This window comes from Lissotriton helveticus, chromosome 1_1 (genome assembly GCF_964261635.1).
Source record: "Lissotriton helveticus chromosome 1_1, aLisHel1.1, whole genome shotgun sequence".
NCBI lineage: Eukaryota > Metazoa > Chordata > Amphibia > Caudata > Salamandridae > Lissotriton > Lissotriton helveticus.
In genome coordinates this window covers 1,208,965,348-1,209,037,436 of record NC_136057.1, presented here as the reverse complement: position 1 = coordinate 1,209,037,436, position 72,089 = coordinate 1,208,965,348, and the positions used below count along the sequence as shown (strand labels likewise).

The following is a 72,089-nucleotide window of genomic DNA, read 5'->3' as shown; positions in this document are numbered from 1 at the left end:
GGCGCACTGATTTTTTATGTTCAGCGCCACCTCCCGAAGACCGTGGCAGCAGGGGGCAGGCCCGGTTCAGGGTATGGCCTCCGGTAGCGTCGCCAGCTGTGGGATAAGGTGTGCCGGGCCATGCGTAGGGGGTTTGGCGCACCGACAATCAAGCGACGCACCGCTGGTCGGACGTCCTGGACCGGGAGCAGGACCTGCTCCACCTGCTAAGCGTGGAGATCCCTGGCCTTGGTGAGTAGCTATTTAAGAACTACTTTGTTTTCTTCTGCTCTGTGCTATATTTGTAATATATGTTTTTCCCGAAGAGCGAGAATGCTGCCGATGCGATTACATTGCAGGTAAATTAATATTTAAATAGCTTCTGTGATTGCAGGTGCTCGCCTGCTCAGTGGTGTTGCTACTATGCTTACTTGTTTGCAACTTTGTGCTCATTTGAGCAGAACTGAGTAATGTTAGAGAGACTAGAGACTCAAGTCTAGTCCTTCCTTTGTACTCCTGCTGCCACTAAGAAGAGATAGTGTTGGATTGATAGGTTGAGTATTTTATGACTTGTTATTTAGTAGTAGGAAATTTTGTAGTGGTCTGCAATCATGATGACGGACTGTGTCTGTCACGTCGCGTGCTGCTGAGTGCTGGGAGTCGTAGTAGAACCTTTGTTGTTGGTTTAGTTAGTGATTTACATAACTTTCCAAGTAGACGGTCTGCGAATCCAGCAATAATGTACTATCTATCCTAGTTGACCGGATCAGATAGGTCAATCAATACATATAGTGCAACAATTGTTGGTAGTGTGTTTCCCCAAGATAATTTTAGATTGTGGTGAAAGAAATCAAATATTTTAAAAAAACAATCATCCATGTTTGTGTTTATTTCATGATCATCAGCACCTCCCAGGGGCAAGAAGACCACCACACCTGAGACTCCGGCGGAACAAGGTGGGCAGGATCGGTCCTCTGCAGGCTCTTCTGCTGGCCCCAGTAAGTTGTTCTGTTGTTAATATTAATAATTATACTTCCCTAACTTTTACAGCTCCTATTCATTCCAAACTGTTTGCTAATTCTATTTTTTACAAAATAGTCTTTGATATTCTTGTAGACTGTTTCTACATTCTTATCCTGCCTCTACCAACACTCTCTGTGCTACTACTATTTACTATTATTATGAGTCAGTCTGTGTAGGTAGCTAAGCTTGCCCAGTCGGCAAACAGTGTTAAACAAAACTCTGATCGAGCAATAGCTCTAGAGGCACTGAGTGCAGTCCTCTGGGTTGCCCTTTCTGTCTATTACAGTCTTCTTAATGTTAGTGCTTTTGACAATTTCCAACAACAAAATGTCGATGTCGACCAAGAATAGGCTAGTAGTTGGCTTTTTGATTTGATAGTAGCACTTACCATACCTCTAGTAGGGACTATTCTGCACATACAGAAGTATGGACAAGAGAAATAGGACATTGTTGATGATAGGTGCAGTTCGACTTTCCACATACCTCAGTTAGAACAGAAGTTAAACCCCCAATCCCCTGACTGACTATCTAATGTGTCTGACCAATGATTATACGACCCAGAAGAACAGAAGAAGAAAACTACCGAGTCCCGACCTATCAGAGTCACGGAAGCATGCTTGCAAAGTGCAGTAGTGCAACTGCAAACCCTTCCGCTCACTCACTCGTGAACAAAAAGCACACAGTGTTTTTTAGTTTTAAAGTTTTATTTTCAAAAAAGAAATAAAAAAAACAATTTCTTTATTTTTATTAGCGCAGTATTCCCAGGGAGCAGTGGTGATAGATGACGTTAAAGTTTAAACACCGGGGGCGTGGCCAAGATGGCGGCGGTGTAGGACGTGTCCCTCTGTCCCTCCCGCACCACCTGGCAAATAGCTTTGTTATCGCCCTACCTGGTGTCCAACAGCGCTGCCACGGGGGCGGCCGGCGGTTCCCACTTTGCGCTGGTGCTGGCGGTGCCGATATTTTGGGGCAGGCCGTTGGAGATCCGCCCTTGTTTGCTGCAGTGGCCTCGGCGTCCCCTGGGCCGGACCCGCCGCATGGTGTGCTGTGCTGCGGCCTGCGAGCGGCCGGTGGAGCGGTGTGCCTCAAGCTAGCGGAAGCTGGCACTTGCCTGCATGACCGGGGCTGGCGGCGATTGCTGGGCCTGAGACGACGTAAGCCCGGCCTTGACCAGCGGTTGGCCCCGGTGTCCCTGGTGCGGGCTGGGTGCCCCGGTGGAGTGTGAGCCGGCCAGGCAGAGCTGGAGGCGACGGACGCTGCCAGAGGTGAGGGGCGGCTCCTTGGCGGCTAGGCGGTCGGTCCGCAACTCGGTGGATGTGGGAGCACCGTGTTAGAACCTGGCAGCGGGGGGCAGCGGAGAGCGCTGGCAAGCGAGGCCCCCCCGGCAGCGGGCCTGAGCAGTGCTCCTTGAGGTGAGGCGGAGCGGAGGTATAGCCGCACAGGGCCTTGAGGGTCAGTCCGCGGCTCGGCGGACGTGGTGGGGCCCAGCGAGCGGGGTTCACTGGTGCAGGCTCCGAGAGTGCTGACAGGCGAGGGACCCCCCCACGACGACCATCTGAGCAGGGAGATCGACTGCCTTTGGTGTCCAGCGGTGCAGCCGGCGGGCAGCTTACTGAGGCCCTGGTGGGATCTGGCCTACTTCCTCCCTTGCTGCGGTGACGGCCTGGGAGTGGGCCTCGGTCCTGGTGGCAACGTGGGGCTCCCCGGCGGATGCTGGCGGGAGCTGCCCGTGAGGTGGGCGATGGGGTTAACGCCCCTGCTAGGCTTGACTGTGGCTCGCTGGGCCCGATGCTAGGAGGTGGCAGGCTTAGAGCACGACGTTTCGGTCTGGGGTTCAGCGGGCAAGGAGAGTGCCGGACTGAGTGGGCCTTGTTGGGGCCCCCCTTCTTTGCTCCCTCTGGGGGTGCCTTGAGAGTAGCACCGCGGAGTTGGTGGAAGGCCTTAGTTCGACCCGCATTGTGGCAGGCAGCGCTCTGGGATCTGGGTGCTGGTGTGCCCCCCTGTTGGTTGTTCCACGGCCGGAGGAGGTATCAGGACCTGCTTGGGACTTGCCTGCCTGGCTATCGAAGTGTGGTGGAGCGGCGGGGCGAGTCCTGCGGAGTGGCCCGGAGTAAGGCGAGAGTCCAGAGGCGGGGGGGGCGGTGACCGGACATCCGACTGTCGACGGGTGCCTTTCCTTGTGCGGCTTGTGAGTGGGCTGTGGGCCCGTAGTGGCGCTACTATGGCTACCAACAGGGGCAAGAAAGACAAGGCACCTAAAGACTCATTGTTGAAGCTGGGGAGTCGGGTCTCCTCGCAATCGGATGGCCCGTCGGCACACATGGAGGATATGGAGGCACCGGCTTGTGGAAAATGATATTTTGCCTGACCAAATAATGTCCACTACATATACCCTATGTTACATTCATGTGCATGTCACCCATGCATATTTCTCGTAGTGGCCTGAATCACTAGGCCTCTGCAAACATGTCCTGCAAGTCAAGTCATCAAAGTCTCCCAAACGTTAAGCTAAAATAAAGGCCCATGTATTTTGCATTTTGCATTGTGCATTTTGAAATAAATATCGTACTGAGCCCTTTATTTTATTGTGGTTGAACCACTTTCTGAACTTCTGCCAAGACAGTGTTATGAATAACAGTTATCTGTTTTGCTGTACAGAGTGGCATCCCTGCCCGGTGAGGAAATGTAAACAGAACCCGTTCGCGACAGATAAGGCCTAGCTCTCTGTCTCAGCCCCCATGCAATGAACGGAGAAATATATGCTTTTCTGATTCTTAGTGGTGAACAACCTTTTGCTTCAGACAATACATCCCCTATCATATCAGATTGTACAAGATGTGCTTTTCGCCCTGACACAAGAGATGTCTCTGCTAGGCCGAAAGTCAGCTCTCCTCCCAGTTACACGTCAATTGCACGCCATGCTCAAAGTTGCACAATTAGGGCAGAGTTCCAGCTGGTCATGCAAACCCCTCCCCTAAGTACCCACCCACCTATGACATCTACCTATCATCTACCTATGACTCATCAAGTGTACGCCCACATGCTCTTATCTCTTTCTTTCTTGCTCTGCCTGGAGCGCTCTTCCCTATGTACAAGGAGTAAAATATATATATGCTGTTCATTGTTATTAAATGTTAGATTACTCTTCCTGAACCTCAGTGGTGATGGAACATATTCTCCCTTTGACTCGAGTTATTGGAATAAAGCCCATTTTAACTTGGACACCACGGATCCTGTCTCTCATTTGATGCATGATATTTTGTTGATGCCTAGAAATTCTGCCAGGGTAATATTTTATTTACCACATTAATTGGCGCCCTTGAACAGGGACATGTCCCTTTCCCCACTCGCCGGAGTTTGTAGGTCTAGTCTTTGCCCCCTTCCACAGCCGTGACGGACTTTAAAGTGTACACGCCATTGGGATTACCCGCTATTCCCTCAGGCCCAGGAGGAGGACGGACTGCGACCAGGCATCCATGTGAGGCGGTGAGGAAAGCGGATCGTCTCAACCCAGAGCCCAGCCCGTGAGAGAGCAAGGTCCGAGGTCTCCAGAGGTCCACCTGTTCCAAGGTGCATGCGTAGAAGTCCGAGGCCTTCAAGTTTCAAGATTCTGCTTCCCGGTGAGTACCACTATGGGGAATGCATCAAGATTAACGTGTCCATGGTAAACGTGGGTGCGGTAAAGACGTGTCTCATTCACGTGAGACCGGTAAAGTACGGGCCCACGATTAAACGTGGGAAGGGTCAAGACGTGTCTCATTTCTGAGACCGGTATGGTTGTACTGTATTTCAGTGCATAAAGTTTTTCAAGTACATGTTTAGCTCTCTGTATCAGTTTAGGTTGTAACTGTTTTAGTGTTTAATATTTGTTTGTGTGTGAATGATTGTTGATTGTTTCAGTCTATTTTTGTGAATATTGGTTTCAAACATGCCACTGTTTTCAAAGTTACGTCAGATAGGGACCAGAAAAGGTATACTAGAAGAACCAGTTAACATCCCGCCTAGAGACACACCTGGTCATTATATGTATAATAAGCATGGATTAGACGCCATTTTGTTTTTAGATTTATGGGTAGACTACACCAAGGACCTGGAGGAAAAGTATAGATGGCCAATCTCGGGTACATGGGATCCTGAATGTATTATGAGGGTGGAGGAAGCGCTATGGAAAAAGAAGTCAAGACCCTCTCAGAAAGATGCCATCGAATTGTGGCGCAAAGAGTCACATAGGAGAACAGAGAAAGAATTGAATAAAGCAGATAGAACTAGACAAGCTGGGGAAAAAGCCAGAGAAAAGGAACTGCGGGAGGAGGGGGAACGTGTCAAAACAGAACAGACTGATAGGGAAAGAAACGCCGTTGTTAATGGTATTTATCCCGTTCTGTCAGAAGAACTAGCTAAAGTGACCACCTCAGAAAGATCCAGTAGGTCTCGAACGCCACCACCTGTACCATATAGAGTACATAGAATAAAGCCGACAGCATCTGAAGCATTCATTTCCTCGTATCTAGACGAGTCCCTTCCAGACTACGTTAATGCAGGTTTTCCTCCACCCCCACAAGCAGATCAGCTCCAGCAACTTCAGCAGCAGCTAGCAAAAGATGACGTAGGTCCCGGGGCAGTGGGAGGGGTGCCTACTGTAGATGCAGCCATTCCATTTTGTGTATATGATACAGAACCAGGAAAGGGTTCAATGGTCGTGATTTCACGTAGACTAAGACAAGCTGTTGCATATCTAGAGACATTACCAGACATGAAAGATCACCTAGATAGCATGTATCGTTTTATTAGAACGGGGGAGGGACCAGATAGTATAGCACAAGCCATGGCACAGAGAAAAGTAGGGGTTAAGAACCATGTCTTGCGTTTTATTATTAACTGCCTGATCAGGGAACAAGACGAAGGAGACGGAGATGTAAAGCCAGGTTTGATAGAATGGAGTGATCACATAGATGCCGGTAGACATGAGAAACAGGGACAGATAGATGCCATGTACAAGAAAATACGAAAGGAAATAATAGAAAGGCACAGAAAAGAGTCTGAGGAAAATGGTGAGTTATCAACAGAAGAAGTAGATGAGCCAAAAGACAAAATGAATTATGTAGGAAAAGCGCGACAGTTTGACAGACCCAAGTGCCTTGATTACCGTAAACAGGGGCCAGCTATAAAAGAAAGGTATTCCCTTGAAGCTCTATTCCAAGCTACTGAGAAAGCACTGAAACAATGGATAGGGAGTGAGAGACCTCCCACACAACACGAAATAGAGTTGGCCCGGTCAGCCACCCAGTGGGTGTCCAATGCCAATATATATAGCAGTGATATAGTGGCTCAGACTTTCTTAAGCCTTCCACCGAACGAACAGCGTTTGGCTGGTATTTACATCGTTCAACACTTGATAACGTTGTATAAAAGTCAGCATTCTGATCCTGGTCACTTGCATAAAATACTTGACGACATTTTACTAGATAGATGGACAGGTTTAGGTACTGAATTAATTAATGTAATCCTGGATCAACGACATAAGTACATAGATTCTCTGACTACATACATGCCTCCAGTCTTACACCATGACAGACATAACGTACACATAGACAGACTGAACCCCCTACGAGAGGTTCATCCCGTTAAGAATGCGGCCAATGAGTTACAACGAGTGTATGTTTACACCCCCTTAACGAAATTAGAGATTCTTGAAATGAAAAAGATGTTGCCTTGTCATGATAAAGACCCAGGGGGATTTCACCGTGAATTAAAAGACATCCTCCGCATAGGAGATTATACATACGCTGACATTCTGAAGCTATTAAAAGTACTGTTACCTGCAGGGATTTATGAAAAGCTTAAGGAAAAAGACTGGGAAGTGGGTGAGAAAAAGTTAAGTTGGGATGCATTGGAAACAGAAGAGAAGGGCAGGGTCCCAGGAGTTGGTCTTGGAGATAGAGCTAGAGAACTACCCGAATTCCTGATACAAGTTTTGCCAAGATTATTGATTACTAAAAAGGAAGATTGGGATGCTATTTCAGCATGTAAACAAAAGCAAGACGAGGACACTAGTGATTTCTATTCTAGATTTGAGAAATGTTTTACTCTTAATAGTGGCCTTAAGCCTGGTAGCGAGTCATTTCCACATCTTTTTGTGAGCAAATTAGTAGAGAATTCCTTACCCCAGATCAAGAATAGAGTACTGAAGGTTGAGAGTACTTGGCAAGCAAACAGCCCTTCACAAATCTTACAGATGCTACAGTATCATCAGAATAGGATTAGAGAAGAGCAGGATCATGAAAAGAGACGCATGAAAGAGACAAAAATGAAGGTGCTGGTTGCCCAAACGGTACCGGTGACTTCAAACAAACATAACACGACACCTGTCAAAGGGAACTGTAATTATTGCAAACAACCAGGTCACTTTGTAAAGGACTGCACTGTTCTGAAACACAACATTGCTACAGGCAAGACAAAAGAGCGACAGTACACTCCTAGACAGAATAACACGCAACAGAACACGCAACAGACAGTAGCAAATTATCCTCCACCACCGCCTGTTAATGCCACACCACAAATATATCAGCACACACAGTCTGACTATCCAGAATATCAACAGTTCTCATGAAACAGCCTTGAGAGGGAAGTAGGCTTGCCCCTTATTGAGGTTCCTGTAGATCAAGAGGGTCCGTATGTACATAGTCGTGTTCTAGGTCAGGATCGAAAGTTTCTGATTGACACAGGGGCGAGCAGAACTACCATCAGTCATGACGAGGTTCCAGGGGCACCTCTCTCAGGCTCACAGAATGTTTCCCTGGGATTTTCAAGAAAGCCTATTGTTAATGAAGTATCAAAACCAGTCTCCCTAGGGGTTGGTCCACTGTCACGTACCACTCACTTGCTACTTACTAAGTCATGTCCAGAAAATTTACTTGGTATGAAGACATTAAAAATCTAGGAGCAGTTATCTGCTGTTCTCCAGAAGGAGTACGCCTGTTCTTACGTGATTTTAAGGGACATTATGTACTGACTGATTTTGACCACAGACTCAAGAACGTGCCACAGATCCTGTGGGCACAAGGACCGACTGACGTAGGTTACATGGACATTACGCCTCACCATGTCACACTCAAAGCAGGAGTAGTACTTCCACGTATTAGACAATACAAGTTACCACCAGACGCCGAAACAGCATTACTGAAAATAGTTGACGAATTTATTGCACGGGGGGTAGTGGTAGAGACAGTCTCAAATGTATGTAACTCGCCTGTCATTCCTATCCTTAAAAGATCTGATCCTAGTGTACTGCCAGTGTACCGATTGATTATTGACCTGCGAGAATTGAACAAATGTGTAGTACCACAATATCCAGTGGTGCCAGACATTTCTTCATTGTTGACAGCTATTGATTCAGAGGCTACTTACTTTACTGTTATCGACTTGAAGAACGCTTTCTTTAGTGTTCCCATTCACCCAGACAGCCAGTACCTGTTTGGATTTTCATTAAGAGGTCGTAGCTTTGTCTTTACAAGAGCTCCTCAAGGTTTTACAGAAAGCCCTAGTATTTACAGTCAGGCTCTGAAGAGACAGCTAGACAGCATTCACATGCCTTCCAACATTGCGTTACTACAGTATGTGGACGATATCCTGATTACAGCACGTTCAGAAAAAGAATGTGAAAATGCATCACTGACAGTCTTACATTTTCTGGCTGACAAGGGGCACAAGGTGTCCCCTTCGAAGTTGCAGTTCTGTGAAAAGCAAGTAGTGTACCTAGGACACTTGCTTTCCAAAGAGGGGAGACAGCTAACACAAGCACGTATACAGCTCATTGCTAACCTTTCACAGCCCAAGACACAAAAGGAAGTACGTGCCTTTATTGGCCTCACTTCATACTGTAGGCAATGGATTCCCCAGTATGCCTTTCTAGCCAAACCACTCATACAGTTAACTACACAGGAGGCAGGGGGGACTGTCCTCCCTTGGACACAAGAACACACCTTGGCATTCGAGGAATTAAAAAGAGCTTTATGTCAAGCGCCAGTGTTAGCGACTCCATGTTACAGCAAACCTTTCATGCTTTTTATAACTGAAAGAGAAGGAACAGCGTTATCTGTTCTCACACAAGATCAAGCAGGAAAACACAAGCCTTGTGCTTATTTTTCTAGCACGCTAGACCCAGTGGCCCAAGCTCTGCCTGCATGCCTGAAATCAGTTGCAGCAACAGCCCTAGCCATAAGACAAAGTGATTCAATAGTATTGGGCCACCCTCTGACAGTACAGGTTCCACATGCAGTGGAGGTTCTCTTAAACAGAACACAAACACAACACTTGACTGTAGCAAGACTGACAGGATATGAACTGACATTATTTCAACCACACATAGAGATCAGATGTTGTAATATTCTGAATCCTGCAACACTTTTGCCCTCAAGTACAGTAAATGCACCATCACATGATTGTGTGGAACTAATGAATATAGTGACGAAACCAAGACAAGACCTGACAGATATTGCACTTTCAGACCCAGACTTAACGCTCTATGTAGATGGATCATGCATGAGAACGAGTGCAGGAGAGTTAGTAGCGGCTTATGCTGTGACCACTGATAAAGAAGTCATAGAGACACAGAAAATAGACACATTGTCAGCACAAGCAGCAGAGCTCATCGCTCTGACACAAGCCTGAATAAGAGCTAAGCACTTGAAAGTAAACATTTATACTGATTCGCAATATGCCTTTGGCGTTGTTCATGATTTCGGGGTCTTATGGAGGGAGAGAGGTTTCCTGACCTCCCATGGGACCAAGATTCAGCATGGCCAGCTTATTCAAGCCCTGTTAGAAGCCATACATTTACCTACAGCCATTGCTATCCTGAAGTGCAAAGCTCACACCAAAGTTACAGACACCATTTCCCAGGGTAATGACCTGGCAGATCGAACAGCTAGACTTACAGCCCAGACACCAACAGACACGACAAGGACAGAGGTACCATTACTGACAACATGTATGACAGTCAGGGATCCCACTCAAGACGTGCTCGACATACAGACACATGCCACTGCAGATGAGATAAAGAAATGGACTGAACAAGGAGGGGTCCAGACTGACCAAGGTTGGATGACTAAGGGAAAAGGCACATGGTTTCTACCAGATTCTATGGTACAAGTAATCATCAACACAGCACACAGTCCAGCACACTTGGGAGAAAAAGCAATGTTAGACAGCTTACAGAACATCTGGTTTAACAAGCACATGCGTGCCGCAGCGAAGCAGAAAGTACGAACATGTATGATCTGTTGTCAGTTCAATCCAGGTAAAGGCATCCCGGTGGAACAAGGCGGATTCCATCCTCCTGACCACCCTTTTGAGGTTCTCCAGATGGATTATATCCAAATGGACAGATGTAGAGGTTACAAGTATGTCTTGGTGGTAGTGTGTGCACTATCTAGATGGACAGAAGCTTATCCAGTTCCAGATTATACTGCTGTAACAACAGCCAGACAGTTAGTGCGCGAGTATTTCCCCAGGTATGGATTACCTCGGGTGGTCTATTCAGATAACGGCCAGCCATTCTCCTCTGAATTAATGAAACAAGTGTCCCTTCTGTTAGGTTACACATGGAAGTTCCATTGTATCAGACACCCAGAAGCAGCTGGCCTTGTAGAAAGACATAATCAGACCCTCAAGACAAAATTAGCAAAGGTCTGTGCAGAGAAAGGCGTGGATTGGATGGTAGCCCTGCCGGTTGCCCTCTTTTACATGCGTATGGTAGCACATTCCAGAACAGGCCTATCTCCGTATGAAGTGGTTTTCGGTAGACCGCCAAATATGTGGGGTACGCCTATGCCCAGAAAGATAACTGATGTTGACAGTAACATGCTGACAGATTACCTGGCTTCCTTGATGTCTGCACTACTCTCTTGTCGTTCACAGGTTGCTGCCGCCTTCCCTGACAACACACAGGTCAAGGAACACGCCATAGTCCCAGGGGACTTTGTGGGCATCCGGAATTTTGATCGTTCCAGCCCCCTCGAGCCGCGCTGGAAGACCCCGAAGTTGGTGCTTCTTACCACGAGGACCGCACTGAAAGTGGACTGACGCAAGGGCTGGATCCATGCCCATCACGTTAAGCGCTATTTTGGACAATGTGGAACATTCGAAAAGAACATTGACTTTAATGACACAACAGACTTTGTGCCGCCTTTGCTTGAAAAGACCCCTCAGCAAGAGTATAGGTCTAAACTTAGATCTAGTAAGTCAGACGTAGTTTAATTGTTTAAGCCCACCCGGTGGTGAATCGGTTAGACCAGTTTCTGACATGTATAAGATCACATATGAGAATAGCAAGATGAGAGATAAAAAGGAATAATACTGCAAGACATTACGCAGCAGATGGATTGTTACCTTGATCATTATTTTATTCTGTGCATTGTTATAATCGGTGTTAGTTTATTGCTTTTATTGCTACATGTTTTCTTTTTCATTTTCTCACATATACATTCATCCAGTATGCATACGTGACCAGCCAGACCAGCAATGCAACTGAGTGCTTGGTATGTGGCCAACTACCCCCTTATCAGAAAACAAAGGGAGTTCTGCCGAAATAGATTTAGGAAAACACGCCCATTGGATAACATGGCAAATTGCGCCTCCGCACAAGACATGCTTTTTCCTCCACTTCCACAGCTCAGATTCTTTTCAAATTTGGCGTCACAGTAGTCCAAGCGATGCCCTACATCCTCACCAAAAAGCAGCCGAATCCCTCTACTGGAACGGGTACGAATTTCCGCTCAAAAACACGCCCCCCCGAAAACACCAAACAACGCCAAAATCCCTCAACACCTTGTTAAGCAGCATGTTAAAACAAAACATCTTCAAAACGTTTTCTCCAAGCACTTGAAAGAGATCCAGCTCTCTCCTGCCTAACGTAATGACAACATACTCTGCACAAACCATGACCACATGGCGCTATTCACAAGCCATATTTACAAGAAACTCAGCAAGTTATAATAATGACATGCTCTCCATAAACCATATTTACAAGGAGCTATTTACAGGGAACTTCACTCTCAGAAGGACTTCCTTCTTTCAAAACGTTACGCCATACCTATTTCATTTGCGGTCAGACAGCTTATGTACATCTGCCCTTAGACTAGGGTGGAACTTGTTATATAGCAGACAGAAACAGCGTGGGAGCAATATACAGATTTCAACAAAGGTTTCTTTTTCTTTGTTGGCCCCGTCCAAAATAGTAAACTGATACGCAAATTAACAAGAACCCTTGAAGCAGTAGTGAATGTGACTGCATCTGCCCTGGCGACTTGATCCAGGAGCAGTTTGCCATGATACTATCACTGTCTGCAGTGTGGCCTGGCGATTTGCAGCCTTTGTGCCACTGCTTGCGTTCCCCATCCATATGTACTAAGGATAAAGATGAAGAAATGATTCTGTATGATCAGCTATACGGTCTCATGAATATAGATGTATCCTGAAGGGTTATGTAGGTGACAAGGAGGGAATGTGGAAAATGATATTTTGCCTGACCAAATAATGTCCACTACATATACCCTATGTTACATTCATGTGCATGTCACCCATGCATATTTCTCGTAGTGGCCTGAATCACTAGGCCTCTGCAAACATGTCCTGCAAGTCAAGTCATCAAAGTCTCCCAAACGTTAAGCTAAAATAAAGCCCCATGTATTTTGCATTTTGCATTGTGCATTTTTAAATAAATATCGTACTGAGCCCTTTATTTTATTGTGGTTGAACCACTTTCTGAACTTCTGCCAAGACAGTGTTATGAATAACAGTTATCTGTTTTGCTGTACAGAGTGGCATCCCTGCCCGGTGAGGAAATGTAAACAGAACCCGTTCGCGACAGATAAGGCCTAGCTCTCTGTCTCAGCCCCCATGCAATGAACGGAGAAATATATGCTTTTCTGATTCTTAGTGGTGAACAACCTTTTGCTTCAGACAATACATCCCCTATCATATCAGATTGTACAAGATGTGCTTTTCGCCCTGACACAAGAGATGTCTCTGCTAGGCCGAAAGTCAGCTCTCCTCCCAGTTACACGTCAATTGCACGCCATGCTCAAAGTTGCACAATTAGGGCAGAGTTCCAGCTGGTCATGCAAACTCCTCCCCTAAGTACCCACCCACCTATGACATCTACCTATCATCTACCTATGACTCATCAAGTGTACGCCCACATGCTCTTATCTCTTTCTTTCTTGCTCTGCCTGAAGCGCTCCTCCCTATGTACAAGGAGTAAAATATATATATGCTGTTCATTGTTATTAAATGTTAGATTACTCTTCCTGAACCTCAGTGGTGATGGAACATATTCTCCCTTTGACTCGAGTTATTGGAATAAAGCCCATTTTAACTTGGACACCACGGATCCTGTCTCTCATTTGATGCATGATATTTTGTTAATGCCTAGAAATTCTGCCAGGGTAATATTTTATTTACCACAGGCTACCAAAAGGAGGACATCCTGGAGGTTCGCTCTCAACTCTTCTCTGACATGCGCGAAATGAGGCGGGACGTCGATACCATTGGGGACAGGGTGGCGACCCTAGAGGAGCATGATGTGGGTACAGACGACGAGCTCCACCAGCTCCAGCAGGATGTTATTCGGCTGACGGAACAGAATTTGGACCTGCAGGCGCACGCCGAGGATCTGGAAAACCGCTCATGGAGGAATAACATCAGGATCCGAGCGGTCCCCTGGAGGGGAGAGGGGGAAAGCCTCCGGGAGTACGTGACGGCGTTATTCCGACAGATCCTGGACGAAGGGGATGACATTAAGCTTCAGCTGGACAGGGTGCACCGAGTTGGATTGCCGAGAAATGCCAAAGCCATGCCGCCAGACATCCTAGTCTGTGTTCATGACTTTCAGACAAAGGAACAGATACTACGCAAGGCATCAGTCCAGTTTTGTTGGCATCAGCCTGATCTTTTTCAGGATCTGACGGCCTTCACACTTATCAAGCACCGCAGTTTTAAGCCAATCACCACGTATCTGAGGGAGCAAGGCATCCCCTACTCATGGGGTCATCCATTTCGCATTAAATTTAAGTTCAAGGGGAAACTTCTGCAGCTTCGCTCCCTGGAGGCAGCATTTGCGGCGCTGGGCTTGGAGAAACTGGACCCTGCAGCCGGTACAGCTAGGTCTCCTACTCGACGACCCAGGCGCTCCGATGAATGACAGACAGTGGGGAGATTGCCCCCGAGGGAAGCCTGACCCTTCTGCAAGCCGTATGGAAAGGGAGGCCGCCGTCTCTTCGATGGCGATGGTGATGGGGGTTCCGTGATTGTTGATTGCTTGACCAGGGATGAGTTGCAGGGTGGTGCCGGGAGTAGAGACTGTGATATTTCATCTTCCTTGCACCCAGTGGCTGATGGTGCCCTGTATCAGGGTTGGGTAAGGTGCTAAATGGCACTGCGTTCCCCTTCAAAGATGATTTGCTTGACGAACATTTATCATTTTCCAGTTTGTTTCTCACCTGCTTTGAGATTGTGTTCTGTTGTACATGGGTTTGGGGGGGTTTGTTTTGGGGGCTCCGCATCAGTGCTGGGGGGGTTAGGTATTGGGGAGGTGGTGGGGTGCTTCCGAGATGTCCCTCAGTGGTCCAGTTACGGGTGTCCTGTCTAATGCCTTTCTCCCTCGCTGGCGAGTATGGGTAAGGGTTCTCAAGATTGTCTGTTTGAATGTTCGGGGTCTCAATAATCCTGTTAAGCGCGCAGCCATACTATCGCTGTTGGAGATTGCAGACAGGGATGTGTGTCTGCTGCAAGAGACTCACCTCCTCCCCAAAGATACTAAGAGGATGAGGGACGTTTTCCTGTGCAGCTGTGGTCCTCATGTCCGGTGAAAAAGCAGGGGGTGGCTATCCTGTTCAGCGCTAAGGCCCACTGCAAGGTCCTATCCCAAGTAGTTGATATCAAAGGGTGCTTCCTGGCCGTTAGGATCCAGTGGGGGACCACGTGCTTCACAGTAGGCTCCCTGTATGCCCCGAATGAACGCCAAGAGCCCTTCTTGAAGACGGCGCTTGTTGAGGTCCTAGCTTCCCCGGATGTGTATGTGCTAGTGGGGGGAGACCTGAATGTAGTAATGGATCCTGTGCTGGATAGATCTGCTGCGCGCTCACATTAGACGGGGACCGTGTCCCAGGGAGGGAAGCAGCGGTTGCGAGATGGGGGGCTGCATGACGTTTGGCGCTCCCAGCATCCACTAGAGCGTGACTTCATGTATTACTCCGCATCCCATAAAACGTATGGGCGTTTGAATCACTTCCTCGCTACGACGCCTCTCATGCCCCGCTTGTCTGCAGGAGATATTTCCCCGCGCTCTTTGTCTGACCATGCCCTTATCTCTGTCCAGCTTGCATGTAGTGGACAGAGGCCACCTTCATCCGGTTGGCGTCTTCGTTACTCCCTCCTCAACTCAGAGTCCGGAGTCACTCGCATGCGGGACACGATTACTCAATACCTCGTGTATAATGATAAGGATGGTATGTCGCTGGGGTCCGTATGGGAAGCCCTCAAGTTGGTGGCCCAGGGGGATTTTATTGCGGTTTCTGCGTCCCTTGCCCGGATTTGTAGGGAGAAGCGTGAGGAGTTGGAAAGGGAGGTGGGAGCTCTGGAGGCGGTGCATAAGAGAACAGGGGCGCCATGCATATGGAGGGAGTTGGAAATGAAAATGCATATGCTCAAGCATCTCGATTTGGACCGAGCGGAGTACGCCCACTTGCGCTTGCGCCAAAAGTTTTATCTCAGTGGGGACAAGGGGGGCCGGATGTTGGCACACAGGTTGAGGGCTCGAGCGCAGCAGTCTGCCATTTGGGCCATTAGGGATGCGGGTGCAGTAGAGCAAACCAGCGATTCCATTATTGCGGATTCTTTCAGGCAGTCTTATCACATGCAAGGAACCCAGGGACCCTGCGTGTGTGGAGGCGTATTTGGCGTCCTTCGGTGTAACGCCCCTCTCTCGGACCGCGGCAGCGATGCTCGAAGCTGATAAACGCATCGAAGAAGTCATCCCCGCGATAGCGCGATTATGGCTGGCCGAATCCCCGGGGCCAGACAGCTTCACAGCCATATTTTATAAGAAATTTTGTGTGGAGTTAGCGCCCTTTTTAACTCGCCTTTTTAATTCCTTCCTGGAGACAGGAGAGGTGACCCCTTCCATGCCAGAGGCCTCTATTACAGTTATCCCCAAGCCTGGGAAAGACCCTATGGAATGCGGATCGTACCGCCCGATCTCCCTCCTCAACATCGATGCCAAGCTTTTCGCTAGCATACTGGCCTTAGCCCGTTGATGGACGGCATCGTAGAGCCTGACCAGGTAGGGTTTATACCGATGCGGCAAGGAGGGGAAAACACTAAAAGGCTTCTGCACCTCATGGACTCTGTACATCGCTCGCGCACGCAGGCCCTCTTTTTATCAATAGATGCGGAGGAGGCCTTCGACCACGTCGATTGGATGTATCTGTTCGCGGTTTTGAAAGCTTACGGTCTAGGGGCTAACTTTCTCCGGTGGGTGCGCTGCTTGTATGCGGCGCCGAAGGCGGCGGTCCGAGTGAACGGCTGCAGGTCGGCGCCTTTTTCCATCTCTCGCGGGATGAGACAGGGGTGTCCCCTGTAGCTGTTGCTCTTTGCGCTGTATATGGAACCCTTTGCTCAGAGAGTGCGTTTCAATGGCAATATCGAGGGGGTGGAGTTTGGCGCTGACACAACAAAATCAGGCCTGTACGCCGACGATGTGATTCTTTCGCTTACGCACCCTCACACCTCCTTGCGACACCTCTCCGCTGAATTGCGCGAATTCGGTGACGTTGCAAGTTTTAAGGTTAACTTTTCCAAGTCGCAGATCCTTAATGTATCGGTCCCTGCTGCTGAGGTGCAAGACCTCCAAAAGGATTTTGCCTTCCAGTGGGTGCACTCAGATATCCCGTACCTAGGGATTCACCTGGCCCCCGCTGTTGAGCGGACGGTGTCCCTCAACTATAAGCTCGTAATTGACCAAACAACCAAATCCCTGTCAGACTGGTCCCGTCTCCAGCTTGCCTGGTTCAGAAGGCTGGCTGCCGTCAAAATGACACTTCTTCCTCGCATTCTATACCTTTTCAAGCTGCTACCTCTGAGACCCCACCGGGCGCCATACGGACACTGCAGGGACTGATTACCAAATTCTTATGGAATCACAAGCGTCCACGGCTTGCCTCCTCCTTGCTTACGGCTCCTAAGGCCGACATCGGGCTGGGATTTCCTTCATTGCAGGCGTATTATCAAGCGGCCTGTTTGCGATTTAACCTCGAATGGAACAGGCCATATTCCAGTAAGCACTGGAATTTCATAGGCCAGGGGGTGGCGGGCTGCAACATTTGGCGCAAAATATGGCTTCTTTGAAAACATAGAGCATGGGCTTATACTCGTCCCCGGTGACGTCACCAACCATGCAGGCGTGGGACCAATTGGTGCGGCATAAGGGCTGGACTACCTTCCCGTCGCCCATGACGCCTATTGTGGATAACCCAGACTTACCCCCTGGTTGCTCGTCCCCGATCTTTCAGTGCTGGCGTGAGAAAGGTTGCAAGAGAGTGGGTCATCTCTTTGACCTTGATGGACTAATCTCGTTCTCCTCGCTCCGCCTGGACCACTTCTCCCTCTCTGAATCTGATGCCTTCCCTTATTCGCAGGTGGCGCAGTGGGTCACTCAGCCATCTAATATTGCTGATATGTCCCGCACACTGACAGCCCTAGAATGGTGGGTGATCTGCAAAAAAGATGATCGCAAACTTATATCTGAGTTATACGCCATGATCATCGCGCAACCTAAGGCTCCACGTACTAAAGCGCAGGTTCGCTGGGAGACAGAGTTGGGGCACCCGCTATCGCGCAAAGAGTGGGAGAGGGTGTTTTATCGCACGCATCACACCGCCTCCAACGTTGCAGGCTCTGAGTCGGCCTATAAGGTGTTGACATACTGGTACTATACCCCTGCACGTATTAAATCCTGGGATTCGAAATACTCGGGCCTGTGCTGGTGGGGATGTGGTGCTTCGGGCACATTGACGCACCTGCTCTGGCACTGCCTGAAGTTGGAGCGCCACTTTCCTCAGGGCTCCTGAGCATGTGCTGTTAGGGCTCCCGCATGCAAAAGCATTTCCCTTGAGCTCTCCGAGGGGTAAGCAAATCGCTGTGGCCTTGTTAGCAGCACGCTTAGTTATCCTTGCACAATGGCGATCCACTGACCCTCCCGAACCCAGGTACTGGATTCAGCGGCTGTGGCATCTCTTGGCGATGGAACGGCTCTCTTTATGTATTGATGGCAGGGGGCGGAATATGCGGAGCTGTGGGAAACATTCATCCATCTCCTATCTCTGGATATGCGCGAGGTGACTTGCCCAAAGTTCTCGCAGATTTTGCAGCTTATCCCGGTGGCACCGCAGGGTGCAGTCCAATAGATGTGGAGACCTTGGGACGGACTGGGGGGCGGGAGGTGACTTAGAAAGTATAGGGGTAGTTGAGGCTGATGCGGAGGAGGGTGGTGGGACGGGGGGTGGGTGGTGGGGGAGGGGGGTGGTGGTGGGGGGGTTTGTTTGGTTTGTTGTGCTTGCTTCTATTTCTAATTGCAGTAAAATGCTATCAGTGCTAGCTGTTCCACCTGGCATTGCATGCGCCCTCGCCGGGCTGCCCTCTGGGATGTAGGCCCACCAGCTGTGTTTCATACTTCCGGAACTTGCTCTGCCGGCCAGTGGATGTAGGCAGCTGAGCTGTGTTATATGCCGTTATACTGCTCAATAAAACAATTGAATCTAAAGTTTAAACACCCTTCCCTAGTATGTACTTCAACTTAACACATCTAATTATTAATAGTAACTGTGCGGGACTCGGGAGCCCTCACCTTGTTGGAAATTCAAGTCCTCCTGGTGGTGATGAGGAGTAGGTGGTTCTATCTGTAATTAGAAAAATGTTGCACGTTAAAAAACTAGCATTCATCAGTTGTGCCAAAAAGTGTTGCATGTTATGGCTATAAGTTAACACCCTCCCCAAAACCGTGACTTTTTTTTAGTCACAATAATTAAAAATAGTTTATCAATTAACATTTTCTCTTCCATTACGAGACGAATTAGGGGGTGGTGTATGGCATCTAAATATGACATGTTTTTTCCAGGCGTCATCACAACATCGGATGCGGTACTTCCCACCACCAGTGCCGGGGCCAGCAGCATGGAGGGGTTCACTTCGGGGGCGGACGTGGCGGCGCCACAAGTGCCACCAGGAGGAGCTGAGGTGGATGGCCCAGCAGCGGCTGACGTTGGTAAGTTATTATACTCCTTACTTATTGACATTTTAGAGTAGGCTGACTCGCAAAGGGGTGTATGATGTACTGTACAGTAGACAGTACACTAGTAGAAGTACACTGTACTGTTATGAACAGTTACTAATTTAGAACTACATTTTTGCCAATCACGGAGAAGACAGTCAACCTTGACTAAGCCATAGCATTAGCGGCGGTAGTTCTCGAGTAAGCAATGGCCCCCTCTATTTGACTTCAACTCAGCTGTGAAACCTTTATAGTGAAGCCAAGTCAGATCAGATGAACTTCAGGGATGTGATGAACTAAAAGGGAAAGAAGGGTGTAAGGAAGGACGAGCGAGTCGTAACATTTATGACTGTAAAGAATGATACATGTTTTTGAATGCATGCAGAGGTGGCTGATAGGTAGGAATGAGATGCATGGCTGCTTGAAGCAAGGATGTTTGGAGGAGAAAGAAAAGATGACTGCCGGTGTGGGTGAATCAGAAAATGCATGTGTGGTGTGCATTGCAATATATCATTTGGGTGAAACTGAAATGCAAGTCAAGACGGTGGTTTACCAAATAAAATGAAAAGGGTGTTAGTTGGTTGTTGAGAAAAAGTAAAGTTGGTACAGTTGAGACATTAAGAAGAATGATAGACGTTTACTTTGGAAGCCTGGATGGTATCTTCTTCCTCATACATAGCAGAGGTGTATGTAGAGCAGATGCTTGGTGGATGAAGAGTGTTACTTTGTTTGAACAGCATGTCCGTGCCAGAGTAGCAAAGCAGAGGAAATCCAAATACTAGAAGTTGTGATTGTTCAGAAATTCTCCCTTGACTAACAGTACATTAGTTTACTTTGCAAGCACAGCATATATTGTGTATGTATACATGTATAGTTGACATGATATCAAGTCAAGTCCCTTCCCCCGGCAATTATGGGTACCACACTCACTCCCTATGTTAATAATTTTCTTTCAGCTGTGTCAATCATGGGTGGACTATCGCTCTTGTTCACTTAATCTATCACAACAAAACACCTAAAGTCATCCATCATATAAGCAAAGATCATGTGATCGGCTGGATACATGATCAGAAATGAATAATCTTCATTTTCCTTTTGTAGTACTGAAGGCCCGGGGGGTGGAGGGGCAGTGTGAAATATAAAGTACATTGAGCAGTAGCCCTTGATGTAACCGAGTATGGCCAGTGCCACCCCTATAGAAAAGTAAGAGCTTCCCTATCCCCACCTGCATGTACTGCTTAAAGTAATGCGAGTCTGCGTCATCATGGCTTGTGTCTGTTTTTCTTGGGTGCAAGCTGACTGAGCTGGCACTATGCCGGCTACCACAGGTTCACGTACAAGTAATTTCTTTCGCAAAACTAGATAAAAAAAAGAAGAAGATTGGTGTACTCTATGATTCTCTGACTATGTAGTGAGTCCATAGTGCTGCTAGTAGAATTACTCAAACTCCCACTAATGTTACAGGCCTACAAAGACGGCAGAAAGATGCATGCCAAAATGTTATACTGTGCTTGCAAGTTGCTAGTGTTACTGTGAGACAACTTTCTGTTGAATTATTTTGTGTTATTGTTAAAGAGTATTGGTTACAGTATTTTTCTTTCTTTCTTCATATAGATGCTCCACAAATGCTCACCCGCAAGGAGATGGCTGTCCGGGCCTGGGCCCGGAAGCCATTGTTGCAGAATATCACCGGCTGTGGGCTCGGGAACAGGAGGAAGAGGAGGTGGCAAAAGCTGCAACCTCCTCCAGTACCCCCGGGTCCACCAGCCAGCAGCCTCCAGCACGGTGCCGTGGTCCGACAGCCTCCCGCCATTGCCGCTCAGCTGAAACAACAAAATCAGCAGCTGCCCTCCCCCCAGAGCCTGGATGGCACGCCTGCGCTGGCTACGCCGCCGAGTGGACAACCTGGAGCGCATGGTGGAGAAGCAGGAACACCAGCTACCGGACCTCCGCAAAGAACTGCGGGACCACCAGTCCACAGGACACCGCCGGAAGTGACTGTGTCCCTTGCCCCTTTTTTAAAGACTGTGGGGGGGGGGGGTGGGAATTGGGAGTTGGGGATTATGAGGGACTTTTTGCGGGACATTTGAAATAGACATTTGTTGGGGTTAGGGAGGGGGTGGTTCTTTGGGTCTACTTTATTTTTGTTAGGGTAAATAATATATAAATATTTATTTTACATACTTCAACATAGTGTACGCGTTCATATTACTTTGTGGGGTGGTGGGCGGGGGTTACTGCACGTTTGGTTTCCTCAAATTTACCAGCATGAATTATCTAAAATGTCCACAAATGTACAAAAGTGCCACTAACAGATTTAGCGAATTCAATTGGCCTACTAGTACTTTACTTGCACTACTGTCAGTCTCTCCTCTCCTCCGAGTCCTAGCACATTATTCTACCTCCCCAAAATGCTTATCTTACCTGTGATTCGTGTTTGAGAATAGGGCTAGGCACAGAGCTGGATGCATGGCAAATGCTGATTAAGGTTGGGTATGGATGGAAACCTGGACGGATGAAATGTCATAGTTGTGCTGGTAGCAGTAGTGGTACACACTGGCAGTAGCAGCATATGAAAAAGAAGGAAATTAAACATTGAGTGGCTTGAGCGTAGCATTAGAACAGTACGATAGATAGTACAGTACATAGTAAGTAGAAAAAAGGATAATCCCTTGGTGGAAAAACCTGACTTCAGTTTGCTATATACGTAGTTCACACAAATTACAGCCCATGTATTAGAATTACACTTAATGCAAACACAATTAATTGCAAAAATCAGTAGTTACTATAATTTCTTTTTATTATTTGATTAAAAACACCCTCCTAAGCAATATAAGATTCAATAATAAAAATTCATTGCCATTAAAAACAATTTTACATATTACATCCAACAGTATCATCAATTTAACCAAAAATTTGGCCCCCTTTGCCTCCCTCACAAGTATCAAGAATTGTAGATATAGATTGGATAATTAAAAATAGCATCGCTTTCTTCTGACAGACATCATTTCGGGAAAAGTATCAGAGAAAGAACTATCCCCGTGCTGTTTTACTCACCAGACCACTAAAAGATATTACCCAAATGTAATATTCGAAAAAGGTACAGAGTGGATAAATAATTAATACACAGTATTGAGGTTGTTTTATAACAGCAGGGAGTAGTAAAAACATTGTTTTCTTTATAGATTGAAAGCCAGATTTAAAAATGTTTTTTTTTAAAGGAATTGAATATACTAATCATACTGGAAATTAAGAATTGAACGCTTGAGACACACACATACAAAGTGGTGTGAAAGATTCTTATGGGGTTAAAAAATAGTATTGATCATACCTGACAAAGAGAGAAAGGAAGAGTAACCAAATCTAATTTACCTCTAGGATTCCGGTAGGGTATGGTTCATAAACCCAAAATACCGTGGACACAGATAAGAGGAGTGATTAATATGGTAATCTAAATGTGCCAAAATGCAATGCATGTTTTACAATACATATTGCGAAATTGTAACCAACGGCATAGGTAGATACCATTGTCCCCTCTACTAATTTCTTCAAGCACATTGGCACCATTGAAAAAGTAGTCTTATGTGCTCTTTGGGAGATTTCTTTGCTGACATTTTTTTTTTTATAATGACCTATAGTGATAAGGGATACAGCCCATTTATTAGAAGAATATAACTGAATGAAAGGGTCATAAACACATTGTATAAAGAAGGGCAAGAGATAATATTCTTCATGTATGTTGTGGGAGTCAGTAAAGAATATGTGCCCAAGAAAAGAGGCAATGTCAACATCTGGATACAATCATGTGATAGTAGCAAATTATATAAGAACTATATGGACCAAAGAGAATGTATAGGTACAATATGTTCTATATAACTAGATCCATAAGGAAATGTATGGAATTGAATAACATAAGACTATTGTGTTTTAAAAACAACTATTGTATTGTGTTTGTTTACAGGAAACAAAAAGTGGTAACCAACCAGTGCCTAAATAAAGAGAGACAAAATATAAACTGTCTTGATAAAGATGGACTATCACCATCGAAACGTGTCAACGCCTTGTTACACACAATCAAAGGACACAGCCTATCCAGTAGATATGAATCATTGAGCATATCTAGGAAAAGCTAGAAAAATTGTGAACCTGGATGTGTGGTGTTTATGACAAAGATTAGTGTCAGTCTGTTGTCTCTCTCTGTGGTATAGTACCCATTAGTAGTCAGCTTGTGATCTTTCAAGTGTAGCACTACTGAGGTTCTAGACTACCCCTTTTTCCTTTTTCTTTTTTATGAAATTATGTGTTTTTGGTTAAATTGATGACATACTGTTGGATGTAATATGTAAAATTGTTTTTAATGGCAATGAATTTTTATTATTGAATGTAATGTTATATTGCTTAGGAGGGTGTTTTTAATCAAATAATAAAAATTAAAAAAAGAAACTATAGTATCTACTGATTTTTGCAATTAATTGTGTTTGCATTAAGTGTAATTCTAATACATGGGCTGTAATTTGTGTGAACTACGTATATAGCAAATTGAAGTCAGGTTTTTCCACCAAGGGATTATCCTTTTTTCTACTGTTTGAAAGTACCCTAATCCCCTGGTCCGGTTAAAGGGGTCTTTCTCAATTGTTTATACAGTACACAGTAAGAACATATCCTCGGATTCCTTCACCATCCTTGAAATTTATTTTCTGTTGCCTTGACCTTATCCTCCCCAGCAAGTGTGTGGAATTATTGTTGTAATTTAGTCACACCTCAATGAAAACCACAAAGCCCGGGGGAAGAGGATTAGGGTTTGAAAATTGGATGGGAATGGGTTTTTTTGGGAAGGTTTTGTGGAGAGAAGAAAAAAAACACATCATGGACAAACAACAAATGAAGAAAAACAAATCTTTGGATACGAAGATATGAGATATCCATAAATCTTTTAAGGGACATAAAGGAAGTGCATGCATGAAGTTGTTAGCTAAATGGATGGTTTCGGTTACTGAAAAGTAGTGCTGCTAACTACAACTTACTAAGTAGTACTAAACTATTAGACAGTACAGGGTTACTGTAATTACGCAATTTCACTCAGAGAGAATGACTTAGTAGTACATTACATTAGTTTTAAAAATAGCAACGAAAGTTATGAAATAGCTGTAGGGATGAATTTGAAGCAGAGAGTCACACTCATAGAAGTTCACAACAATAAGTTATTTAAAAGATAAGGAGAAGTGAAGAGGATACTGTAACGGTATGTTGTTGTTGTCCTGTTCAATTTGGGAAGTTGCATGCATCCAGCCATTCCTCTTCTTCGCGGTACTCCTCCATTCCATCTGACGCTCCGTCGATCAATCTTGGTGACCAGACACACTGACTACTGCCTGCCTGGCGGATGCGGAATTGCGGATTGATATTGTTCCCATGGCACAAGGTAAAAGCCGGCCTGCAATTGTTGATGGAAAAACAGGAAGGGATATTAAAACAGCACTGAGAAAAAATATCGGGAACGGTGTGTAGTGCAAAAACAACACTTTCAGAGGCGACACATACAGGCATCATTTCTAAAGTGCATACTCTGAGTCTTCTTTTCAAGGATAGTAATTGCACACAGCAGGCCAGGGCCATGCAGACGGTCATGGCATGCACCACTGAGTGAACCAACCTGATGATGTAGCATACCTCTTTGACAGTCACACAGACAGACAAAGCATATCTAATTTTATGCAACAAGCCACATAGCCACAATTTTACATGAACTGCTGTCTGGTCTGTGGCATACACTACATTGGCTCGACCACTCCCATACCACGACTAGACAGACATGTAGGTCAGCTGTGGTTGTTGTTGACTTGTTTACCTGTTGTTTGCCTTGTCACTCATGAAACGGCTATATTTTTTCCGTAAACCGACAATGATGATGATCCATCCATCCCAGTGAGTGACTGTATAAAGAATAAAGATATTAGTAACTTTAATCATCAAGATTCATCATCATCATGGTATGTTATTGGCAAACTCAATGTTGTCTACACACTGAGCCCAAGGACATTTTCCATATTGAAAAATGCAACGTAGTGGCTGGCCCCTGCAGTAGCAGTACAATTTGTATTAAACAAGGTAACAGAGTACACTTGAGTCACATTTAGTGTGTAAAAGATTAAATAATAATAACAGAACACATAGATAGGATTCACTCTATGCACAACAAACAAACAACAATTGCTTTCATCAGAGCCAGACAGCCAGTGTCACCAATGCATGCCATCTCATCATTCATTACCTGTTCCACTTGTGATCATCTTAAGTGGAGGGCCACAGGTCAGCCTCTCGTGTCAATTTCAGAAGGTGCAGTCAGCATAGTGAGTCATTTCAGTCCCACTTCTTTTGAGGGGACTTGTGTACGGACTGAAGTGATAGTTTCTAGATTCTGCGTAATCCGGCCATCTGCCTTGAGGGAAATGGATAGGGGGAGTCTGGAAGAGGAGGATAGAGGAGCATGACTGACTTGTGAACTTCAGGAATGCAGGCAGCAGCACCTTCAATCTGGAAAATAAGACGAAGACAGTGCTGCTGATGGATTTGTTGTGATTAAAGTTTTGTTGTGCTAAAAGTTGCAAATCAAAGAAAGACACACAGAAATAAAAGTCAAAAAGGACGTAAGAAAACAAAAAGTAAGTTTTTCAACCCTAGTTGTCGTCAGGGAAGTATAGCTCGTCCTCAAACTCTGTAAATTGAACGTGGAGTAGGTCAGCTAACAGAGAAGAGCTTCCGTCACCTAAGTCGGTGTCCTCTTCTTCCTGCGTGGATTCACGTATTTTGTAATCTGGTGGTATGAAGTGCTGATTTATCTTGAACCTTGATAACCAGGCGGGACCTTTTTGAAGTGACAATGGCACCAGCAGCACTGAAATCTCGTTCTGAAGACACGCTTGCGAGTGGGCAAGACAAATAATTTAGAGCCAGCCTGTTGAGCAGTGGCCAGTGAGGCCTTTTCCCATACCAATACGCCAATGGGTCACGATCAATGTAGACCTCTGTTGGGTCATCCAGATAGGCCTGCACCATCCACTCAAGGGCCTCTCTGGGTGGTGCTCCATTTTGCGTACCAAGTGATGCCTTTGCATCAACACTAGAGCGAGCAAACCCTTGCTGAGTTATCCAATCCGCTTCTGACAATATTAGGGCTGGGACTGGAGCAGGTGATGATGACAAGGATACTGTTGCTGCTGTCGGTAACGGCTGTGAGGGAAAGTGACTGCCTTCAGCGACAGAAGTGGACCTTGACGCCGGATGGCCTGCTGCTTCAGTAGTAGTTGTGGTGTTTCCTTCAATTTCCTGCCGCTCTTTTTCGAACCGAGTGGCTGACACAGCTAGCCAATGTTTGTACTTTGAAACATCTTCTTCATCAAAAGGAATGAATACTTTGCTGGTCAGTGCCTTTTTGTACCATGGATCCAGAATAGTGGCACAAATATATTGTTGTTCTGAATGTATTTTTTTAAGCCTTTCATTGACAAGTAGGCGGCTTAATAAGCTCTCCGCCAACCGATATGCGTCTTGTTTGTGAACATCAGCTCGGAACGTTGAAGACACCGCCTTCAGTTGTTGCTCTAGCATGAACAACAATGGGATAGCTTTGCCCAAACTACAGTCCTCCCTGCTGACTTAACGGGTGAAGACCTCAAAAAGACGAAGCATGTCTGTCAGGCTTTTAACTAGGTCCCATTCCTCCGGCTCTAGCCTCATGTCTTTCACAGCAGCAGACCGTATGTTAATGCTATTGACATACTCATTGATTACCAAGTGCTGCTCAAACAGACGTTCAAGCATGTAGAAGGTTGAGTTCCAATGTGTTGCCACCTCCTGGATGCGTCCGTTGACTGGCACTCCACGGCTACGTTGAATGATCCTCATCTCCTTCCGGGCCTTAAAAGAAGGGCTGAAATGTGTGCAGATTATTCAGCAGGTGGTCAGTAACTTGCTGACTGTGTCTTCTCTTTTCAAGAAATCTTGAACAATAATGTTAATGCAGTGCGCCAAACACGGCACTCTGAAGTAGCCACCATCTTGCATGGCCTTAACTATATTACTGCCATATTCCGTGGAAACATAACCAATCATGCGACTTCTTGGCACCAGCCATTTAGAGACCTTACTCTTAAACTCATCAAAAATGTTTAATGCAGTATGAGATTTCTCCATGGCAAACATGGCTACTGTTGCATGTTTCCGACTCACTTTAAAAATTGTGCCATGGTCAACACCTGCGGATGGCTTCTCTTTAACCCCTGCAAAAGAGACCCAGTGTGCAGTGATGCACATCTAATCCACGGCTTGGCAACTGGTACACATGTCTGTTGTCAGGTGGATAGTGTGAACAGCACTCTTCTGCAAAGCTGACCCAATCACTTCCAGCACATCTTCATGTAGTGCTGGAACTGCAACTCTGGCAAAATAGGACCAGCTAGGAACTTTCCATTTAGGGCAGACTGTTGGCACAAATTCTAGAAAACCCACCCCTTCCACGAAAGAAAAAGGGAGAAGGTCCAGCGCTAGCATTTTAGCCAGCTTTGCGTTATACAGACCTGCCATTGGGTGGTTGTGTTCAAACGGCTCCTCCGACCAAAACATGCTTTTAATGGTGGTTTTGACCGTTTTCATATGTGATGATGATCCAGACTTCTTCAACCCAGTTAGGCTCATTGATGTACTTTTACGCATTGGTGTCTCTCCCAGACTCTTAGTGTGCCTCATACATGTTGCTGGGGTAGAGGGTGTGGGCGCTACCACTGCAGTGCTGCTGCCAGGGGTACTGGGTGTACCAGAAAAAATGTCTGTCACTTCTTCACTTCCCCCCTGCAGGTCAGCCCCTCGTCATAATCAGATGCAATATGAATGGATACATTTGGATTTGTTGTACTTTTGGCTTCCCGGATCTTCCTTATGTGCGCCTCCCAAATGAAAGTGTGGTGTTTTTGGAGATGACCTCTCTGGCCTCCGGTACCATAGTTGGTACCAAGCTTACCCCGACTAACTACAGTTTTACAAGTCGAACAAACAACCATGTGTTTCGCCTTTTTGCTAACACTAAAGAAGTCCCAAACTGGGGACTGGAGATGTCTGCTAGTGGTGGAGGTGCTACTTTCAATGCCAGATGAAATGGAGGATGGGCGTGGCTGAATCTGACTCTGTTGTGAACTCACAGCACCACTACTTGAGGTAATGGAGGTCGAGCTGGATGAAGGTCCCTGCCGGCTCTTCTGATGAGAAAATATGGAAGCTGTAGGTCGTGTTGATGTAGTAGTTAACTGCATTGGTGTCGGTGGTGGTACCAGTGCCACGCCGCCCACATCACGCTCAGCAGCAATTCGGGATAGGGTCAAAATGTCTGTCTGCTGCATGCACGCTGAGGCTGGAGTGACGACTGTGATGACTGGGTTGTCGTCAGACTGTTCATCAGAGGCAGAATACACCACTTCTTGTTCGTCATCATCATCAGCCATAAGTGAAAGCCTTGCGGGAACCTTCCTTTTAGGCTTAGCTAACTTTGTCGGCTCCTGGCGTGCCTCACTCTCAGACTGCATTGGTGGGTTCCAATCAAGATCATCAGAAGGAAGGGTGCTTGAAGAAGAACCTGTAGTAGTAGCCCTCCTTGACCTTTTTCTTGCTTGGGATCTGGAAGACAATGGATCATCATCAGGAGGAGTGGTTTCCTCAGATGATACCTCCGATTGAATCTCGATTTCCTGATGTGCCCCTACTTCTGGAGGAACAAGCATTGTGGGCAGTTGTGCCACTCCATGCGCCTCTCCATGCGCCTCTCCTTGCGCCTCTCCTTGCGCCTCTCCTTGCGCCTCTCCTTGCGCCTCTCCTTGTGCCTCTCCTTGCGCCTCTCCTTGCGCATGTACTTGCGCTTGTACAAGTTGCACCTGTGGTTGTCGTTGCGGCTGTGGTTGTTGAGCACTCATCAGATGAGTTACACCCTGCGTTGATTGGATGCTATTTTCTTGCGATGAGCCAACATCACTGGTCGATGGTGATTGAGAAACTAAAGTGGCTGCCTCTGCAGCACTCATGGCCTTGGACCTAACTCGGCGTGGTGGCACTGAGCCCAATGAATCGGAGGTGCTGCTCCCAGCTTGGTCCCCGATGGACACCGCTGCTGCTGCAGGCGTAGTTTTTTCCCCCCAAAAAAAAGTGTTTGTGGGCACACCAGTCTCCTTGGTAAGTGGCGCCACTTGCTTCTTCTGCTCCTTCTTACTGGCAGTGGCACTGGCAACTTTTTTGCTAGAGGAGCTACGGCCACCTTTCTTTGGGCCCATCTTGTTCAGATGTCAGAATAGCTAGCCACAGTTGCACGAGTTGCAGAGTTGTCTGTGGCGACACGTGACGTCACGTGACGTTGTGCTGCACACACCGCTGCAGGACTTCTTCCAGGCACTGACGATGATGAACGATGTCTGATGTGATTCTCTTGTGCACCTCAAAGGAAAGGAAGCCAGAGAAACATCAGTTAAATAAATGTTGCATATGTCGTGCTTCAATTAAAATTTGCAACTAGGCATTGCATTTATTATTATGACAACAACATACGGAAAGACACAAAATAAAAATTGCAATTCTAATCCAAAATGGATGTTTAAATTAATAGAAGAGAGACCACACAGAAAGACTTGATCCATGCACCACTGACTACCCCTTGGGCATAATGGATGAAAGCAAGGTAAACTGGGTGCAGGCCTGAGCACACTGCCTGGCTTCAAAATGGCCCCTTGACCCCCACCACTTGGCCAGGCCCTGCCTGGACCAGGCCTCGAAATGCCCCCCACCCACATGTCCAGGCCCCAACAACACCCTAAAAAGTAAAACAAATACATATAAATCACCACAATCCAATGCCATCCATGCCCTCAATGATGTTTAAATTCAAGACACCCCACAGAAAGACTTGGCCCATGCACCACTGAGTACCCCTGGGCATAATGGATGAAAATCTGAGGCCCATCTCTCTCTTGCCTTTTATGTCCAAAGTGGCTGAGAAGGTGGTAAACACCGAAAGTATGGAATATGTGGAGGAGGCAGGGCTGCTCCATACTACGCAGTTCGGCTTTAGACCCCGCCATTCGACGGAGTCTGCCCTACTGATGGCTACTGAACATCTGAGACAGGGTGTAGATGAGGGGCATACGATGGCCTTGATCCTGTTGGACCTCAGCGCGGCGTTCGACACTGTAGCACATTCCACCTTGCTACAGTGTCTGAGCAGAGGTGGCATTGCTAATACCGCGCTGAGGTAGATCCAGGCCTTCCTAACGGGCAGAAGCTTCCAAGTGAGACAAGGAGACTGCTACTCCAAAGGGGTCCCTTTGGGCCAGGGCGTGCCTCAGGGCTCATCTCTGAGCCCGACCCTTTTTAATCTTTATGTAGCGCCTCTTGCCTCTATTGTACTGAGGCATGGCCTCCATATAGTATCCTACGCCGATGACACGCAGCTGGTCATCTCCCTGTCGCACGCGCCCTGTCTTGCTGCAGATGGCTTCCGGTCGTGCATGAAAGATCTTGCCGATTGGATGGCTATGAACTGTTTAAAACTTAACGGTAGCAAGACAGAGGTGCTGGTGGTGGGGAGAGACCAGTCTGCTTGGTCATCGGCTTGGTGGCCACCCTGCCTTGGGCCGACCCCCACCCCCTGTCCGGAGGCAAAAAACCTGGGAGTGTGGTTTGATGCGGGTCTCACTTTTGGGCCCCAAATCAACCGTGCGGTGGGTATGTGTTTTGGAGTCCTGAAAAGGCTGAGGAAAGTTCTGGAACTATTGCCTATGGAAGCCCATAAAACCCTGGTACATGCATTGGTGACCGCAAGGTTGGATTATGCGAACCTGCTGTACCCAGGGGCACCTGGGAAAAGTTTTGGTCGCCTTCAAGTGCTGCAGAATGCGGCAGCACGTTTAATCCTCAGGCTGCCCAAAAGGGCTCCCTCGAGGGAAGCCTTGCAGAAGCTACACTGGCTCCCAGTGAGGAGCAGAATAGAGTACAATGCCCTCTGCACCTGCCATCGGATTCTGATTGGCAGGGCACCTCGACCACTGCAGAGCTTGATTGAATCCTATGAACCAGCTCGAGCGCTAAGATCTGCGGGTGGAGGATTGTTGAGAATTCCCAAGGTTAAGAAAGCCCTATGGGAGGCAGATCGTTTAGGTACTTAGCGGCAAACCATTGGAACAAACTTCCGGTTGATCTACGCTTAGAACCGGCAGAAACCAGGTTCCGCGCTAAATTAAAAACCTACCTATATATCAGATAGGCTGCCCGCCCGTCAGCTAAACTTCCAGCTTCTGCCTCTCTCACCTTAGCGCGGGGACACGCCGATGTGCGTAACTCAGCGCTCTACAAATGCCCCTATTATTATTATTATTAAGCAAGGCAAACTGGGTGCAGGCCTGAGCACACTGCCTGGCTTCAAAATGGCCCCTTGGACCCCACCACATGGCCAGGCCCTGCCTGGACCAGGCCTCAGAATGGCCCCCACCCACATGGCCAGGCCCCAACAACACCACAACACGTGAAGTGAGAAAACACACAAAAATCACCAGAATTCAATGCCATCCATGCCCTCAATGATGTTTAAATTCAAGACACCCCACCGAAGGACTTGGTCCATGCACCACTGAGTACCCCTGGGCATAATGGATGAAATGAAAGTAAGTCAAACTGCTGGGTGCAGGCCTGAGCACACTGCCTGGCTTCAAAATGGCCCCTTGAACCTCAAACCCCACCACATGGCCAGGCCGGCCTCAAAATGGTCCCCACCCACATGGCCAGGCCCCAACAACACCCCAAAAAGTCGAAAAACACATCATTATCACCACAATCCAATGCCATCCATGCCCTCAATGATGTTTAAATTCAAGACACCCCACAGAAAGACTTGGTCCATGCACCACTCACTACCCCTGGGCCTACTGGCTATTGTGGCTTTACAGGCACCCCAAAATAAAAATAAAAATTCCACATATAACAGTGAGCTAAAATTCCATGACATAAATGAGATTTAAGTTCAACAAAACTCACAGAAACAGTTGTATCATGCACCCATGAGTATCCCTGGACCTACTGGATACTGTGCCTATCCACAATATATTTTTTTAAAAGCTGTGAAAAAGTTACAAAATTGTAGCTGCAGCAACTGCAATACCCCAAACAAACAACACCAACTTACTTGTAGTCCAAAAAGTCCTCAAATACAAATATCCAGCAGCAGCCACAAAAAGTAATCCTTCCAGCTCCAGATCCAAATGAAAAGTGACCAGGACATGGACAAAGCACTGGGAGGAGCCTGCTGGACAGGAACAGGAAGTTGGAGGCTCTGGGGCACTTCCTTCCTCCCACCCCACCCCCAAAAATGGAATCCTTGCACATAAAAGTGCAGCCAAATGTCAATCTGAGGAGTCATTCTGATCAAAATCATTATTTTCAGAAGGTTTATGCTGCCTGCGGTGGATTTCTTGTGCAGAATTGCAATTTTTGCAAGTTCGGGAAAGCGAGCTGTTCAAATCTCCTACCGGAAGTCAGCTGCACGCCGCATGTACGTGTTCGCAATTCTTTACTCCAGCGATGCATGATCGCGGGCCCTTATGATGTACTCGCGTTGTCAATCTCTCGCGCAATCATGCAGCAAGATCCAAAATGGCACAGCACATGCAAACCGAGAGAAAAACAACTCGGCGAATTCAGAATCATTGTAAGTCAACGCCGCGCTCGCGATATTGTATTTTTCAAGCGCGACCAAGCAAAAAAATCCGCCAGCTTGCGAATTGTGGATTTTTGAACAAATTTGCGCGATTAGCGGAACGCGAAATTGCCAAAAATCCACAAATTCCGCGAGCGGAACGGATTTTACGCCCATACTTACAGCAGACCCGCTCTCTTTTTTGGCGATGCCTCTGTGGTGGGCCTGGTGGAGGTGGCAGTGGTGGTGGTGGTGGTGGTGGTCATCTTAGGGCTACAAGCTGCAGGAGTAGTACCTCCATGGAATCATTTGGTGAGCAAATGAGGCTCTGGGTTTGTCTCCCTTATGTTCTGATTTTTTTCCTAAATTTTTTAGACCAGCTTTTTTCTGTTCTTAAAAACCAGCCGCTAACTGACCTTAGCTGCATTTTTTTAGGACTAATGCAGGACAGGAGATTCATCGTAAATATCGCAAAGTAGGGATAACGGCAAATTTTCACGGGAACGCCCATCTTAGATATCATTTTTTTCTTTTAGTCCCGCCAACAGAATTAGCATTCTGAAAATCGCACGTTTACGAAGGAAACTGCTGCTTACTGCGGTTAGCGGCAACTTGTAAATACGGCGATTAATAAAAGCACAGCAGTAGGAACGGAAAATTGATGCTACGTTGGCATTAACTCCTTGTACATATGCCCCTCAATGTTATCTGAGGTTAAACAGCACCTGTCATTATTTTTTATGGCATGGCCATATATGATTTTTTGTTAGGTCCTTGAAAGCCACGTCAAAAGCACATCTTGTATGCAATATACAATGAAGTGTTGAACGTTTTCACAGCAGGAAGCTGCTGCAAGACTTCATGAGATAGAGTACATTTGGAAAGGGCTCTAGCAGTAGTAAACAATGGCATGACCACTTTACCCAATAGGATATATTCTCTGGATAACATTGTGTCATATGCTATCGACATCATACATAGTGATATGTCTTCTTCACAACATGGGCGCTGACAATTTAGCTGTATAATGCTCCTAGGTTGGACTCGAGAGACACTCAAGAGACACTCTGTACTGGCCGCATCCCATGGAAACACCTAAATGGCAACCGCATGTTCTCTCCATACAATTTAGCAAAAGAACAGATTATTGTGGCTAAGAAAAATGCAACATAAACGAGGTTACACATAGAAAGTTAGAAAAATGTCAATTTACAATTGCACAAGTGCCACGTGCAGATTGGGTAATACACAGAGTTATTTCTCTGCCAATTTCAACTTTGTTCTTGAACTACTGCTTGCAACACTATAGAGTAAGCAGATGTGAAACGCTGGGAGAAGGGTTTGTACATGAGGCATGGATTCTACCTTTTAGTTTTTGTTATTGGAATGGTGCAACTGAGGTTTTTCTTAGCAGCACAGGCTGCATGAGTACTTTAGGCCATTCTTTCGTTTTCAGGGAGGTAACTCTCCTTGGCACATGTAATACGTCTAAGGCCAACTTGTCATGGTATCTGCTGTGATCCATCCGATATTCAGAATGCTCTCTAATGGGAGTTATTTGATATTAAATGATCAAGGTTGTTGTGGGATGAAATCGGAAATACCATATCTAGAGACAGTTTCTGGAGTTGTGACCTGTGGTACACAAGTATTGTTTCCCCAGCCCATACAGTTAGGGATGCGACAATTTGGCCATTGATTCACATTTCAAATGTGAGCTTTGATGCTTTAAGCAGACTGAAGCAAGCACAAGGAGATGATGGACGGAGAACTGAAACTTTTCAGACAGTCACTCTCAGTCACTATTAGATCTGGGTTGAATCCATCATTGTTCTTTAGCCTACTTCGCCACCCAGTATATTCCCAGCCATATGCAAATCAGTCTTAACCCTATTACTCATGGGAATTGTCCAGATTGAACTGCCAAGCCAGGTCTTCCCTGAACCAGAAACAAGCATCCTGGGACCAATTTTGGGGTAACAACCCTCATCAGCCAGGCTAGATTGAATCCAGTGGCAAACTGAGCAAGGGACCCACGTATGCACATACCCTGCCAACTTAGGGCGAACAACGCAAACACAAGGCGATAATGGAAGGAACGCTGAAGCTTTCCAGACACTCACCCCAGTCACTATTAGATCTGGGTTGAATCCATCATCATTCTTTAGTTCACTTTGCCACCCCAGTTCAGACCCAGCCATATGCAAATCAGCCTTCACCCTGTTCCGCATGGGAACAGTCCAGCCCAAACTGCCAAAAACAAGCAGACTGGTTTCGGGTAACACCCCTCAGCAGCCTGGCTAGCTTAAATTCAGTGGCAAAGTCAGCAAGGAATCCACGTCTAGCACTACCCTGCCAACTTAGGGCAAATAAAGCAAACACAAGGAGATGATGGCTGGATCGCTGAAACTTTACAGACACTCATGGGAACAGTCCAGCCTGAACTGCCAAGTTAGGTCTTCCCTGGACCAGAGATAATCATCATGGGACCGGTTTTGGGGTAACACACCTCATCAGCAAGGCTAGCCTGAATCCAGTGGTAAAGTGAGCAAGGGCTCCGCATCTGGGCATACTTTGGCCCATGTATGTTTTAGTTGTCCCTGGAGGAGGGCAGCCTCAAGTCCAACTGGGCTTGCATTGATGTCCAGACCAGCGAGGTGCTCTAGGTTTCAGTACTTTATCATAGTGTGCTTAGTAGCTGGCTTATAACTTTCAAGAATTCTGTTTGATGTACTTCTTTCCACTTCTGTAAACTTTTTTGGGGATGTCTGAATGGCTCTGTAAGAGTGGCAAGACCAAGAATGAATCTCTAGCAGAAAGTGGTAATATCGAATAAGCTTCTCTCTTCAGATGCATTCTGAGGAGATCGGGCTTTTCCGATGCTGACAACTCTTCAGGGATCTGCACAAACACCTTTATAAGAAAAAATATAGCAATAATATCAATCTCATCCATGAAGAAGGAGCGTTCCTTTCAGTGTAAGGTGATGCCACTGTCTGAGATCCACTTTAGCATGGTGGTGCTCCGGGATTTCGCAGGTATTAAAGTGTTGTTTATGATATTCCTTCAGGTCTTGAAAGGTCTGCTTGATGTTGTTTTGAAATATCTGAGCTGCAGATAAAATCACAAAATGTAGCTGTTTATATTTCTGTAGGTCCTGAAGGGATGCAAAGTGACCTCATCTAACATAATTTCATGGTATTCTAAATTGAGGTCCAGTCTTGCAACCCAACGCACCCTATTAAGATAATGTAGGATATTGTCAATCATGTGATGAGGTGTCTCTGTATCTCCTTATTGGGCAGGTGCATGCATATCTGTACCATTGTTGGCTGTTTTAGATTCCTGGTGAAAACAACAAGGGATACGCAGTGGATACACAATGGGTTGGTTCTGAAATTTTTTTGATTACATTGAGGATCTCCAGTTTCTGTACTTCTCCTAACAGTGAGCAAACATGGAATGGAATTCCCCTATGTCTTAGTGCCATTAGTTTGGTGTTCTGGTCAATGTGGCCATGGTTGAAGTCAGTCAGCAGCATCTCAATGTTGCCAACCACTTGTAGTGCGAACTTTACCAATATCAGGTCCACTGCATTCACACCATTGATTATGGTTTCTATGATGGTCCTGGTCACAAATGAATTTACTTGAGTCACCACTGAGCCATGCCCTGTTGGTTGTGATCTCTTTTGGCAGTTTTAAATAGTTGTTTAGTGTGGCTAGCTATACACGCCACCTCGATGCTGCAGTTACCAAGTCTGTTAGTTCACCGAACAGCAGGAGGAGGTAGTTAGCAGTTGGGCTGCGCTCCTGGCTATTTAATTTGGTGTGTTGAAGTGTGCACTTGAGGCAGGCCCTACTTCCTTTCTGGCATTTAGCGCCGGCCCTTCTTAAAGAATATCACTATTGATCTTGCCATTGCCACTCATGGTTTCCGCTTTCTTGAGTAGGTCACTGTCAGAGCAGTGGAGCATCTTACATGCGTTCTTGAATTGGCACCAAACTGAGAAGCATGATTGGGCAGTCTACTACTGGTCTAGTTGTTACACCTGATCTTCTAGTGGCTGGAGATTGAGGGCTTACAGAAGGCATGCCTATTGCACTTTTTCTTGTGTGACCTATGATGTGTACTCTGCCTTTTCCTTCCCTTCAGCCACTTTTACGATCCCTTTGGGATCAGTTATGCAGTTAATCACCTACTGCTTGTTTTCTCTATGAGGTAATTTTATCATCAGTCCTTTAAATTTTAATATATTTTTTCTATTTTCTAATTTTTCTATTTTCATTACCTCCTGTCCTTCCTTTGCTTAAATTCCTAACAATATGAGGCAGTCCTCCCTCCATAGCCACCCCTATTTCACTTAAAACTTATAAAACTCCTCTCCCCAACCACTGAACCTGTTTTTTGTACTGTGTAGAGCACGCTAGGTGTCAGCAGTGGTGGAGCCTCGCTGGCCTTGCTCATAACAAGGAGTTTCCTTATTTGGTATTTGCTTTTTGAGAGTATTTTGGGGAGTATGGCGAGTGAGAATGATCACCAGGAGAGAGGCTGTCTGTTACTGTTTTACAGTTGCATGCCCGCATGTCTTCAGAGCATCTTGATGGAGTCCAGCCAGCTAACAGGAGGCTGGAGCTGCACGTCCAGGTGCTCGGTAATCAAATTGAGACCTCGGAGGGCAGCCTCAGCAGGCATAATCCAAATGAAATTAATAATTTAGCTGGAGTTTTGCTCTTTTTCTGTAATTGGTCAGTCCACTCTCTCTCTCTCTCTGAATTGGAAAGGGGCTGGCAGATTATTTGGCTGATTAGTAGAAAATGAAACTTGATGATGATATTTTGCTTCCCAATCTGCTTCTCTTAGGTCATGTGGTTAATTATCATGGATGAGAAACATTCTTGCAAAAGGAAGAATGTGTTATCTTCCTCTTTAGATGATGAAAATGATTGATGAAGCTGTCTGTCTCAAAGGGCTTGGCAGGTGCATTAGTCAGAGCTTGTTAGCTCATTAGCTCAAAGGTGCCTTTTCAAACTAAAAGAGAGTGGGAGCACAATGTCTCACATCTCAGCAGTCAGTTTTTACCATGCTCCTGCGCTTAGGTAGTGGTACGAGAACTGAGAAGACTTTGGGCAGTATTTCCAGGACCCCAAAAAGAATGTGTTGCTCTCTACTGAAGAAGGTCAACTATCCTGAAATACATGTCTAGCTATACACATCGAAGGCTGCACCAACAAGGGTGAAAAATGAAAGACTACTCCTGAAGTGTGTGTTATCATGCACTGCATTAACCATGATGCATTGGGGCAAATTGAGTGCTGGGATGTAAGGCAGTGTGCTCCCACCCTCCTACCATTTGAAAAGGCTCCTTTGAGCTACTGAACTGACAAGCTTGTGTTGATGCACCTGCGCCCAGTGAGTGGTACAGAGACCTGAGAAGACTTTGGGCAGCATTTCCAGCCCAATTAAAATGATTTGTTGCTCTCTATTGATGAAGTAATGCATCCAGAATCATGTGTCTAGAGTTACACAGCACATGCTGCACCAACAAGGGTGAAACATTGAAGTAAGTGTTGTCATGCACTGGATTCACAATGATGCATTGGGGCAAAGGGAGTGCTAGGATGTGAGACAGTGTGCTCCCATCCCCCTTCCACTTTTCAGATCACTTTTGGTCCTGTGGAAGACCAAGAAGAAGGACTGTTCTGCTGCCCTTCTGCTGGAAGGACATAGCTGCTGCCCTGCTGCCTAAGGAAGCATGCACCTGCTCCTTTGACCCAGGACTACCAGAGTTACTCCAAGGGCTCACTGACTTGCCTCCTTTTCTGAGCTATAGGGACACAACACGATCCAGAGGCCTTCCTGCATCTGCACAGCTTGGCTACTGCAACTGAACCTGCCTAAGCTCCCCTGCTGGCCTCTGTTTGAGAGAGTACCTGATCCCCAAGAGGTGCCTTATCAGGTCCTGGAGCCTTGCCTGGCACTAGAATGCTCCTCTGACAAGAAAGGTGAAATCCTGAAGTATGGGGCTTTTCTCACGCACTGAGATTCTGCCGCCCACAAATGCGAATCTCTGGTGAACCAGACTCTTTGAGCTACAGTGATCACCAGCGAATAGCGGCAACAATAAAGCTACACTTAGTGCTCCAGTTATGACAGTCCATGGTAACTGCCAACGGGAAGCTCCAGCGATGACCGTCTGTGACATCTACCCAGATCTTCACACAACGGCAACAACCATCTGCAAAGCCTGGCCTACTCTTCATGCTACTGTGATAATTCCTGCTCCTTGTGGCCTCCTCCACCGTGAACTGCATTCTTCACACCAGATTTTGAGTAGGTAACTTCTTCAGATGGACTAACTTCGTCCCTGTTTCTGGCCAATGCTCCATAGCGGTAAGCCTATGCTTGTGACTTTCCCCTGGTCTAGCATGACCAGATGACTGAGATTAGCACTTTGTGTGCTCGGTAAGTATAATAGAGCCAACCATCATAAAGGTGCAAAGTATGAGATGCTGTCCAATAATGAATGTGACAATAATGGGTGTACAAAGTTGATCATATACACAGAATAGTGAGCAGAAGACAAATGCAATGGCAAACGAGGCCTCAAATACTGGCTATTGAGCAGAATACATGTACAGTGGAAAAGAAGGCCCTGGATTCTTAATAAAGACAGGTAGATATCCATATGTGATAGTAATATGGTCAGAGCAATGTCCTTAAGAAATAGTGATATATAGTATGGACATGCATTTGGAGAAGGAGCCACATTCATGTTTTAAATAAAGGACACAAAACAATTGAGTCTGTCAAACAAATAGACTGTGAGAGCATGACAAACAACACAGTTAACTAAGCAGAGCTAATGAAATCCATTCGACAATGACATTAAAACCATTGTTGACTGTGTCAAGCTTCCAAACGCATTTGTTTTCCTTTAATGATTGATGACGATCACAGTTGTCATTTCTGATAGAAGGTTTGATCTTCTCGTTTACCCATCCTTTCATCTTCCTGGGTGAATGCCCTTATTGTAAATAATGTTCCACCAGTGGGGCATGTTCAATCTGGCTTCTGATTTGTGATGGGTGTTGCAGAATTCTTCTCCGGACTGTTTGAGAGGACTTACAGATGTGAGCCATACCACAGTGGCATAGAACATAACACATACAATATTTTGTGTTACAATTAGAGAAATGCTTGACATTGATGATAATGCCATTGATCATGAGGGTCCTCACCACGACAACTAGAACAAGCCATACAATTGCCTTAGCAGCAGGGCCCTATTACTGGAGTACGCCTAACCCCCAATAATGGATTGATGAACCGTTTCGTAATATGATTTAACCAGTGAAAGGGCCAGGCCCATACATTCTAGGCTATTCTAGAGTCAAAATCTGATGGTTCTTTTTAGCAGCATGAAAGTTTAGAGGGGAGGAATATCACTAGATAAACAATCAATTAGCCTATAACTCTCCTGATTACATAATAACCCACAGACAACTACTTAAGGTTAGTTCATTTATTACAAAGCCAAGACCAACTGAACATAGGAACACCAAAACACAAGAGTATAGAAGTACATAGGAATCAGCATAAAGCCAAAACTGCGTGCCCAGTTTAGATGAAGCAGCATTAGTAATACAATTATTCAAGAAGTAGAACACAGAAAATGAGGAAGCATGAGTCAAAATTTCCCTGCATCGAGGGTTGGCGAGTGCAAAGCATAAATCTATCCCTACTCTAGCACTAAAGTGACATCCCTAAATAGCACTTTCAGAAAGAAGGGTAAAAAGTGTCAGCACGTGGAGTCTCCCTAAAAAGTCTTTCCACGATCAGTGAGTCAAGTAGCATGAAGCTACGTGACAAAGCTCCTTCTAAGATGATCTGTCTCCGAAGGCAAGGAAAGAGTGGCACACTGTCCCTAACTCAAAAAAGCAGATATTCAGGAATTACATTCCCATGGTGTAGTTCAGATCACGACATCCATCCTGGGTACAGTCCTGAAGGTAAATTTTCCACGATGGTATTCCTTCCTCAAAACAATTTGTCCATGGTTCCCATGCCTTCTCCGGTGTGATCACACAACAACACACATGCCAGTACTGATATCAGTTACTCTTCACTCACATGATCACATATGACGCTTGATGTGACCATAAAGTATAATTGTATTTATTTCTTTCAAATGTTTTCTTTTGTTTGTATGAAATTATTTTTATAGGTATCTTTCAATTAACCATCGGTTCTCCAAAACAAAAGATCATCATACAAAAATGTACAGAGGAACACAGCAATGTAGTGAATCAAACTACAAAACACTCAACACTACAAACTACATTGTTGGACACAACATATACACAACATTGACAACAAATTTGACACTGCAAAAAAAAGATGAGCTGGAGTTCTGTGTTTAGTAAACAAATTTCTCTTTTGTAAACATAAGAGAAAATAAACAAAATCCTGTAGGTTAGAGTTTGACAGATTTTTTAAACAACAAACACAAGAACAACAAGAACAACCTTTTTCAGGGCCAAAACCAGACCGTGAACTATTCTGGCTCACAACAATATTTTGTTTTGCTTGAATAAATTTGTGAACCAAGTTATACGAAATAAGCCAACGTAGTATATTTTTAAGCACACTTGTGTGGTTAGACAATAGTGGATGCATTTCAAACTCAATGATGTGAGTTAACAGGGTTCTCGTCAGTACACAGAACTCCTAGAGAGCTCTTTTTGAGATCCAAAGACCGCTTCTGTCAATTACTCCCTGAGCTAGTTCAGCCACGATAGCAAAGATATTCTAACATTCGTTCAATGAACGCATTCGCATCCCTGTACAGTCGGTTATTTTATGGGCACGTGTACTAGTCCACTCAATTCTTTTTTGTTGGATTCCAAACGCCGGTCCATGGGCGCAAGTCTTCATCTACTGTAAGGTCCTTTTACTTGCGGATTAGTCTGCATAATGCGGGGCGCCCAAGGCGTTACCTCCTTATCTTAGTGAAATGCCGGTGTCCGGCCGGTAGCTTAGGACTTCCTGTGTGAAGCACAACGACCTTCACTTATCGACCTAAGACACACGATTGCAACTTCTTCTCTTCTTGCCTTAGTGTAGTTCGGATCACGCAATCCATCCTGGGTACAGTCCTGAAGGTAATTTTCATTGACGGTATACCTTCCTCAATACAATTTGTCCTTGGTTCCAATGCCTTCTGGTGTGTTAAGCACAGCGACCTTCCGTTATCAACCTAAGACATATGATTGCAACTTCTTCTCTTCTTGCCTAGCTTACTAAAACAATGGGATTGCGTTTCCTAAAGAATGTATTCTCCATCTGCAAATAGACAAGTGAGAAAACAGGATCAGCAAAGCACCTAAAATTGAACTATTAATTTTTAAAGTGAGGGTTTACAGGGACTTGCATTTCAGGCCAAGGACTTCAGCCAACATAAGACATGTCTATTTCCAGCAATACATTTGCATAAACATTGGTAGCATTTCAAGTAATACATTTACTTATTTGCGAAATAACATAATTAATAAGCACTTTCAATATACGTATAAATGTCAGTTGCACAATACGAGTTCTTTGTGTTAACGTTTACTATTAGATTTATATTCTACGTTAATTCTACCTTCAATGTATCTATAAACTAAATCACTTCATATAATTGTGGTAATACGTTTCACAATTCTAACACCCCATGTTAACAATAATTGCCTGATCATATGTGGATGCGATCTATACATGATTAGATGCACATCTTCAATTTAAATGAGATTTCTGCTACAGCACCAGTTTGTCTCTCAGCCTGGAACATTGTTTGAATGCAAGTACAGGTTTTTCTGAAAACACTTAAGCATTATTAAGCAGATTTCAATATTTGAGAATGATCTTCTTGATCTGGTTAGAATGTGTCCCAAAGATAGAATCAGACTAAATGGAAGGTTGCTTTAGTGCCAAGCTACCAGAGAGTTATGCACAAGGTAATTGTGTGACTTTTGTGGTTCAAGCTGACAGGGATTTTGGTTGTTGATTGAGAAGGGTCTTCGCCCCCCACCCCCTCAATAAAAAAATCTGTTTCCTACAGTAATTAAATTACCAGGTAAGTAGTCAAGATATTACTGTCTTTCAGTTGGAGTGACAACCCCTACAGTGCCAGATCAATTTTGGTACTGGCTCGCACTCTTCTGTGCTGAGATTATGGTGTAGTTGGGGCGCGGTTTGCTCTGGTGTGATGGCGTGTTCTGGGAGAGTGTTAGGGCATCTATTGTTGCCCTCCATCAGGTCAGCACCCTTGTGCCGATCACATGGGTGTCTTCCATTGCTGATATAATCCACAGAGGCAGTCTAATTTGACATAAGAGTTTTTCAGGATAGAGTCCACCTAGTCGTTAATGTGGTGTGGCATTTGAGGTGAGCCTTGACCTGCCAGGTTGCTGTACTGCAGTGTAACAATTACGTCGGAATCAAAGTGGGTACTGTTGTAATCTTTGTCTCTTTTTACCTGATTTCCACATTGGTACATTGTGTATGTACTTGGTATTTCCCTTTCCTTTCCTCCCCTCCCTTTCCCCTGCCCTTGGTACGTTCCCTCCTTAGAATGTTGGTGAGAAGCTCACCTTAAAATGTTGAATGCTTCAGTTGCGCTGGTGCCTGAGGATCTGTCTGAATAAACTTCTTCTCTTCATCATCCTGTGTCAGCAGTTTCTTAACAAATTGGCGACAAGGATGGTATCCGAACCCAGTGTGCAAATCACAATGGATTGCTAATCCATTGATAATCTCAGCACAGAAGAGTGCGAGACAAACAACAAATTTTATTACATAATTTAGGTAAACATGCAAGGGAAATCTATGATGATCTACCTGACATTGTAATTGAAGGTGAGAGTGGAAGTGAGGATGCTCACAGAGATCCTCAACATGATGTTTACCAAATCACCCTAAAAAAATTAGAGGCCCAATTTTGAAGAAAAATTCAATGTGGTTCTGGAACGCCATAAATTCTTCTCTCGGTCACAAGGGGAGAATGAGAAGGTAGCTAATTACATATCTATGCTAAGAGGTTTAGCATCCACTTGTGATTTTCGCACACTAACAGAATCTCTATTGGAGATCAGTTGGTGAGGTGTACAGCTTACAAGTAAATCCAAAAGAAATTATTAGCAGATGCCCTGGATTTAAAACAGGCAATTGACATTGCCAAAAGCATAGAGCATACAGCTTTCTGTATGAATGAAATGAGAGATGCTGTTGAAGTGAAACAAATAAATGATAAGGATGTATTCAATGTGTCTACAAAGGAAGATAAAAATAAGACATCCTCCAAGGAAAATGCAAAACAAAGGGGAGCTGTTTCTACATTTAAATGTCATCGTTGTGGTAATCCTAATCATTAAGCCAATAATATAAGATGCCCAGCTAGGAATGTTTTGTGTAGAAAATGCAACAAACGCTGACATTTTTCAAAAGTGTGTCATGATATGAAAAGAAATGTAACTCACATGGTTCATAATGATATTGTGCCTAATGAAGACATTGTATTCAAAGTAGCAAACCTTCAGAATGTATCTAAGAGTAATTACCCCGAGTGTAAAACGTTTCTTGATGATGTACCTTACAATGTTTTTACAGACTCATGTTCCCCCTATACTCTAATCAATGAAACTACATTTAAGGACAATTCAGGAAACAAAGCGAATGTGATTTTACCTCCTGATATCAACCCAGGTGGTTACAACCATGACCCTATATCCCTGGTAGGCATGCTTGTTATGTTGAAGGCTTCATTTGCGCTGGTGCCTGAGGATCTGGCTGAATAAACTTCTTCTCCTCGTCATCCTGTGTCAGCAGTTTCTTAACAGGCACAAGCAAACCTTTCCTCCTCTTTAACATTAGAAGCATTGAATGATATTTATTATGAAGGTAAATACCTAACTCTAGAACCCAACTTTGTGGACTGCTATTTATACATGTTAGACAGTTGTATGACAAAGGATACAAACTTCACAGTCATGTTGAAGGTTTGACAATGATATTATGCTTCATCTAAACAAAAATAGAGGCTTACATTCGTTGCTGAAGATTTAAGAATTTGCTAGTGCAAATTAAAAAAAAAACATTTACATAAGCCCATGAATTGTAGGACAAAGAAATAATCTGGGAGGATGACATTGTAAAATTACTTGTTTCATGACATTAGAAGATCAGCGCTGAGCATACATTTTATAGATTTGTGATGAGTTTAGGCACATCATTAATTAAGACATGTTTACAGAGAACTCTATTGGGCTGTGTAGTTGCTTATCGTTTGGCGCCTAGCTAATAGTAATTATACATAGCATGTTGATTTTACAGTGGGTGTCGTCATAATTAATCTGATTAAGTCGAAAGAAATAATTAGAGGACAGCTCACTTCAAAGCATACTTGTACATGCTGTGAATGGTTCATGTACGCGCATACTGAATGTCGTTAACGGAAATGAGTTTTTTTTCCCAGAATAGTAATTTCCACATTTATTTGAGCACAATTCTCTGGAAGCTGCTGGTATAACTGTTATGGACAGTTTGAAATGACTATAACTGGTGCAATCATAACTTTTATGTTTGGTGTGTTAGGAAGTCGTTCGTGCTAATTACAATTGCAGACGGGGTTCTTTCACACATTTTACACAATTGTTTTTAGCTTAGAGTCTATCGTCATATTCTTTATTAAAAAAAAAAAGCGCGAACATGTTTCATATGATGTTTCTCTCCGTGCAGATAGGCAAAGAGAATCGAGTAGTAGCTGGCCCTAGTCCAAGTAACCTATTCATATTTTCCCTGGGGTACAAGTCAGTCTAATAGCCAATTGTGAAGCAGGTTTGTGACTTGGCTGAAAAGAGGCACAAATGGCAAAGAAGACTTAATTCACCAGATTTAGCATAACGTTTTTCAGGTCACTAACCCCAAAATGAATTTAAAATACGAATAATATGTCAAAACATTTCTATACTGTTTTGGTTCATTTTAAACAAGTTTATGGTCATTGCATTTCATTGTGTTAAAAAATAGGTGACTAGCAGTTCAAATGGAACTTCTCAGGCTTCTCCATGTTTGAAAGGCTGTTTACATGGCAGCTGAGATGAGTTAACTGTATGCAGGAACTGCTCCTAAAACAGAGAGACAGACCTCTGGATTAATTTTCTCTCCATAAGATCACTTAAAAATCTTTAAAATGTCCAATGATATGACTCTCAGTACCAGTATCTTATCAAATATTGATGATTAATAGAAAATATTACCAATTAGAACATAACAACTTTAGCAAATATTGTTATTTTAACATGCCTTCCCTTGTTGTTGATATCGAGGGCTCTTATTACAAAAGCCACGAATATATTTGTTCCTTCTAGCACTCCCACAGAAGAGACTGAATTGTGGAATACAAAAATAAATTATAGACTCTAGGATTTCTTAAAAGCAAAATTGAGATCCTTATCAAAACTTTCTCCCACCCACTTCACTCTGCCTCACTCAAACTCACTTGGTCTGACTCAGTCTTACTCAGTCCCACTCATTCTCATGCATTATGAATCACTCAATGTAACTCAGACTCACTCAGTTTCACTTATCTCATTCTGACTCACTCAGTTTCTTTGACTCAGTCTCACTCGCTCAGTCTCTCTCTTTAGTCAGTCATACTCAGTTTCACTCTATTGCTACCAGGCTCACTGTGACTCACCTAGTTTCACTCATTCTCAGACAGTCACAGTTTTTCTCACTCATTCTGATTCAGTCAGTCTCACTCATTCTCACTCAATCTCACTATGATTCACCTTGTCTTACCCAATATCACAAATTCACGCTCATTCTCACTTAGCTCCACTCATTGTCACTCATTCTGTCTCACTCAGATTCACTCCATCTCAGTCTGGCCCTCTTTGAACCCGACTGATTCTTACTCACATTCAGGGGCATATGTACAAGTAAATCAGGCGGAGCTGCAGCGAATTTTGCAGTGCCCTGCTGCGCCATTTCCAAAACACAGGGATGAACCGTACTTACAAGAATCCCTAAAAATAGTTGCCTAGGACCAACACCGATGCCCTTGCGCAATAGTGCAAGGGTGTCGGCGTTGCAGGGATTATTGTTTATGTGCAGGAAGGTGTCCCTTCTTGCACATAAAAAATCAATAATGGTGATTTGCTAATTCTATTTGTGCTGCAGAAATGTATTTAATGATTGTTTTTGCACACAAATAATTCCTTCATGTATAAAAATAATCCTTAATGGCATTTTGCAGCACACATAGAAAAGGCTAAAATGAGGAGAAATAAAAGTATTTCTCCTTGTTGTCCCAGCCTAACACCTGCATTTGCATGGGTTAGTTTTTGGTGCTGCCTCAGATTTACAGATCCTTGTAAATCTGGGGCAGCATCAAAAAGCAATGGGTGTTGCGGTGCAACACCTACAGCAACGCCCATCACTCAACCCTTTCACACAGATACATGAGTGAAAGAATTCCATATTTACAAAACACCACTTTTTATTATGGAGCAGGGCATTGTGCCACTGGACCATCTGTAACATAGACATACCGGCAGCACAATCCCCTTGTGCATATGCCCCCTAGTCTCCTTCTTCCTCTGAATCACTCAGATGTCCTTGGTGTCTCACACACAGCAACACTCTGTTTCACTCACTCTCATTCTTCCTCATTCACTCACATTCGTTGTCACTCATACTTACTCATCCCATAATTTATTCACACTCACTCTGATTCTTTCCTTCACTGGCACTCTCTCTCACTTAAACACACACACACAAGCATACACAAACAAACACACACATGCCTGCACATACACACACTTCCTAACAGACAGACACCGTCATCCACAAATAACATTTAAACATGTTTTTAGTTACCTTGCTTGATGCTCAGGTCCCATTTGCATTCCTGGAGTTCCATTTACCCTTAGGGCAGCCAAAGAGCTCCATCCCACTTTAACCAGCACTCAAGCTGAAACTAAAACCGTGAACCCACGCAGTTGAAGAATTGAAGTTTCAGTTTGATGTTTCGGCCCAGTGCTGGGCTGGGGAACCAAATCAGCCCTGCAAAAATTCTCAAACCTGCCACGCTCCCTTCACCTTCATTCTTAACCTCATCTTCCCATCCATCTATTCTTCCTCTGTCTCTGCTCTCCTTCTTCCCCTTCTGTGATACATCTCTCCCAACACTCTCCCTCAATCTCTTTCTCTCTCTCTTGAAGCCTCCCTGTGCCTGTTGCATAAACCTCTGGGAGCTGGGGAAGTGACAGAGGCATCAGGAGTGCCCCCTGCCCTAAAACCCGGCATCCAGTGGCTCTAGTCCATTGGGGAAATGCCCTGTGGAATAAAAGGCCTGTCTAGCCTGGTTCACCCTAGCCTTTCCCTACTCTGCAAAGAGTTGGGAAAGGGTGGGTGACAGGCTGATTGGCATGTAGCCATGGGCCTTGCAGAGCTTAAGCGTAAAGCGTTGATTGCTACCTTTACCAGTGATGCTATAGCCCTTCACAGATGAGGAAGGCACTGAAGCATGTGAGTTCCTGAGGACTGTCACTAAGATACTAGTGGTAGTTAGTATTAGTAATTTAGTAGCGTCCTCTTACTTCAATTCTTAGAGACTTTTTTTGTAGCTCTTTACAGTGGCAAGCGACCAATTTGTTGTACATGCATGCATCCATCTGTGCATTTAAAGAAAAATTTAGACTTAGAGAATTAGCCCTTCAAAGAATGTTGAGAGATTGCGAATGAGATGAGAACTAGAAGAAGCAAACATCATTTGTTGCAATTTATTAGTAATTCCAAAATGCAGTTTACTAAATTTGGAATAGTGCTACGTAGGTTTAGGAAATTTGGAATTGGATAGGGCGGTCTGCGATACTACTAGTCGATCTGATTTAGAAAAATTCAATGTTATTGTGATAGCCTTTTCCTGCCAAAAATTATTTCTGGAGAGATTATCTATTTACCACCTAGCTGTTTTTGTCTTTATGTCTTATATCAGCATCCAGGGGCAAGAAGAGGGCTGAGGCTGGTGTGGGAGCTCGAGGTGCCTCCTGGTCCCAAAGTTCTTCGGCCAATGGCTCTGCTGGCCCCAGTAAATCTTCCTGTTGTTAACATTAATAGTTATTTTCCTAACTTTTACTGCTCCTTATTTTGAATTATTATTTCTACCCGCTTCCTAAATTTATTCCAAATCCTCTTCAATCTATCCGTTTCTAAATTATTGTTATCCCTGCATTATCATATTTACATATTTATTTTCTATATTTCAAGTTTCTGTACTTTACTTTAAACTGTCTCTGTACTAGTCTGTTTGTAGCTTCCTTTCTTCTGCTTTGTCAGTCAGCCTTCCCTCGCCCCTTATATATTTTGTGGACTGCCTAGTGGTGGTACTGTAAAGACTCAGAGAGCCTAATGATCATCTACTACTACTCTACCGCGAAGAGTGCATGCCCCTATTTTATGCAGGTTTGTTGAGATGAGAAAGCTTTCTTTTACTTGCTCATGCTCAATCAGTAAAACAAGAAAGTTATGTCTCTTATCGTAGGCCTAGTATTATTAGCAGCAGTTGGTGAACTTATGACCGTGCACCATGGCTGGAAGGAACGATGAGGAGAGCCCCGTTGCATTTGCCAACAAAGACGACATGTCCAGTTGTCAACTCTTTTATTTCTTTTCAAAAACTCAGATTCATCAATTTCTCTGCCACTCCATTACAGTTTATCTTGAGGCTTTTTTAATAACTGGCACCAACAAAATGCTCAACATGATATTTTTGATAGAAGATACTGTAACCAAATTGTGGTGATGGGTGTGGTTGTATTTTGCTATAAATAAAAAGAAAAATTTGGGGGAGACGTATCAAGCATCTAAAATATGTGTAGTGTTTTTTAGCTGCATCAACCATCAGTGCCACGGCCAACAGTGACGGAGCCAGCCAGTCTGTAGATGCAGCAGTGGTAGGGGGTGAACCATTGGCAGTTGCGGGCGGTGGTAAGTCATATTGTTTGCTTATTGACAATTTATAATATACTATTATAACAATTGATGGATGGAATGCAGAACATTGTCCACCATTCATCCTTAGTACAGAGCTCTGGCATAAAGCCATCATTTTTTTGATCATCATCCCATCAAGCCATTCAGTTTGGACCCAACTATATACAAATCAGTCTTACCCCTGCTACCCACAGGGACAGTTGAACCCAAAATGCCAGGCAAGGTCCTCCCCAAACCGGAAACAAGCATCCTGAGACCGTTTTCAGGGTCCCACCCCTCATCAGCCAGGGCAGCTTGTCTCCAGTGGCATGTAGAGTACGGGACCCTCATCTGGACATACGCATCCCACCAGGGGTGACAAATGCAAAAAGACAATTGATGGACGGAATGCTGGACAATGTCAAACATTCACCCACAGTACAATGTTCTGGATCTCAATCCATAATTCTTTTGCTCACCATGCCATTCTAGTTTGGACCCAGCCATAAGCAAATCTGGCTTGTCCCTTCTCCCCATAGGAACAGCCCAGACAGAACTATCAGGCCAGGTCCTCCCCGGACAGGAAATAAGCATCCTGGGACCGGTGTTGGGGTATCACCCCTCTTCAGTTAGGCTAGCTTGATTCCATTGGCATGAAGAGCACAGGTCCCACGTCTGTGCACACCTGACCCACTCAGGGTGACAAATGCAAAAAGAACAATTGATGGACAGAATGCTAAGCAAAGTCAAACATTCACCACCAGTACAGAAATCTGAGTTTTTGCTTACCATTCCATTCCAGTTTAGACCCAGCCATATGCAAAACAGTCTTAACCCTGATTACCATGGAAACAGTCCAGCCTGACGTGCCAGGCAAGGTCCTCCCTTACTTGAAATAAGCAAATTAGGACTGGTTTAAGGGTATTATACCTCATCAGCCAGGCCAGCTTGACTCCAGTGGCATGGAGAGCATGAAACCCACATTTGGGCATACCCGTCCCACTCAGGGTGACAAATGCATAAAGAACAATTAATGGAAGGAATTCTTACCAATGTCAAGCATTCACCCCCCAGCTCAGAAATCCGGGTCATAGATTTTTTTTGCTCACTATGCCATTCCAGTTTGGATCCAGCCACATGCAAATCTGTCTTGAGCCTGTTCCCCATGGGAACAGTCCACCCCAAACAGCCAGGCCAGGTGGTCCTCCTATAGGCTGGAAACAAGCATTCTGGGATCGGTCTCAAGGTATTACCCCTAGCTTGACTTCATTTGCATGTCCAAGTACATGCGGTGGGTCGCCATCAATAGGCAATGGGTGGAGGCTCTGAGAGACACAGGAATCAACATGACTGCATTTCTGACCTGGTAAAATAAACCTTTTGCCAGGCCTAAACTTTCTATTTCAATACATGTAAGTCACCCTTAGGGTAGGAACTAAACTGCCCATAGAGCAGGGCGCAGTGTATTTTATAAAGTTGGACATGACTAGGTGTATCTGGCCGTTGGTCTTTGTGTGTTGCTCACAGGAAGTGAGACAAAGAGGAAATTGGTGTTGACAGAATGGGCCATCTCTGAATTGATGGGGGGGAGCTGTCACCTATCACACTTTTGCATATCACAACGGCTTAAACTTATCACACTCAAGGGTTTGACATTAGTCTTTTGTGTTCCCAGACAAGCTAGGGAAGGGCAGAGACGCAGGAAATTCCAAATACCTCTCATGATGGAAACATCCAGATCCTCCTCCTACTTCAAAGTGGGCATCAGGTATAAATACTGGACCCTCAAACCCAGCTCTTCAGTACACCTCTGTATCTGTGGAGGACTGCTGTACTGCTCTGCAAGAATGACTCTTACTCTGCTGCCCTGCTTCTCTGATGCCTGAGTGAAGAGGAATATACCTGCAACAGAAACCCATGACCACCAAAGTGACTCCAAAGGCTAGTTGATTGGCCTCCGGATCAGTAATGTTTAGTGGGGCAAGGCAGCTAGCCATGCCCAAGGATGAGGTGTGAAGGAGGCAGTGAAGGTTTCTACATTCGGACTTAGTCTCTTTTATGGAAGTCAAAAATCTCCAGCAGGAAGAAGCAGCAGGATATAGCTGATGAGGTCTCCAAGAGACCGGATACCACATAAGCAAGCAGTTAGGAGAAGATCTCGTCTCCATTCCCATTGCATTTTTGGGCTGAAAAGTGATTTAAGTCCCACATTTTGGACTTGGGCTATCTGTGCCCCTTTAGCACCACTTCTAAGGTTCCAGGTCTGATCAGAAGGCCAGCAAACTTGCCTGTGGAGTTACTCTGGAGGTCAATGGTTCAAGCATAAAAGCAGATCTCTAGGAGCAGGGCAGTGCTCTAAGGGCACAAGGCAGGCTTCATGCAGCAGGGAAGTCCTCTGAGAGTCCTCCGCAGGACTAGAAGTGAATTGAAGAGTAGGTGTGAGGGAGCTTCATACCTGGAGCCAGTTTTTAAGTGACAGAAACTTCTTGAGTTTCCTCTACACAGATGAGGATGGAATTTCCTGCATTCTGAAAGAATGCAACCCGCCCTTGGGGCTGTTTAGGGCCTACCTCAGAGGTGACATATGTTTTAATAAGGGAGTTTTAGGCCTGGGAACACATTTAGTGCTAGGTCAAATTTGCAGTTTAAAATTGTACACAGGCTGCAATGGCAGGCCTGAGACATGTTTAAGGGACTACATAAGTTGGTGTCACAATAAGTGCTGCAGATCCAATCGTAGCAATGAATTTACCAGCCCTTGGTATATGGTATATCACGTTACTAGGGTCTTTCAAGTAAACTGAATATGCCAAACAGTTTACCATGTGTGGGGAAGTGAGCACAAGTACTTTAGCACTGGTTAGCAGCAGTAAAGTGCACAGAGCCTGCCAACAAAAAACAAATTCAGCAAAACAGGAGGGGAGGAGGCAAAATGTTTGGGGTAAGACCGCCCTTAGGCTGACAGGTCAAAACATCCACGCACCAGAGGCATCGTTGTCCCATAACATAAAGAGAGTGTTCTGCTATGCTAACATCCCATCTTGCAAATAGTCTAAAAGCATTATACATTGGTAAATGCAATGTGAAAAGGACAATACCTAAACAGTTTTTCGTTAAACTGTACCATTTGCCACCACTTTTCCAAAACTTCTTGAAGGAAAGAATTCAGAAGAATTTTGCAAGCATTTTTAAAGTTACGGCTACGGCTACGGCTAATGCAACTGGCCTAGTGTGTTTTAGAAGACACACATTTCCATTGATAATGCAATACATGAGAAACAGAAATTCTACTGAATCAATGCATTTTAAAATATGGTGTCTGCCATTCAGCTTGCTAATTTCACTAAGGGGAGCCTAGCACTTATTTTATTGAGTCCAATTATGTTGAAATCATTCTTACTGGTTCAGTGTGCTTTAAAATACACAATTAAACATGTAATTTTCAAATAAACGACCCCTCTTATTACACACTAGCTCAGAACATTGAAAGGAAACCTGTATTAATTTTGACCCAAAACCTGAAGATATCATACCCCACTATTCGATATTTTAGATGCTCCACCGCCTAAGTTCAAGTCCCTGTTTGGAACAGAGAGTTCGAGCTTTCAGTTCTATGACACATGAACATTTTAAAGACTGGTGATCAAGCTAGCATTTAAAGCTGTCACATTTTTTATCATCTGGTTCCAATTAATAATATACTTCCATCAGTTTTCGCAACATGTTATGCTTTTTATTCATAGGGTATACATTCGCATAGATGTTCTTTTCCCACATGTCTTGCGGGCCTGATAAATTAAGCAGTTTTGAGGTGTATGCAGCTTCACAGTAGGGTCGATGGAGAAGTGAGAACCCCCTTATTGTATACAGAATATGAAGACCCTGCATATGTAACGCATGCATGGTACTCGATAGCTGCAAGGTGTCCTGGAGAATATATGACGTTACAACGCATACCATTACAATGCATACTTTTACATTGCAGGTTTTACAATGCAAATACCATTACATCGCATATTTTTACAACACATACCATTACAACGCATGTTCATTGAAGTATATTTAAACTACCATTACAATGCATTCCATTGAAATGCAAAAAATGCAACGCATACCATTACCACGCATGATATGTTTTCATTGTTTATTGCAAAAAATTCTGTAAGCTATTTTTTAGCATCCATCCCCTGGGAGAGGATCCAAAGAAAATGGGGGTTTTGGGTGGGGGAGATTATTAATACCCAGGTATTAATTTAAATACTCAAGTATTATTATAGTACCTACCCATTAAAATTCCTGGGTATAATAATAACATCTAAAAATAAGTTTGAAAAAACAGGGAAAATTACCGATATTAATACAGCATTTTATTTAAAATACATACTCATGTCTGAAACAAAAAGATATTATACATACAATCAATTGGAAGCACATAAAACGACAGTCTTTCAACTACTTTTATTACAGCCCCAGAGCCAGCATCGACTCAAAAAGGCTAACATTCTGAGAAGAATCGTCTAAACGAACATTTTTACACAAGACAAAAAAAATATACATTCAGTCATGGTATGAATCACGCGGAAAAACTGTTTCCAAAACATGTTTTCTTTTAAATTCTCGTTCACCCCCAAAAAACGTATAAAAGAAGCCCTCCACCATTTTGTTCTCAGTTGTAAACTGACTTACATAGTGACCACACACAGCAGCAGTAGCAGGAGAATTTTGCTGACTTTCCAGTTGAACACTGTCATCTACAGCCCAAGTAAGTGTACGTTTATAAGTAAACAGCTTCCAAATAATTACACTTAATTACACCTAATTACTGAATTTGAAAAGCAGCTCGAAATCTCAAGCAGTTATTCATAAAATTATCTTTTCTTTGAGAAGTAAGTAAAAAATAAAACTAAATATTTTTTAAAGTAAAAAAGCCCATAAACAAAAAAAATAGATTATTAAAAATGTTCTTTTGATATTAATAGATCGAACATACAACAACACCAAATATCTACCAAGAACAAAGAAACCTTTACTGAATCAAATTTAAGTAAACAGTAAAAAGAAAATCTGAAATAAAAAAACTTTATTAGTGTCAGAAATTATTTATTAGTAGGCACTTATAAGTGATATGTTTTAAAATTACTATTTTTTCATGACTTTGCCTCTGGGAACACGCTCATGTAAAGTGCTGGATGGTGGAGGGGGCAAATTTACTATTCCAACTCTGACTGGTGCATGCCTCAGGGAAAGTGTTGGATGGTGGTGGGGGCAAATTTACTATTCCTACTCCAACAGGCCCAGGCCTCAGGAAAGTGTTGGATGGTGGTGGGGGCAAATTTGCTATTCCAACTCCAACAGGTGCTTGCCTCAGGGAAAGTGCAGGATGGTGGTGGGGGAACATTTACTATTTCTACTCCGACAGGTGCTTGCCTGGGGGAAAGTGTTGGATGGTGGTGGGGCAAACTCACTATTCCAACTTCGACAGGTGCTTGACTCAGGAAAAGTGTTGGATGGTGGTGGGGGCAAATTTACTGTTCCATCTCTGACAGATGCTTGCCTCAGAGAAAGTGTTGAATGGTAGTGGGGCAAATTTGCTATTCTTACTTCCACAGGTGCTTGCCTCAGGGAAAGTGTTGGATGGTGGTAGGGGCACATTTACTATTCCTACTCCGATAGGTACTTACCTCAGGGAAAGTGCTGGATGGAGGTGGGGGCAAATGTACTATTCCTACTCTGACAGGTGCTTGCCTTAGGGAAAGTAATGGACGGTGGTGGAGGCAAATTTGTTATTCCTACTCTGACAGGTGCATGCCTCACGGAAAGTGTTGGATAGTGGTGGGGGCAAAATTACTATTCCTAATCCAGCAGGTGCATGCCTCAGGGAAAGTGCTGGATGGTGGTGGGGGCAAATTTACTATTCCTACTCAAACAGGTGCTTGCCTCACGGAAAGTGTTGGATAGTGGTGGTGATAAATTACTATTCCGACTCTGACAGGTACTTTGTCAAGCATGCAATCAAACAGGTTTTTTTCTTCACAATTCTCAACAGATAAAATCATAAAAACCTACAAGAGTAAGAGGAACAAAACCACAATAATACAAACAAGCTCTTCAACTTTGAAGAAGCCAAATTATACAAGGTAAAAATCATCCAAAACCACAATTTTTTTTTGATTTCACAGGTTTCAATTAAAGAACCATTTTTTTTAATGTTTCATTGCACTAAAAGAATGAGCCTCACAAACAAAAGCATGGTGACTTTTTTCTCATACAAAAGCACTAATCTATTTCTTTGCAGGCTATTTACAAAATCAAAACTTCTCCAAGCAAAAAATGTATACAATTGTTTCACTTTTTTCAGAACCAAGAATTAAAAGCTCTAAAAACCACATTAAGAACAACAGATAGAAAAATGTGAAAAAAACAGCATCTACACAAGAACTTTCCAACCACACAATAGAAAAACCTAACAAAGGTAACCTTATTCATTCTGTCAAGTCTATCCAAAATTAACCTTTTTCCAATCAAAGGTATCAAAGCAGCAAACAATTCCAACCCACCATTATCAAGCCAATGCAATTAGAACCTGGTACAATTTTGTTAAAAAAAGCTCTAAAGTAATTAATGAACTTTTCACTTGTAGGCAAAAAAATGTAAAAGTAACCACACACAAAATGTTAAAAAAAATGTTTTCACTTTGTCTTCTTGTTACAGAGAATGACAGCAAGAAAACAAGCCAACTATTTACAATCAAGCAAGGGGAACAGACTTTTAAGTTACAGTGGCTACGTTTATTGTAAGGAGATATTAACTGAGCCCAGGTGTCATTGGAGGTGTTTGATTATTACTCATCCCATTGCACAGGCAGAGCGGTTACTCTCGGTGACACTGTTGAAAGGATCCCTGAACATAACCACTCTGCCTCTGCAATGGAGTTGGAAGTAAGAGAAAATATAAATTAAATGAAAGTCCTGGCATCCACCTCCAATGCACTCTGAGGCTCAGTTTTGAGGCAGGTGTCACAAAATATTCCTACACATGTAGCAAGTTGTATGCCCAAAATTCCCAACCTATGGAGAAATATTCAGCGTAAAAAATAGGCAAGTAACCCCCTACGTGTAACACCAGAAACCTTTGATATTAACATTCCTCCTCAACTTACTGTAACTGTTACTAATTAAACCTTTCTTTTGCCTGAGAACAAAAACCCTCTTAAAAGATTTCTAATCTTTAGCACGCCCCATAATCTTGTTAAGTTAGACAGTAGTGATATTTGGATGATGGATGGGACGTTTAAATCTACAGCCCGTTCATTCACCCAAATATACACTATCACGCCTACATTAATCATACAGTAGTGACCTTAGTGTACAGTTTACTCCTTGATAGACAAACCTCAACATACACTGAATTTTTGTCAGTGAAAAAGCTAAAACCATGAACAAAAGTCCTAGAAAAGTGTTAGTTGACTTTGAATTACCAATGATTGAAACAATTACCAAAATATACATGGATACCCTAATTCAAGGATGTTTTTTTCACTTTCACAGGCTTATTGGCAAAAAATTAAAAAAACATCTTTAGTTGAGGATTACATATCAGACTGTAAACTGCAATTCGAATTAAAGAAACTAACAGCACTGCACGTTGTTTCTCCTGACAGTGTAGATGAATACTACACATCTATTACTGACTGACTATTTTACTGCAAACAAGGACAAATTGTCACCCCTTTTAAATTACTTTAAAGACACATGGATTGGCCATTAAGCAGGTCAGGATGCAGGAGGAAGCAACGTTTCCATGTGAAGTGGTGGAACTGCTACTCGTCCTGCTTAGAGGGAGGAGCAAAAACAAATAATGCCATAGAGGGATCGCACAACTCTTTCAACAAATCTATTGGAAAACCATATCCTAACTTCTATCATTTTTTAGACATTTTGAAGAAGGAGCAAAGTTTCCAAGAAATGAGAATTGCGCAATCATTAACTGGTAGTCTTAATCCCCGAATTTCTAAAAGAACTAAAGAAATGTCAGAGCGACTATTGGGTGCAATTCAACAATTTTCATTGATGGTGGCTTCAGAGTACCTTGATAATATTGCACACATCCTACATTTCTAATCTACACTAACTCCTAAACCACCTTGGCTGTAGGACTTTACAATGCATGCTTGAACCCTGCATTCCATTGCAATGCAATTTTTAACCCCGACTTGCTGTCTGCGGTGTGCTGGAGTTTGGAATAGTATAATTTACTATTTCAACTCTAGTCTTTGCAACAGTAGGGAAGGTGTTGGAGTTAAATGCAACACCTTATACCCCCTACAGCAAGCCAATTTCATTGTAATGGCATGCAATGTCAAAGCATGCATTGTAATGCATGCGTTGGAACGGTTGTTTCTCAAACCACCTTCCTTGCCTGTTTTGACAATAAATTTCCCTAATTCAATTGCCATTTTTCCTAAAAAAATTAAATTGAAAATGATAAGTCATGTTTCTTACCTTCAGTTGTCTTCTTTTTCATCTCTTGGACTTGCGTACAGTCCCACATTTCACCGAGAGTCTTAAGCAGTCCTTTAATTCATAGGAAATAATCCAAAATCCATGATGTAAGCCATGACCCGAGTTAAACTAACGAAAATGGACACAGTTTGGCAAAGCCATTTTTTACAGCAGAAATTGTGCTGAAAACTATACTGTGCTCACCTACAAAACACGCATCCCCCCAAAAAAATCCTGAAAAAGAATACTTGTTTGGCAAAAAACGCAATAAGAAATCCTCTCTCAATTGAATTCAAGTTAAAATCACACGAAAAAGTAAAAGCGTTTTGAAAATGTCCAAAAACATATTTCTGCAATTCATGAAGTCTTTCTCCATGTTTCTTCATCCTATTCGTAAACCCGCAACAATGCAATAACTTAGGGGTCTATTAGGATGGCAGTCGGAAAATCACTCCAACTGCAACTGCCATGGTAGCAGGAAAACACCGCCCGCTAGGACCGTGGCATAAACGCCGATCCAATTAGTATGCTCCTCTGTCGAAACCTGACTGCGGCGGTCAGATCGCGGCATTTAACATTGCGGCGGTTGCTGCTGCCAGCAGCACGGCTGAGATGTCCAAAAAAGCATGTCCTACATATCTCTGCACTGCGTGGAAGGCACTTCTCAATGCCTGCAACCTGGTACAGGGACATTTAGGGGGGTACCATGGGTAACCGCCCAGTGCACCCACACACGCCCAAACACATTGGGGGCCCGCAATGGGCCCCAGGAGACATTCTCTGCATGCCTTTCCATGGTGGTTCCACCGCCGCGGAAAGGCTGGCTACCGCCGGCATCATAATTATGCTGGCGGAGCCTGTCCCTGCACCGGCCCCATTTTAGCGGTCCAGCTCTGCCCACCAGGCAAGTGTGCAGACTGCTACAGGTGGAAAAGTGGCGGGCGTAAAATGTCACTGCTGCGGTCGTCACCGCCATGCTAATAGGACCGACAGTTTTCTGGGTTGCGATCCCAGGCGGATGACCGCCGCCGACTGCCATCCTAATAGACCCCTTAATTTAAAAAAACCTGTTGCGTCAAAAACAATTCAGAAAATATTGATTTCATAACAGTATTGTTTAATTGAAAAAGTAATCATTCTTTAAAATAATTCTATTAAACAAAAAGTGTTATGAAAGCAATCAACACGACATGGGCCTAGAACTGCTACCTGTTTAGGAAAACATTTTTAAGTTAAAACATACAACAATATCAAAATACAACTTTCCTAGTTCTTACTACCTCCCTCCTCTCTTCTCACAATGACTTATTTCACCCTTAATCTTTTTTAAATAATGTAAATTTGCCTTACCTGGACGCAGCTCTTCCTTGCTTCTGATCCGGACCGCAACAATCATCGCAATGACGAAACTTACATACAAGTGGCAAAGTCATCTCTTTTCATAAAAAGGAAAAAAGGACGATTTCTCTCATTCACTTCTATGGGAAACCATGGGAAAACCTACACAGAAAATAAAAATTATATGTTACAAATGCGTTTACAAATCTATGTTTATTTTTTAAAAATACTACAAATAATAAATGATTATTTTATATAACTGTATTATATTTTGTTATGTAACAGATTTACCTAAAAGAATATTAATATGTCAATTGATTATTTTGTTAATTACATTTTGCATTACTTAAAATTTTTTTTTTTATAATTTCATATCTCTGTTTATGCAAACTAATGTTGTACATATATGCTTTATTTATTTTTAAAATATATTAATATTCTTTCAAATGATTAATTATTTTATACATTAAAATTACAATCTTTATATTTTTTAATGATAGCTTATAATTAAACCTTGATATCAAATCACCCCCTACCCAAAAACACCCTGAGTTTGTGTGCATATCACTTTTATTTATTTTAATAATACAAATTAATTTAACAATTTTGCAATAAAATACATTATAAATGAATTTGAAAATAATACTTAAGTATTACAATTAATAACTGAGTATTAATACAAGCCTTTTTTAATCATTTTAGATAAAAATATTTTTAAAATTATCAATCAGTAAAACTAAATATCAATTAATTCTTAAGTATTAAAATGAATACATAGGTATTAATACACTCTTCCACCCAAACCCCCTTTTTCTCATGCATCCCCTCCCACAGGATAGGTGTCAAAGCTTTTTTTTAATTAATGTATTTAAAGAAAAAAAATGTATATATATATATTACCTACTGCCGGTCGCCAGTAGGAGGTAGTTATAGTTAGGACCTACTTTCCATAGGAAATCCACAACATTCTATTTGGAATAACTTTGGCGCTGGTGGACAAATCTTCGTGAATTTCTGCAAGAAAATGGCCTGCTCGGCTCCGCCCCTTCTCTGAAAGTTTGGGGGTGCTTCGTCAAGTGGGGGCCGAGAAAAAAGGGGGTCCACAAAACGTGTTTTCCCCATGCAATTTTCCATATGGACCTTTAGCCAGGGCTACAGTCCGTACGGCTGAAAAGAATTACACCAAATTTGGCAGAGAGGTAGAGTTTGGTTCGCAAATTGTGCTTTTTGTTAAATGGTGTAAATCCGTTCAGTAGTTCCTGAGAAAATCAAAAGTAAAATCATAGTGATATCTAGAGACGAAGTACTGTACGCATACAGAAATCCGTAGAATTACGAGCACGAGCTGCATGCTGATTGGTTGTCAACTGTCTGTCAACACTCCAAACCAGGAAGTGTTGGCAGCCATCTTGTGCCTTGGTAGAACCGAGGCACAAGAACACAGAAAAAGAAAGGCGAAAAACGCGAAAAGGGGGCAGGGTAGAAACACCCTGACCCCCTAGGCCTGCTTAGGGGGTCTTACAAGGACCCCCAAGGCCTCAAAAAAAATTCTGGCGTGTTTGCAGAGGGAAAAATAATTCAGGGGGCTGCCCCTGGCGCATACTGGGGGTTCCTGGTGGGCTAGTTGGCCCCCGGGGACCCCAAGTTTTCAAGGGGAATTAGTTCCCCCTCTGCCAATGCGCCCGGGGGCGTGTTTGCAGAGTGGTGCAATCCGTCACCTCAAGCCCCACCCCCTCCTTGCACCACTCTACAAACACGCCCCTTGGCGAGTTTGCAGAGGGGCAAGTAATTCCGCCTTGAATACTGGGAGTTCCTGGGGGTCAACTAGCCCACCAGGGACCTCCAGTAAGCGCCACGGAGCTGTGTTGCAGAGTGTTGTAAAAAGGGGCGTGGTCTCATTACACCTCTCTGCAATGCAGCCCCCTGGCGCATACTGGGGGTTCCTGGTGGGCTAGTTGGCCCCCAGGGACCCCCAGTATTCAAGGGGAATTAGTTCTCCCTCTGCAAACGCACCAGGGGACTGCCTTGCAGAGACGTGTAAAGAGGCCACTCCCCTTTTTACACCTCTCTGCAAGGCAGCCCCCAGGCGCATACTGGAGGTTCCTGGTGGACTAGTTGGCCCCCGGGGACCCCCAGTATTCAAGGTGAATTAGTTCCCCCCCTGGCGCGTTTGCAGAGTGGTGCAATCCATCACCTCAAGCCCCACCCCCTCCCTGCACCACTCTGCAAACGCGCCCCCTGGCGCGTTTGCAGAGGGGGAAGTAATTCCCCTTTAATACTGGGGGTCCCTGGGGGCCAACTAGCCCACCAGGTACCTCCAGTAAGTGCCACAGAGCTGCGTTGCAGAGTGTTGTAAAAAGGGGCGTGGCCTCATTACACCTCTCTGCAATGCAGCCCCCTAGCGCATACTGGAGGTTCCTGTTGGGCTAGTTGGCCCCCAGGGTTCCCAATATGCAAGGGGAATCAGTTCCCCCTCTGAAAACATGCCAGGGGGCTGCGTTGCAGAGAGGTGTAAAAAGGGGCATGGCCTCAGAACACCTCCCTGCAACGCAGCCCCCTGGCGCATACTGGAGGTTCATGGTGGGCTAGTTGGTCCCCAGGGACCCCCAGTATGCAAGGGGAATTAGTTCCCCCTCTGCAAACATGCCAGGGGGCTGCCTTGCAGAGAGGTGTAAAAAAGGCATGGCTTCATACCACCTCTCTGTTGCGCAGCCCCCTGGCGCATACTGGAGGTTCCTGGTGGGCTAGTTGGCCCCCAGGGACCCCCAGTATGCAAGGGGAATTAGTTTCCCCTCTGCAAACATGCCAGGGGGCTGTGTTGCAGAGAGGTGTAATGAGACCATGCCCCTTTTTACACCTCTCTGCAACGCAGCCCCCTGGCCATACTGGAGGTTCCTCGTGGGCTAGTTGGCCCCGAGGGACCCACAGTATGCAAGGGGTCTTAATCCCCCAACTTAGAACGCGCTACGGGCCGCATTTGCACAGTGGTGAAGGTAGGGGGCGGGGCTTGAAGTGATATGTTTGCAAACATGCCCTGTGGCCCGTTTTAAGTTGGGGAATTAATTCCTCTTCAATCCATAGGTCCCCTTGGGGCCAACTAGTCGAAAAGGTACCTCCAGTCAGCACCACGGAGCTACATTGCAGAGTGTTATAAAAAGGGGGCGTGCCCTCTAAACACCTCTCTGCAACGCAGCTTTCTGGCGCATACTGGAGGTACCTGGTGAGCTAGTTTGCTCACAGGGGACCTCAGGATTGAAGAGAAATTAATTCCTCAACCTAAAACGCGCCACAGGGCGTGTTTGCACACATGTCACCTCAGGCCCCGCCCCCTTCCTTCACTATTGAGCACAATATTCCTCTAAAATCAGCGGAACTACGTATTCCGATTTACTCACCTGTTATCACGAGTGATGTCAGTGCTGCATCTTTGAGCCCAGTACAGACCCTGAAAAGTAAATCTAAGCATCCTTACCAGTAACTTGTATTTCCTTCCATAGGAATCTATTGTGTGGTTTTCACCAGAAAAGTTTCTAAGTGTCTATTTTTGAAACGTACAAATATTCCTGTAAAATCAGCCGAACTATGAATTCGGATTTACTCACCTGTTATCAGGAGAGACCTGAGTGCTGCATCTTTCAGCCCACTACTGATCCTGAAAAGTAATTCAAACAATACTTACAGTAACTTGAATTTCCTTTCATAGGCTAAAATTGACTTGTTTCACTTGGAATTTTTATGTGTGGAGTTTTGGAACTTAAAATTCCTCAAAAATCAGCCGAACTACGAATTCTGATTTACCCATCTGTTATATGGAGAGTGCTGCATCTTTCAGCTCACTACTATTCCTGAAAAGTAAATGTAACTGTACTTACAAGTAACTTGAATTTCCTTCCAAAGGATATCATTGCCTGCTATATAACATATATATAAATTAAAAAAAGATAAAATAAAAATGAAAAAATATTACAATTTCAATATTTTTAAAAACATTTTTTTCAATTTATATTAAAAATATGTAATGTAATTTAAAAAATAAAATATCTAAAAATAAATACTTTAAAACAATGTAGTAAATTATTATAAAAAAATATAGCAATTTATACATTTAAAAATTATCATTTACAAAACCTTTGAAATTCACTGAAAAAACCATAGGTTTCAGCCACGTTAAAGTTAGGAATTATCATTTAAAAAACCTTAGAAATTCACTGAAAAGACCATAGGTTTCACCCACGTTATAGTTAGGAATTAGCATTTAAAAAACCTTAGAAATTCACTGAAAAAACATAGGTTTCACACATGTTATAGTTAGCTGGACATTTCACTCATACAAAACCATTGAAATTCCCCTGTTATAGTTAGTTCAGCTAACTATAACTCGCGCACCCGCAATGCACTGCTGATGACGTCACATAATACATCACTCATGACATGGTTAGTGACATCACTCATGACATCACTGATGACATCTCAAATGGCATCACTGATGATATCACTAATGACATCATCCTTGTGAAAGAGTGGCAGACCTCCTCTCAGCGTAAAATAACCTTTGATACACACATTGACAAATAGAAACTAAAAATGTCAAAACAATGAAGATACCAATACCAGTTACAACAACCTATTCAGTAATTCCAAAATCTACATACACATCCACTCATTCACCAACTGTTCTATATAGTCACTCATACATGTACTTACTCATCATATGTACTCATACACCTATACATCCTGTTACACACTGACACTCATTCATAGAGTTACTCACACACATACTCACACATGCAAGTAAACTATAAAACATCCATTTACTTGCATATACACACACCACTACTCTTACTTCTACAGAAACGTACACATACTTACTCTCTTAAACAATCTCTTATAGAAACACATACTTATTTATACAGGAACTCTTCCAATCTCTCACTCTCACATATACTCACTTATATACATCAAAACTCACATATACTAGTTTAAAACATATGTAGTTACTCATAAAGATATAATTGAGACAGTCATCCACTCACTAACACAACTAATACACACTCTCATCCACCCATACAGTCCTGCACACATGCTGTCTTCAAAACACATACAAACAGTGAGTCACTCATTCATACATCTGTGCGCTAAGTAATAACTCCGCCAAACCATTCAGACACTCATTCTGATACACAAAAAACCAACTAATAACCCATATACACACTCATGTAGCTACTCACCAACCCATGCAGCCATTTATACTCAAAGTGAGACACTGATACAGATATTTAAATATTTAAACATTACTCGCTAATACATGTATTCAATAAGATACACCTAATAAGTCAGTTATACAATCAATTTTTACAAAAAAACATCCATTCAGACACTTATTTACCCGTTTGTTCTTCCATCGACGTTTAGGTATACATATATCAAAAAAATTGTTTTTTCAGAAAGACACACATTCACTGGAAGATGTCATCAGTGATGCCATTTGAGATGTCATGAGTGATGTCATGAGTGATGTCACTGACCATGTCATGAGTGATGTAATATGTGACGTTATCAGCAGTGCATTGCTGGTGCGCGAGTTATAGTTAGCTGAACTAACTATAACGGGGGAATTTCAATGGTTTTGTATGAGTGAAATGTCCAGCTAACTATAACATGTGTGAAACCTATGTTTTTTTCAGTGAATATATATATATATATATATATATACTATCACTCATAAAAAATATCAATTCATTCTCAAATATTAAAATTAATACCTAAGTATTATTCCACTCCCCCACCCAAAACCCCCACGCATCCTGTCCCAGACGATAGGTGCCTATGAACTTTTTTATCAATTTTTTAAAAAGTATATATCAATTAATACTCACGTTTTGAAATAATACCTGAGTATTAATACTCCCACTCCCAAAACCCATGTTGCCCATACATTCTTTCTCAGGGAATAAGTGCAAAGCACATTTAAATTATTTTTAATAAATATGTTTTATTTTAGAAATATATTACTTAAAAAAAATAAAAACTACTAATCCAATCTATTATTACTCTAGTTTTAAAATTAACAGAGTATTATAACGCTACATCACCCCTATCTGTATACAAAATATAAAAAATAATAAAAAATACAAACTTACCTCCATTACTTAACTAAAATAAAAGCATATAAAAAATGATAAAAAATAAAAACTTACCTCACTTACCACCATTACTTACCTTGTGTTGTAATGGTATGCATTGTAATGGCATGCATTGTAATGTCACCCTTTATTGTAATAGCTGTGTTGTAAAGGCATTACGATGTAATGCCTGCGTTGTAATGGATGTTTCCCATCCTAGAGCTTTTGCAAAGGCTTCATTGACAATATTTTGCCGTAGGGCTGTGCGGCATTTCTTTCTGATGTGCTGTCCTACAGCAAAAGAAAGGGCAGGGATGCGCCATATCTATCAGATACGCGCACTTTGCGTGGTCATGAGTGGCTTCATAAATCTCATATAATGCAGCACAGTACAAATTGCTGCGTTGGCTTAATCTGTGCCAGGAAAGAGATTCCATTGGCGTTGTTTGGGTGTTCCCACACAATATCCGTGGATTTTAACGCACTCCCAGATTTACCGGAGGTGGTAGACCTAGGAATGCGCCAAAAACCTACGCCTCCTCAGGTGAGGGGTAATGAGGAGAAACATCTTCATTTCTCTTCATTTTATCCTTTTTATGTGTGTGCTGCATTCTGCAGCACATTTTGAAAGTGGGAAAACCCTCAGGGGATTGTTTTTGCATAGGAAGGTGCCCCATCCTGCACAAAAACAATCCTCCTTAAAAAGCAGGCCCCCTTGCATCATGATGCAAAGATGCCTGTGTTGGCACTAGGCAACCAAAAGAGCACCAGCACTCGTGGAAAGGCAGGCATGTTCCGTATTGACTTCAATACAGGGCATTATTGACCTTTCCCCGTCATGCAGTGGAGTGCAGCAAGGTGACCTACTACACGGTGTGACCTGGTCATAAACATGGCCCAAAGTTGCTGGTAAAACAAAACAGTGCATTGCAGGCGTGTGCTGAGAACAGAGAGCTGTCCCAGTAAACAAGCGTGGAGGCATGCTTCTGCAGTTCGCCAGCTGCACGAACTACAGTATAATTTGCCTTTTCTTCCCGCATAATTTGTTCAACCCTGTCACATAATTTGCTCCTCTTCTGCTGCATTATTCCAGTGGCCCTTAGTATAAATTATGATCTGTGCAGAAAATAAATTGTAAAACAATTTTAAAGAGAATTCCACCATCTTATATGATAGATTATACGAATTCTCAATGGCTCTATGCTTAGGTTATATTTCTAGTTTGCTCCATGTCATTGATTATTATTAATACCAGACCCGCCAACCGAGCTGCCTGGGAACTCCCAGAAGGCCACGGCCTTGGGTTTGCATTCAAACTTGGATGATTTGAGCACATTCACCTCTGAAAGCAAGGTTAACTTGCTGGCCCAAGCACACGGAGGCTCCTAAGGCAAGCTTCAGGGTCACAGCTATCATTTTTTTTAAATGCATTTATTCATTTTCAGTTTTATGAATCCCTTGGGTGGCATAGCGTTTTGTTTTAAATACATAGGGGCTTATTTACAAGCCTCTTGTGCCACTTTTGCATAATTTTTAACATTGGAAAAGTGATGTACGGGTGGCACAAGGGGCTTGTATATAAGCTCCATAATCATTTCATGTATTTACAATGTAAAACAAATAATTGAGTTACAAAGGGGTGGGTAACAAGGTAAACATCACAATATCATGTAATGTACAAAAAAGAATAAAAAAGATAAGCATATCTTTAAGTAAGATTAGGCAACCTTTAACTCCTTCACGACATGAGCACAGCTCCACTGTGCAGCGTGACGAGCTGAGCTCGTCACAAGCACCGTGGAGCCACGCACGGCCCCCCTTCCCTCCACACCGTGGGGGAACTAGCCCTGTGTGGGAGGGGTTAAAACAAGCACTAGCAAAGCTAATCAGTCTCACTTTGCCATTTTGCAACGTGACAACGTGGTGTGTCAACCATGTGGAAAATATGTAATCTAGCACTTTCCCTACCTGTTCTCTTGCCGCTTTCTCCCCGGTCAACCACGGGCTTGCCCGATTGTTGTGGAGGGAGAAGCGGTGTTTGTCATCTTTGGGAGGAGACAGGGAAGGCAGAGCACTGACGTCAGCAGACAGCTGACTCGGAGGCCTTATCTACATGTCTCTCACTTTGCGCAGCGGACGGGAGACTGCAGGTGTGTGGAAACCCTAGCTGCGGCGCTTTTTAAATTGATTACTTTTCCTTTTCCTGGCATATTGTTTTAATTCGAATCTAGCACTTTTCCCTACCTGTTCTCTTGCCGCTTTCTCCCTGGTCCACCACGGGCTTGCGCGATTCCTGTAGAGGGAGAAACGGTGTTTGTCATCTTTGGGAGGAGACAGGGGGAGGCGGAGCACTGACATCAGCAGACAGCTGACTCGGAGGCCTTATCTACATGCCTCTCACTTCGCGCAGCAGACGCGAGACTGCAGGTGTAAGGGAACGCTAACTGCGGAGCTTTTTAAATTGATTACTTTTCCTTTTCCTGGCATATTGTTTTAAATTGAATCTAGCACTTTTCCCTACCTGTTCTCTTGCCGCTTTCTCCCCGGTCCACCACGGGCTTGCCCGATTGTTGTGGAGGGAAAAGCGATGTTTGTCATTTTTGGGAGGAGACAGGGGGAGGCAGAGCACTGATGGGAGCAGACAGCTGACTCAGAGGCCTTATCTACATGCCTCTCACTTCGTGCAGCGGACGCGCGCAGCGGGCGGGCCAAAGGCAAGCCCGTCTGCGGCCGTCCGTGCCTGTTCGTGGCCAGGAGCCAGGGCCCCTGGTAGTTTATACCCGGATACCTCACCTACTATCAATCTTAGGCGCTCATATACTAGAGGCATATTGCTCAGGATCAGACCGACCCCTTGTGGGTTCTCGGCATACTCTGGCTACATACCTGAAGAACCTTTTTCATGTAAAATAAGCAATTATCAGGCCAAAACTTCCCCTGACTCTAATTTCACCCCTAACTTATCTATTGCAGACGTTTCGTCCTACATAGGTACTCTCCTACTAACCGCCCCCATAGTTCTACCCTTGACCCATCCAATATTAAAATCTGGATCTGCCTTCTAGCTAATGTTAGGTCCCTCCCCAAGCATGTTACCAACATATGGGATCTTCTAAATCATAAAAACCCAGATATTGGATTTCTCACAGATACCTGTATTAAACCCTCAGCTATCCCGGCGACCGCTCTGGCTCTACCACCGGGCTTCCGCTTCCAAAGACTTGAGAGGCTGGAACGAGCTGGCGGAGGTGTTGCCTTAAACATATGGACTCTATATCCTGTTGTATAGCGTTTTATGACCCCAGTGTAATTTTCCCGATTTGTGCCCTTATATAGGTACAAAGTATTGTATCCTTATATATGGATAGAAATCATAACCATATTAAGACATAGCTCAAGTAGTCCTAATACGGCCTGGCTACTTCCACTAGTTCCGAAAATCTACAACAATTTCTTGGAAAAACCCGCCTCAGCAGTCAGGGACTTCCCCCTGCATGAATATTGATTCATCCTAGAACTAAGGGGCCGATTAGGATGGCGGATGGACTTGCGTCCGTCCGCCACCCCAGAGAAGGAGGGACCGTCCGCATGGGCAGCGGCGGTCTCTCTGCGCAAATTAGGATGTGACCGCCACCCTGGCGGTCACATCCTGTATGTTTTAACATTGTTGCGGGTGCTGCTCGAAGCAGCACCCGCCGCAATGTTAAAAATGCATGGATAGCATTTACATGCACAAAGCGCCAGGCACCGCGCGGTGCCTGCCGCTTTGTTCATGTAAAAACAGGAGGGTACCATAGGTACCCCCATGTGCACCCCCTGACACCGTGGGGGCCCGCAACGGACCCCAAACTGAAAAGACCACATGCTTTTCCACGGCGGAAAAGCCGCCGTGGAAAAGCATGTTTACGCATGCATCCTAATATGGCTGGCGGTGTCTGATAGACACCGCCACCATATTAGAGCTTTTCCGCCGCGGGACCGTGGCGGAAAAGCTGCGGACGGGCTTCCCGACCCCCCTGCCATCCTAATCTGGCGGGGGGTCTTGTGAATCACTGCAGCAGTGAATCTGCATCCTCTGGGCCGGCGGTGGCTTCCGCCGGCCCGGAGGATGCGGATTCACTGCAATCATAATCGGGCCCTAAGTATTTGATGACGTTATTATGTCCAACCTTACGTCAAACTCGGCACCTTCAATGTATAAATATGCCAACACTTGCCTAGGCAAACACACGGTGGTTTGGAGTAGTTCGACTATCTACTTGCCCGACGCGCCATGCTACAGCAAGTGCCGAAGGAAGCCGACCCACCTGCAGACGCACTTAGAGAGACGCTGTCTTTTCTCTTGTCGAGAAATCCAGCTCCAGTGTTTCCAAGCTACCCTTGCGGGTTGTTGGGAAATCAAGTCCTGAGAGAGAGATACCAGACCTCCTACATTCCAAACCAAGGTACAGAGCTGATTAGACCCTTAGAGAATTCTTGGATTAGATTCTTGGCAAAGAATACTGAAACTAAGCTACACCTCACTTACTTCTTCCCTTCTTCCCTTGTACTAGACCTAGGTTAGGTAAACCGGGGCTTAGAAACCATATCATGCTTTTACAGTATTATTTTATAATACTCTTCGTACTGTACGCAATGTACTTTGCAACCAGTATTACGATTGTAGCAGTTCATTTCCTCTGCATGAGAAAGAAGACTGTTCAATAAATACCCTTTTATTGAAAACGCCCGTCTCTCTATTTCTCTACACCTCTGGTGAAACGAAGCATGCACGATTGACTGAGTAAAATAACTATCTATTGTTTCCGCAACTCTAGAGATACATTTCTTATTCTAGGGAAACAAAGTTGTCATGTTTATGCGGTTGTCAGAAACTAATCACTTCTTGTTTATTGGAGAAAGTTTCTAGTGACCTCTGAGCTAGCTGGCACTCACAATTAAGTCTAGTATATTCAATAGAGACCTAGTAGACCTCAGTCCTATGTCAAATCTATAGGATATATTATTCCAATGCGCAGAGCCTATTGGGAATATAGGAACTACACTACAATCTGTTACTATTCTTGACCAGCTATCTACTGACCTATTTGAATGCCTCATTCTTAGGCTTGCCCTCCACCCCCAACGTAGCTGGAAAGGGGCCCTTGTGTACAGACCCCCGGGCCCACTACAGGACTTCAATAGCCGTCTACTAGAAAGTATCTCTCCTCATATAATTGCCACCCGCAATTTCCTACTTCAGGGGATTTCAACATTTATAGTGAGCATGTCTACAACCATGACACTGCGGTCTGCCTGAAGGACCTGGCCTCTTCAGGTCACCTTAAAATAATAATGAACCCACCCATATAGCTGGCCACACCTTAGATCTGATCCTTTCCAACTTCCAGAACATCTCATGTGGGGAAACACTCCCTCTGATTTGGTCTGACCACTCCCTGATTAACTTTCATCTGATGAGTCCTGATTCCTCCCCAACTCCCACATCCTACACGGACAGATGGTATAGACCCTGGCACAAAATCAGGGCCGACCACTTTATGTCTCCTTTTCTGTCCTGGGACACAGACACACTTAACTACGGTGTAGAACACCAACTATCTCATTTAAATTCCATCATTACCAACATCCTTGATGAGGCAGCTCCATTGAAACCACTCACCCACTCCCCTAAATCCATTCCTTCTGACTGGTATTCCCCTGCCTTATGCACTGAAAAGAGTCGGTGCAAGAAATTAGAACGGATATGGCGACTCTCCCACAGAGAACAAGATAAATTGAGTTACAAAACCGCTTTAGCATCCTATCAGAAAAACATTAAAAATGTGCGCAAAATCCATATTGTACATCAATTGGAGCAAGCTGGAACCAACTCCAGGACCCTTTTTCAAATAGTTAAGTCCTTCACCAACCCTAGGGGCTGTGATACCGCGGAATCTCTGTTGCAGTTGCTGTGCAATAGTGTTGCATCTTATCTCACTCAAAAATTTATACCATATATCAGAATATCATTTCTGCCAATACTCTCTCCTCCCCTATCACAATTGGCCCCACTGATCATC

General features: G+C 44.1%; 1 long non-coding RNA gene across 1 annotated transcript; it reads right to left on the bottom strand.

The window, feature by feature from the left end:
• Positions 1-41,965: 41,965 nt before the first annotated feature.
• On the bottom strand, positions 41,966-68,021 carry LOC144772488 (uncharacterized). The gene is made up of 3 exons (XR_013599766.1): positions 67,996-68,021; positions 59,918-60,067; positions 41,966-42,392 (listed from the first exon to the last, which is right to left on the bottom strand). It is a non-coding gene; the product is annotated as an uncharacterized LOC144772488 (long non-coding RNA).
• Positions 68,022-72,089: the final 4,068 nt, after the last annotated feature.